Here is a 72,089-nt window from a genome sequence, read left to right on the forward strand (position 1 = left end):
TTGTTTTTGGGTATCTCTTTGCTTGCTCTATTTCCCTTGTCTATTAAGTTTCAATTAAATAAAACATGCATAGCGTGATTCATGACATATGAAACTGCAATTAAAAAGATTAAAATACTAACTTATAATCACCTTCAACAAAAAAGAAAAATACTGTAAATTTATATTATCTATATTATAATACCACAACTGTATAATATGACATGATAGTTAACAACAAGATACAGGTAACACAAACACATTGTAATGATTAAATACAGTACAATAGTTCACCAAATATTAAGAGTTTTGGTTTATTGAGCATCTGGCTTACCTGGAAAACAAATGTTCTGTGAGGAAGTTTAGTTGTCAAGAGTTGACAACTTTTCTCCTCAACTAGCTGCATTTGAAAGTAAACATTATAGAGTATTAAACAACATATTAGTGTACACAAGTCAAAACAGAAAAATGAGTATGAAATCCAAACATAATTAATTATTTTAGCTAGAGAAACAAACCTTGTTGGATTGCTTGTGAATTGGAAAAAAAAAAGAGGTGATTCGTAAAAGAAGAAAACAAATCACTCTTGATTTGTTTAAACTTCAGGGTTTATTATGATTAACACCAGTGACCAATCAAAACTAGCAAAGTATTTGAATTTGTCAAAAGTTTTCTGAAGAGGAAATATACCTACCTTTTCCAATTAATCAACCATACCATGCATCTGAAAATGATGTTATTACTTGGTCTACAATAAAACAAAATTATGTAGGACTAGTCCCCACATTGATTCAAATGCATGTGATGCAGATTTTCATAACATGAAACATCATAGACTCCGATGCAGATTTTCATAACATGAAACATCATAGACTCCAACACGTTATGTTATTATTTCTTTTCTGGCCTTTGATTATTTATTCCGTGTCCATGATTCACGGCACATGTAGAAATGTGTGATTCATGGAGAAACAATTCTTAATGTCTATATTCCAAATTCTAAACATGGTTACATGCAATGCAACAACTTGCTTGGCCAAATTCAAAATCAATATATTCAGCTAGCTTAATAGAATCACATTCATGAAAAATTAATACAAAATCCTAAGCAAAGAAAGACGAAAACGTTATGGCATTGCAACAATTATATAAGGAGAGGAACTAATTAATATAAATAACTTGTAACCATATATAAGAACGCAACACATATAAGTACCTGCCGAAGCTTGAATTGAATGGGGTCCTAGACAAATGTTCAAACCCTCAAAATTTAATCCAACTGAAATTGCAAGATTTGAAAACAAATTGGCACCCCCTAACGCACCCTCAGAGGTTGGGTTTGCAAAGTGCTTCAATAAAGCTATTATTAGCTAGTAAGTAACAAGCAATTTAATAACATAAAAACAAAAATAAAACGTTGTTTGTTTTTTCAGTCCTAAAAGAGCCTATAAGTTGTTACGTTTCCTGTCCTATAGGCCGTTGTACGTTTTCTATTCTATTCTATGCCATGCCATGCCATTGGAAGAAATTGTACTTAGGCTTAAAACATCAATGTTTGTACATTGTACTTTGTAGGACTGTACCAATTACCAGGGAAAGCCGGGAAAAAGAAACCACATAGACCTTGGTCGAAATTTTTTGATTAATTTTTTAGTTCGTCTAAAATTTTAGATATCTGATTTTAATTCCTATAAATTTTTTTACTATTTTTTATTTTTTTATTCATCAATATTAGTCTCTCATTAGGGTTAATTTTTGTCTATTTTTAGTCTCTTTCAAGAACTAACATTGATGAATAAAAAAAAGAGTTATGTTATGAGACTAAAAATGGTCAATTTTTTTTATAGGACTAAAAACATAATAGTTATTTTATAAGTTAAAAACTGATATAATGAATAAGTCTAAAAATTCCAAATAAGTTAAAAATCTCATAGTTTACAATAAGTTTTTATATTGGTGTAATCAGTAATGGAAACTCCAAATAAGCCCTCACCTCTTGTGAACTATGAGGTTTAAGTCAAAGAAATGAAGAACATTTCTCTGTTATACCATGTTATCGCTGTTGCTAAAAAGTTGGGCCACAACCTGAGTTGCGTTCACATGGTTGCTGTTATACCATGTCAACTATGAGGTTTAAGTTGAAAAAATGAAGAACACCATTAATAGTAGGAACATGAGTAGCGTTCACATTGTTGCTGCTCTCCAGTCCATTAGTAAAGGGATCTCACCAAAAATTAACTTCTCTACTGTCCTGTATTGTCCCTTCGAAACGACGTCGTTTTAAGAGTTGTGTTAATATTTTTACAATTAAATATTAACACAACTCGGATATTGTTTTGAAAGAACAACACCGTGACAATTTGAAAAGGGAAAAAGACAACAGAAAAGTCAAGTCTCTCTCTGCCTCTTCTTGGCCAACAATTGAATGCATATTTGGTGATGGTTGAAAATGTTGTGACACACATTCCAATACAAATCTAATAAATAAAAGCAAAATGAACACAAAAGCAAGAGTTCTCATCCGCTGATTAAATTACTTTTGCTTCAAACATAATTTCCCAACTGCAAACCAAATTTGCACTCAATTCTTCTACATTCCATCTTTGCATGTTGTAAATCTCATCACAATTGCAGGCTATAAAATGATTTTGACATGGGTTTGCCTTCAAGAGAGTCGTCTAATCCACTGCCATCCTTTCATTTTTGTTCCCAGTCCCTACTATATCAAAATATTTTTCCAGCCATGTGTGATACGAAGAAAATGAAAATGAAACTATGCAAAATATAAGTATTTACTTAGATTGGGAGTATGCAAAGAGGCCACTGTCATGTATTAAAACGTTTTCTAGCATATGTTTTGGAAGTGAGCGGATCAACATTTTGACATTGATGCACTTGTTTTAGCTTGTTTCACTATAACAACATTTTGACCGTCGTGAGTAGAGTCCTGAGATCGCAAGGGTGAGAGCGAGAGCTTTGGTGAAAGGTTTGGGAATCCAACAAACAGAGCACAGAAAGAGAACAAAGTGATGATTGAGATTTTAATTTGAGTTATCTTTTTTTTTTTATATATAAAAATTGATGTTAAAAGTTAATCAAATAACATTAAATTTTATAAAAATCGATCATCAATTTTTTGCATGTATATATTATGTTAACAGATTCATGATAATATCGGTTTTTTGAAAATCAATATTAATAAATTCATATTATTTATGTCATCAATTTTTTGTTAACATCCATTTTATAAAAAATTGATGTTAACAACCATTCTTTGCAACAGTAAACTTGTGTTCTCTATGCACAGTAGGAGTTTTACTTTAATAGCTATGGTTCTTTCTGTATCCAAGAAGCTTCTCATATGCTGCCATTGAGAAGTGAAAAGAGAAATATCACCGAGTTGTTTATAGTTTTTAGTTTTCAAAATAATTGTTTTGGAAAGTATTTTCAAAGCCTGATAGATTTTAAATGATAAATTGATTGATTGGTAAGTAAAGTAAATTATATTAATTGTTTTTTTAGTGTATATGCGCCATTATTTTCTTAGAGATCTCAGAGAGGATAACACTGTTGAACTGATCCACTGTGTGGCTAAACAACAACTAGATGATATTATTACAAAACCTTTAATGTTGAATACCTACTTGAAGATGTATATTGTAAACATCTCTTGGAGTCTATTGAGAAGCTAACGTATATAATATTCAGTTTAAGGAGAAATTATTAACATTAACTTTATTGTTATATTTAGTACTTATTACTTTGTTAGTGATATTTTACTTCTCTCGTTGGTTACTCTTTCATTTTAAGAATTACTTATAGTGGGCAGGCAGTTTTAGCTTTATAACAAAAGTGGCTAGCCAATACATTTACTTATGTTTAGCTTTATTACAGTGTTACGTAATAGCGTGAACATTTTCCATCTCAAATTACTCTCTTTTCCGGATTCCTTTTCTACCTTTATTTACCTCTAAGTGTAACATCACCGTACATCGAAATGTCCCGTTAACACTTGGCTAACTGAATTGACTCATGATCTTTTGTTTCTCTTTTACATTAATACCAACCAACCCCGTTATACAGAAAAAGTACGTTTGTGTAACCAAAAAATTATATACATGTGTAACCAAACTAAGTTTAAGTGTATGTTTGGATTATCAGTTTCATATTCAGTTTTTATCTCATCTCTGTTTCCTTGGTGAAAGTGTGTTAGATTTTGTGTCACCGCATTCAAACAATCAGAAAAGCAAATACTCTTAAATTTTATACATTTTTTAATAATTTTATTTTAAAAGATGTTTATTAGGAGATAAATTTTTTTGAAGCTCAACAAACATAATCCCTCATTGTAATATGTTTCTCATGAATTAAATGTTCATGTAAAATAATTAATTAAAACTTTCTCTTCACTCCGAAAAGTTAAATTCTTTTTTCCTAGTAGGAAAAATGAACTAAAATTAATTATGGAAAATCAATAATTTCTCATTTTAAGATTAATGAGAAAGTTAAATTTTGTCTTGTAACAAATGCGCCCCAAGTTTTATAATCTTTAATAATTTTAATTATAAGTAAGAGTACGTTAAAAGAATAAAAATAAAGTGTTCCTAAATCTCCTCTACACGCAGGAGTAGGGGTCGAACTAAGTCAGGCTGGTCTACAGGGTCTACGACCTATCTACATAAAGTCTGATATGAACTGACCTATTTAATTAAAATGTTAGGCTCAGACTTTTTTAAAAGTTTATTAAATTTTAGATTTATTAAAAAGTAAGCCTGATAGGCCAGCCTATATATATATATATATTATTTTTTGGATACCAATATATAATATTATTTTTTAGATATAATTAATTTTTTTTTGAAACTATGAGACTTTGATTATACATTACTACTCATAACTTCTATTCATATAATCACAATTTAGATATGTTTTTTTATATTTCTCATTATTTTGATTGACTTTTTTTTTTTTTTAACTTATCTACTCCTACCCCATAAAATATTAAATATTTATTATAAAAAAAACTTTTAAAAACATCATACCAAACCAAAATAAAAATTTTTGATAAATTATAAATCAAACTCAATTTCAAAGCTTGACCTGTCGTATTCTCATCCAGTATCTCCCGTGGGCAAAGTACAAAAAGTGTAGTAATAGCGAGGATGGGCTTGAAAGCATAACCGGCGAGTTGCGCGAAGGCGTGACCTACCCCCATCAATTTCAATACTACTATCCAACCACATCCCAAAACCCAACAACACTCCCTATTTTATCCTTTTTTGATTCACTTCCAACCCAGTAGTGTGTGTGTCCCCTGATTTACATTCCATTTCTTTCCCCCAAACCCCTTAAGCCAAAAATGACACCCCCACCAAGAAACTAACCCCAAACAGAAGACATGGAATTGGCGTTGGCATTGGAGTGGGACGATCAAGTGCGGGAAGGCGTTCTAAAGAAGCTAAAGCTCTGGCAACAACGCAACAACAAACCCCCAACGGCATGGGTCACAGAGCTAGTGGAGCATTTCAACACACTGGGCATTGCCCTACCCTGCCCCGAGTTAGGGGAACTTCTAGTGTCCCAAATATGCTTCGACAACAACCACCCTTTGATCTGGAAGTTCATCCACCACGCTCTCTCCTCGCGCCTCCTCTTCCCTCTCCAAATACTCTCTCTTCTCTCCTCCAACGTCCTTCGCCACCGCCACTCCCACCCTCACGCCTTCGCCCTCTTCCTCCCTCTCCTCGCGCAACACGCCTTCTCCTTCCTCCCTACCCTCTCCAACAACCTCAAGTAATAAATTAATTTAAACCCTAACCTCTCTCTCTCTCTCACTTCATCAATTTCATACAGTTCCTTGAGTACTGCCAAGGTTTTTAATATAATCACTTTTGTTGATATCGCCGCAAATAAAACACAAATGCGGTTGATAGGGTTTTCAATTGCGGTCGCGGACAGTTTTTTTTAAAAACCTTGAGTACTACTAAGTACTGTGTTTGCGCTGTTCTCCAATCGGAATTAGAGTTTTACTTTTGTAATCCGTGTGTAATAAATGTTTCTGCATTTTAAGAATTATGCAACTTAGCAAGGTATAAGACGTGCTTGTTTGCATGATTTGTTTAATTCTGTAATGCAAACCTTTATCGCGCAGATTACTGTGTGGCCTGGAGTGAAACTGTACTTTTGATTGGAGAACAGCACAAACACCAAGAAGCGCGTGAGGAACTGTGTCTGTCTATGTTCTTTTGTTTACTGAATTCTAGAAAATGGTGGTTCCTTTTGCAGGATGGTGAATTCTGTGGATGCTGTGATGCGATTTTCGGAGACTTATAAGATACGCGATCTGGAGCTGGGGCACGTGTTTGTGCTGTTCTTTTACGATATTGTTGTGGCGTTGATTGATTGCGTGTTGATTGATTGGGGGTTTCAGGTGACGTTTAGTGAGAAATCGCGTTTGGTTACTGGAGGAGGTGGTGGTGATGATGAGGAGGATTATATGGAAATTGATCGGAATATGACGACGATGACACAGAGTTTTGAGAAAAGTGAACAGATAAGGAAGCGGAATTCATTCACCGCCTTAGAGGTATTGGAAAGACTAACCGAAAGCAGAAAGGCTACTATTTTGCTCCAGTCTGTTCTCTTGAACATGTATTGTCTCCCACTTTTATATATATGTATTTTATCTTGAAAGTTATGAGTAATTGTTTCTCAATTAATCAATTGCTATATTATGATTGTCTGTGTAACATATTTTGCCATCAAACCAATCTACAGGCTGAAATAATCTTTAGCCTAATCCGTTGAGCTTGAAAAAATAGATAACATTTTTCGTTATTGCCTGATTAAACAATGTAGATACTAAAATTTGTTCTCTGTTCATAATTTTGTTACTGTCAGATATCTTGGGATCAGTGTGTATACTATGTGTCAGAATGTTGTTTGATTGTGCTATCTTCACTTTAATCAGAAAAAAAAACTATAGATGAGAATGATTCTTATATTGTACATGTGACAGTATGTGAGAGAAAGCATATATAGAAGTGGTGTCCTGGTCTAGTGAATTGTGAATGCTAAAAAGTCTTAGAATGTGGGTTTTGGGTTTTTCCCAATACACCCCCTCACACCCAGCACTTTTGAGTTTGGTGCGTGGATAATATGGTGATGACCCTTTAATGGATCTAAGATAGGCCCTTTAACCCATATGAGTGCAAAATATATCTAAGAAACGATGAGAAAGAGGCTCCAGCTTTTATGGTAGATTGTGCTAGAATGAAAAATCATTTCATATTCCTTCTTTTCATGTTCCTGTCTTGCACCAATTGGTATTAGAGCCAAATGCAATCCAATTGACCATGGCAAGACAGAGCTGACTTGGATGAGTAGGAGTATGCCTGAAAGTTTCTCATGTACAATCATGCTTTAAAGAAACATCACGTGGGAGCCTTCTGCTTCCATGGGGAATCAGGATGGCAACAGTAGTCCAGTGGTAGGCATTTTAAGTCTAGCTTAAAAAAACCATTGTTTATTATAATTCTCCTCCATTTTATAATATCCTCTATTGAATAGTTCAACAAAAAAGAAAAAAACTGTTTTCAGCTTATCAATGAAGAAATCATCTAACAAGTAGGAGATGCCGAGATAATAGAAGATCCAAAATTATTCATATCCTTCAGGATTTTTCCTTCTGAATATTTTTGATGGGTAAACATATTTTGGATTCATTAATTGACTTATCAAGTAAAATCAAAGAAAATTGTTTGCTCTCCATTCAAGTTCAAGTTCCAATATACCTTTATAAGGGCCTGCTTTCCTTGTTTACTGGTAAATGTTGCGTGAAACATAAATTGTTTCCATTATCAAATGGTATGGGAAATTTGATTTTATTCAATAGTACATATTCATATGTCGAAACTCCTAGTAATCCTTGCTCTTCTTGTCTGAGCAGTGAGCACTTGTGAGGATAACCAATTTTAGTTCCTAAAGTATATAAGTTAATTTTATTTATACAACATTTTGCATGAGTTTTATTGTATGCATATATGTACTTGCTCTCTAAGATTTGTGCTGGGAAATTGACTAGGTTTTTCCCATTTTGTTTTTCATTGTGTATGATAGGCCTGAAAAATTCAATTGCCTCCAGCAGAGGCTCCAATTTCTTGAATCCCTTGAGTTGGCCTCATCAGAGTTAAAATCAGTAAACCAAGTCCTAACAAAAGTGTCTGCAAGCATTCGTGGAGTTTCTCGTTTTGATTACTGCCTAAGGAAGCATCAGCTGGTTGGGATGCTTAAGGCATCATTGAGATGCAACTATAGATTTTGTCAGTCTCCTTGTTGGGTTCCTTTTGATATTTATATGGAGAATGCTATGGATTCTAGACAAATTCCTACCAAATCAGCTATTGATGTGCTTACAGGTATATCCTTCGAGAGAGTTTACATTGGATTTACTATTGTTTACTAAGAGGTTATTTTCAGAAAGTTATGAGGATTCAGTTCTTTCCTAATATTCATGAACTATTTGCAGAAGCAATCAAGACACTTCAAATACTAAACCAGGCTAGCTGGCAAGAAACTTTTCTAGCACTTTGGCTTTCAGCCCTTCGGCTTGTGCAGCGAGTTGAGACTGGTTCATAATAATCTTTTGTTTTCATTGTAGTATTAACCAAATATTTAACTTTTCCCCCCGCCCTCATGGTTTATTGCAGGAACGTGATCCTCCTGAAGGCCCTATTCCCCATCTTGTGGCCCGTCTATGTGTACTTTTATGCATTGTCCCCTTGGCAATTGCAAATGTTCTAAGGGATGACTCTGAACATAATTCGTCATCTGTTCAGGTGTCTATGGAATCAGAATACAGGCATGAAATGAAAAGTGGTAGTTCTATGAAACTTGGACTGATTTCATCTGTTCAGGTCCTTGGACACTTTTCTGGCCTCCTATGCCCTCCTACATTAGTTATTGATGCAGCCAACCAGGCAGCTAGAAAAGCAGCAAGCTTCATTTATAATACTATGAATGGAAAGGGTGAATCTGGCACTGGAATTCATGCTAATACCAATACAAAAGCAGGTTGATATTTTGGAACTAAATCTTTACGTCCGTGATTCCATCTGCATTGTTTACAATGAATAAGGATTATAATCATGTGCATACAACTTTCTTTATATTTGTTTTCTGCAAATCTCTATGATAATTCTGAATTAATTATCTTTCAGGCGGGAACTTGAGGCATCTCATAGTGGAAGCTTGCATAGCTAGGAATTTAATGGATACATCAGTGTACTTCTGGCCTGGTTATGTCTCTACATCTGTTTTGTCTTTGTCAGATTCGTCACCACTAGAAAAATCTCCATGGTCAATATTTATGGAAGGAACGCCATTAAACAATACCCTTATAAATTCTCTTACAGTGACCCCTGCCTCAAGGTTTATTTTTGTATCAAATTTGATTCAACTTTGGTGTTATCTATACTGCCGATGATTGATCTTCATGATTTTTCTTCTGTCCTAGCCTGGTGGAGATAGAGAAGTTATACTATATTGCATTAAATGGATCAGATGTGGAAAGGCCAGCAGCTGCAAAGATTCTATGTGGTGCATCCCTCAGCCATGGATGGTATATTCAGGTCACAAATTCTACTCCTACTAGAGATATTGGATATTGCAAGTCCTCCTGCAATACAGTTGGTTAGATGAGCTACAGGTTTTTCTTTGGATGCATATTTCTTAAATTATGAAGTCTCACTCCCACTTTCACCCTAAAGTTTACAAATCTTGTTACCAGAGGAGGTAAAATTGTGAACTTAGGTTTGCAGATTTGTTATAATATAATTATTAAAATTGAGAATGGACTGTGCATAGTTCCACTCTAAAAATTAGCTCAAGGTAGGAGGATTACCCAAGTTATTTTAAAGGGTCTTTTGACTATATACTCAACCAATGTGGGAGCTTAACCATAATAATCTTGTCTTAGTCTCATCTAGGAGCTTTTATGCATACAAGTATGATGGACTGGTTTGGAATCTACTGGATCTATTGGCATGGAATTGAAGCAATCAATTATTGCTGTAATGTAATTATTAGGCTGCTCATTGGTTTCCAACCCTATTTTGAATTATTGTACCCTCTTTTGTTTTTCACTTAAGTATTCTATATCTTATTGTTGACCTGCCCAAATAATAGAATTGAAGAACAGGGTATGCAATACAGGCATTAAGTTATTTGGACCATTAATTGAAAATTTCAATGTATTATTTATTTAGTTTAATTCAATCCTTTGGTTTGGCCTAAATACTTGAAGAAATCATGAACCTGGATTGTGATTTTACTGATTTTGAACCTACTTTTTCTCCTCTTCTATAAACTGGAAAAAAGTTGCCATGCTTTTTGTTCTTTGCAGTGACGACTAATGACAAAACTTGCATTAACTCTACTCCATTCAGATGATAGTTATGTCTTTTGGTTGTACTGGCTTATGGATTAATGTGTGAATACTCAGTTCTTGGTATTGCTTTCTTGAATTTTGTGTCCCTTGTCATTTATTGTTTATGATAATCTGATGTTAAACTTTGTCTCCTTGGCAGGAACATGTGGTCCACCATGTGGTCAAGCTTCTTGCTTCTCCGGTACCTCCTAGTCATTCTGGATCTCAGAGCCCTTTGGTTAATAATATGCCCATGCTGTGTGCTGTCCTCCGTGGCACTTCCTCTATCGATACTATTCATATACTTTCTTTATATGGTGTAGTAAGTGAATCACTTCTATAATTTGTTTGATGGCTGTATGAATATGATACCCCTTGTAGATTCTTTCTCACAAATTTATGAGGTTGGAAATTTTTTGGGTCTACTCAGCAGCAGTTGGCAACTGTTGAAAATGTTAGGCCTTGTTTGGTGCTTGGAATTGAGCTCCAAATCAACCTTGGAATCAGAATTGAACTATTAAATTCTAAATTTCATGTTTGATATGCCTTTTTTAGAATGGGAAAATTCAATTCTTTATAAAAATTCCAATTTCCATGGTTGGAAAACAGTTTTAATATATAACACTTTCCAAGTCTTTACCTAGATGCTCAAAAGTGCAATTCCCAGCTACAATTATGCGCCTATATCCACTTCACCTCCAACTCTGAGTAATACCAAGGAGGAACATTAATTTTATGTTCTTCCAGCAATTGGAATTTCAATTTCAATTTTGTTTTCTGAACTAAGCTTGAAGAGAAATCTTGTAGAGATTGAAATGAAGGTGGAAAAGAGAATTATAGAGAGATGAGGCAACATTGATAGGCTGTAGGATGAAACACCGTGTGTTCTCCCTGCCTACACCTCAATTTATATGAGGATGCCGTAGGAGGAGTATTACAAGCATGTTGTGGCAATTAATCAGTCATCAGCCTTGAAATTCAAAACATTTACTTGAAACCATTAACATTTCTAACAGTAGCTGCAAAGTTTATAGAAGTCCATTTTTATTTCTTTTGTGGAGACGCTAGGTTAAACAAGTTAAAGCAACCTTAGATAGTTTGTCTAGTTCATGCACCATTTCTAAGCTATTAGTGCACAAACTTCCTTTAATTTCTTTTCCAGTCACATGTTAATGTCAAATTTTTTATTAGAAGTTCTTTGTGTAGGTCCCCGCAGTTGCTGCTTCTTTATTACCACTTTGTGAGACATTTGGCTCAATTAAACCGACTTCAAATAGCACTGGCGATGAGTCCTCCTCAACATCGACATCAACATCAACATACATGACCTTTTCTTTAGCCTTTCTTTTCCTTATTCGTTTATGGAAATTCTGTAGACCCCCTCTTGACCTGTGCATCACAGAATTAGGAGTTGCAGTTGGAGGTTTGGAGTATATTTTGTCATTGCACAATAATCGTGCCATGTTTTCCCAAGATAAACTGAAAAGCAATCCAAGTCTCTCTGATTCTGCATCTGTTAAACCTGTATATATTGATTCATTTCCAAAATTACGGGCCTTGTATTGTCAATACAAATCTTGTGTTGCTTCTGCCCTTTCTGGCATTTCTACTGGAAATTCCATTCATCAAACTGCTAATATGATTTTAAGCATGATTTACCAGAAGATAACCAAAGGTGGAATTTCATCAAGTAATTCTTCATCACCGACTACTGCTAGCAGTAACGCGTGTAGTTCTCTCATGAATTCTGGTGAAGATAATTTTCAAAGACCCTTGCTTCCTGCATGGGAAGTACTGGAAGCTCTTCCTTTTGTCCTTGAATCAATTTTAACTGCTTGTGTTCACGGGAGGATTTCATCACGAGAATTGACCACAGGTTGGCTAGATGCTAGCGTTACTTCTCTATAAGCTTTTTGCATCCATGAATTTGGTCCCACCTTTCTTGTGTCTTTTTTAATAGATGATAATTAAATCATGAAAATTAAATAATCTTTCTGGTTCCAACTCTTTTTTGTCAATATTATTTTCTGGATGTTAAAATTTTGCTGGATTGCCAAAGCCATTGTACTAACTCCTGTTTAGTTTCATTAAGCCATCCCTGTTTTTAATTTTAAGATTGTAAAGTTCAAATGCAAAGAGGTCACATCGAATTAGGGTAAATGGGGGGTGCTGATACTTAATAAACTAATAAATACATAAATAAAAAATGTTGGTTGTTGTAGTTAGAAAAAAGTTATTGGACAGAAGCACATGTATTTCTGGTGCTACCTTCATTTAATCACTCTAACTCTTATGTGCCATTCACTTGCAGGTCTGAGAGACCTTGTTGATTTTCTTCCAGCATCGCTTGCTGCCATTATTGATTACTTTTCTTCAGAAGTTACTCGTGGTGTATGGAAACTAGTTCCAATGAATGGAACAGATTGGCCTAGTCCAGCAGCACTTATTCAATCAATTGAATCAGAAATAAAAGCTATATTAACTCATGTTGGCGTTGAGGTTCCAAACCGTTCTTCTGGTACTTACCTTGTTCATTATTTTAATATACCTGTTTGATTTTTATGGATTTCTATCGAGTCTCGCAAAAACATCACACATGATACATGCACACTTATAGATTGTATTTATGAGATTTAGGGTTTAGGGTCTCTTAAAATTGCACTTTATTATGAGATTCAGTTCTTTTTAATTTTGCAAGCCCTGCTCCTTCTTTCCTCTCTTGTGCATTTATATTTTATGTTTGTGATACGTTTGGAGAGTTATATTTGGTAAGAAAATATTTTTCTTGATATAACCTGTTTGTTTTGTGTTTTTTAAAATTATGTTCTGCAGGTTTTTTTAGTATAATTTGCATTTTTTGGCTTGCTGCTATTTTCCATTGACAATACTAGTAGATAGAGAGAAGCAAATCCTGAAAGCCTGAAAATAGCAGTGTTGTCAAATAGTCATGTTTCAAGCTATGCTCCTTCAGTCTCACATCAATGCTGAAATTTGTCATTTTTCATCAATTTAAATCTAGTAATGCCTAACAAAAATGTTTAAATTAAAAAAAAAGTACAAAACACTCATCATATTAGAGGCCATTCAATGTTTTCTAGTCCTTGTTTTAATTATTACACCATAATAGTTTGTTTTAGGGTCTCATTTATTAATAAATGCCACTATTTTCCTTTACTATGCAGTGATGATTTTTCAGTGGTGAACCTCTCAAGTCTCAATTTAATCAAACATGCTCTAAAAATATCGAAGGGTTAAAATTTTTTATATCATTGATTGGCTTTGCTGAGAATGGTGGATATCATAAGTAGCTGGTTCTTCTCTCAGCTAGTGAGATCTTTAAATGCTGTCGGTAACTTTAGTTTGTATCTGATATTTATATTTATTTGTTTTAGACTTTTAGTTTATTACATGAAGGATTTTGGGTTATTCACTTAACATGGTACAAACTGCTAGGTGAGAACACATTTCATCCATATATATGTAATATGTTTGTCAAAGACAGTGTTCTTGAGGTGATGAATTTATCACTATCATTACAGACATAAATCTGCAAACTTAATTGTTTTCTAATCCCTTCTTATAATTAATAGGTATACTTGAGATTAAGCAATCCAGTGATTGTGTATTTATATTGCTTACAAGTTACATTTTTGTTGTATGGTAGGTGGTTCACCGGTAATGCTTCCTCTACCAATGGCAGCTCTGGTCAGTTTATCCATTACTTTTAAACTTGACAAGAGCCAGGAGTACATGCATGCTATTACCGGAGCAGCTTTGGAAAATTGTGCATCAGGTTGCCCTTGGCCTAGTATGCCTGTAATTGGCTCTCTGTGGGCCCAAAAGGTTCGTCGCTGGCACAACTTCATTGTTGTATCAGGTTCCCGTTCTGTGTTTAGACACAGCAATGAGTGTGTAGCTCAGCTGTTGAGAAGTTGTTTCACCTCATTCCTTGGAACATTGTGTGTTTCAACCTCAAAACTGACTGCTGAGTGTAATGTGAATGGCCTGTTGGGTAGCACCATTACTGCCCCTGGTCCCTATCCTTTTGTCGCTCCTGGATTCCTTTTTCTTCGATCTTGTCGAAATATACACAATGTGCAGTATGTAAACGATATAATTGTGGGTCTTGTGACAGAGTACTCTAATGAATTAGCCGGTAGACGGACGGGTGCCAGCTCTCGCCACATAAAATCCAATGAAGTATCACTATCCCTTTCCGCTCAAAGTGCAAAAGAGGTGGCTACACTTGGTGCAAGTCTTCTATGTGCAGCAGGTGGGATACTACTGGTCCAGGAATTGTATAAGGAAACTATTCCTACCTGGCTGCTGTCGTCAAGGGATGTGAAGCAAAACAATGATAGTGTTGGGTCATATATACTTGAGGGTTATGCTATGGCATATCTGTTGATATTGTCTGGGTCAATCATATGGGGTGTCGGGACCAAGTTACCATCAGGGACATTCAATAGAAGGAAACGTACCATTGAGGTCCATTTGGACTTCTTGGCAGAAGTCATGGAGAAAAAAATCTCACTCAGTTGCAATCCAATTACATGGAAAACCTATGTCTGCTGTTTGGTGGGATTGATGGTTAGTCTTGCACCAGCATGGGTTCAAGAAGTGAAGGTGGATACTTTGAGGAAATTGGCGCGCGGATTAAGCAGATGGAATGAACATGAACTGGCACTCTCTCTGCTACATAGAGGGGGCACAGCAGCTATGGGAGCTCTTGCTGAACTTGTCAATGTGATTGAGTCTGAACATATGCTGCCGTGCTCATAATCGAATTTATGAAGACTAAATAATGTAATGACAAAAATTGCTTCAGAGAAAATAGCAAGTCTACTCGTCTATTCTACAAGTGAGGTGGGAATATTGCTATTTTGAGTATTTTCTCCCAATCCCGTTAGTATGGACTTGTGGAGTCGAAATGGTAGTATGCTCCTCCACAACTCTAGTCTTTGATGAAATTCTTTTAAGAAAAAAAAAATATTATTGCTCATGAAAAATTTATATTGCTGTTTTTTGTCTTATATTTATATGTAAATGAGTCTTTCATCAGTTCATTTATTAATCAAATAGCACCAATTGTCATTAAGTTGACATAACATGTCAATTGTAGAAAATTTAAAATTTAAATTATTGTTCAAAATTGAGATTGACTTTGATGTGTATAAATCATTTACGTTGATTTGTAGGATTGATTAATTTTTATTTTTTAAAAAAGTATTTTAAAAGAAACCTTGTATATATAAAAATTATGCTAAAATATAATTTTGGTTTTTTTTTTCCATTAGCAAATTTGGTCCCCTATTCTCAAATTGAGACATTTAGTTCCCCTTCTTTAAAAAATTAGTGATTTTGATCCCTCCATCCAAATCATTATCTAGACGGTCAAATAACACATAATGAATGTTGACCGTTATAAAATTTATTTTTTAATGAACTAAAATTTATTTTAATTGAAAATTAAAAATAAAAAATTGTGATCCTTTGCTCCTATGGCCATCGTGCAACTCCAATCCCTAACCCTCATCCGTTTTTTCACACTACCTTCTGTCACCTCCTCTCTGCAGATTCAAACCTGTAGTTATACTAGTTTTTCGAGTTTTATCGAAATGTACTTTAATTAAAAATTAAAAAAATGTTATTTTCTAAGTTTCTTTCATCAAATTAAATGTTCAACATTATAATGACTAATGTAATCAAAATTTCAGTTTGCATACTGACTTGGTGTTCCAAGCACTTGACTTCTTCTGCAAAAGCTGGATTATTTCTTTGTAATGTGAGGCCAATTGAGTGGCTGACATTTTAGCTAATATCGGGGTGTTTGTGCTATACCTTCGGATGCCTTTCAGTCCTTGATGTTTATGGACTCCCAAGGGTGATCCCTTTCTGTTTTGTTTTCAACTTCGCACTAATCAAAAGAATCATTCTAACATCTATATAAGAACATTGCACACAAAAAAACACAGAGCATAAACAAAGCCACAACCAAAAAAATCATAGAACTCACATAGAACGTACATAACAAATTAACCCTAAAATCAAAACCTAACCTTCAAGGATAGTATCCCGTACCCATCTGCTCCCTAACGTGTCCTCGTGATGGAAAGAAAATCCTAGTGGATTACCCATCTGCTTCGAACCTGAAGAGGTCTTCTATGTTGGTTCTTGGTCATTTGTTTCTCAAGTCTTAAAAGTAGGTTTGTGATCAGATTTCATCCAGCTCATATGCGAATAACAATCACCTCTTAGAACCTCATACGCCACCTAATATTAATCATCAGACACCTACCCAACCTAACTATTATCTTGCCATTTTTTCAAGTAGCAAGGTCCCTAAGAAATTCCATGTCAATCAACCTACCTTCTTCCATGACCTTCTCGAAGGTGTCCATATCTCTATGAAATTGAGATTGAAAGTAACCAATTCTCTCACAGCAACCTAAGGTGTAGTTAAATCAGCAATCAAAGCCCAAGACTTAGCCACAAAATTTGTTACATTTATAATATCATCCCAAAGTGCCTATCTTCCAGTAACTTGAGGGGCTCGATACACAATTGTCAACAACCAAGGAGATGTGTTCCGCCATTTAACTCTCATATGAATGAATTGGGGGAAGCTATTGAGAACAACAACCTTCCAATCACCAAAATTCCATTAGCATCATAATCATCTTGAAGAAAGTTATCAAACTCGAGAGTTTATACAGACTCGTGAGAGTTCCATAGACTCGACCCGTGAACTCAACTCGTAGAGTCGTAAAAGTTTATTTCATATAAAAATAATAATAAAATATCTATAAATAACAAACTAATTAAACATTTTGTTAGGAGTAGAGGGGATAGTGTGTCTTAGTTCGAGACAAGGCTCCTCCTAAAAGAGAAATGGAATTCTGGAAATAAGCTTTTGCATGGTTTATTCACTATGCATGCAATGGAATTCTGGAAATAAGCTTTTGCATGGTTTATTCACTATGCATGCAGCCTTTTATATACTGCAGTTTTCTTTACATGCGTAACCAACCTAACTAACAGGATTAACAGACTCTAACAACCTGCAACTGAATTAACTAACTCCACGTAATTATCTACAACTGATATGCACAAGGGTTATTATACTTGGCTGCAACGTTTTCTTCTTCCTAACACATTTCAAGTAAAGCAAAACAGTAAATCATAAAGTTCAGACTATTTAAATAATCAAGTTTAGTAATAATACATCACTACTAGACAATAACTTGTAGAGGTGATAGTAGTAGTAGATCATTCTCATCGAGGATTTGATGTTATTAGAGAACAAGAGTTTGATATTATTAAAGGTGAGAATTTTGTATTTGAGGATAACACGCTAAATGAAGGTATGTTGAATGCTAAATAGACATTGAGAATGACTTACATTTTGATCTAATCTTTTTAACTTGCTAACTCATTGACTCGGTGATAAACTCGAGAGTCTATCGAGTTTACTTAAAGTTTATAGAATTTATCAAAAGTCTAGTAAAAAAAGAGTTTACTCAAGAGTCAACTCGTAGAGTACAAGTGGACTTATAAACTCATAAGAATTAACGAGTTAACTTAAGAGTTTGATAACTATGATCTTGAGTGACCACAAACACTCTGAAGAAAAGAGCCTTTCAACCACAAGCATCCCACCACATGGAAAAAACCGAAAGAACACTGTCATCATAGTACTCCATATCAAGGTTAGGAAAACGAATCCAAAAAGTTGTATCAATATAACGTTATAGGAAATAAAATATGTTACATGTGGTTGAATTGCAAGATAATTATAAAAAATCATCCTTAGGAAAATCAATTTTTACCATGAAGAAATCATTCCCCACATCTACTACGTCAATACCTCCCAATGGTCTCCCTATAGTCTTTGACGGACCCTTTATAGTAAGAAATCCTATAAACTTTCCCAAGAGCTTCACAATAAAAACATTTTTCCACGAAAGCTATAACTACTATTGAATATTCTCATCAATATAACAATGAGGCTTTAGCCTATTCCATCTTTGAACTTAATCTTGAAAAGATTGCTTCCAATAAGGTCAACACGATATTTTTTATGCAAAGGAGACTTTTGTATGAGAGGACCCCTTCCCTTCCATTCGGTGGTTTTGCAATGGGAGATGCAACAAGGCTAAACTATTCTCTCCCTAAAGACACAACATTCTTTTTTCTCTTTCAATGAAATCTGAGTTGAATAAAACTCAACAATAAAAAAAGAAAAAAGAAATAGTAAAGAGGTAAATAAGATTAGATGATGGTATTTGTCCATATAATATTAGATTACTTTTGCATTTTATTTATTTGGAAAAAATATATTAAAATGTTTGTTTTTTATTATATAAAAACATATAATAAAAAAATTGTTAGATAAATATTATCATTAACATTGAACATTGAACATTGAACAAGATCAAGCTAGGGTAGAAAAAAATCTACTCTATATTTCATTTTATCTTTTAATTCTTAAGAAACTGATTTTGATAAATTATTTTTAATTGAGATTAACATATAAAAACTATTAATTAATTTTTTTATTATAACAGTTATATAATTTTTTATTTTTGTTTAGATCACATATATCTTAAAAAAAATTAGTTACCATAGTTGTATATTTGGGATTTGAATTTGAGATTTATAATTATGAGAAAATAGCTCTCACACCAATCGATTCCTCGTTGATTTCTTTATTTTGAATTTTTTTAATAGTTTTTTTTTAAGATATGGTGCTATAAATTGTTTTGTTTAATATCTCCTATATATGTACGTTACTTTGGACTTTTTGATATAAAAATTTAATAGTTTTACATTTAATTTAATTGAGAGAATTCAATGTATTAAAGACTTTCTGTTTCTGAATACATTGGTATATTTTTATTCATATGTATTAATTACAGCTACGATATACAATTTATTATTATTTATGCTACAAAGCTATGATATGAATCCTACAGTAAAGAAGATGTTCATGTAAAGCGGTGACTGTGAGAATGGAAGGAAGGAGGCGTGGAGGTTATAGTGGTCGACGCATAGTTGCAAGCAGAAGAGGGAGTGGCAAAAGCAATGCCAACAACAACAACAACAACAACAACAAAAACAACAACAACATCAATGTCATCAAGAAGCTTCAGAGCCGCGAAATTTGGTCGAAGCCTCATCGAGCTTTTGCTTCTGTCACTGCTTCTCACAGATTCCGCTCTATGTGCTTGACGCACCAATACGACACTCATGATCCCTCCAAGACTCCCTCTTCCCTTTGGCCCTTCTTGATGAAGAGAACTAAGGTTGTCGAAATTGTGGCTGCAAAAAACGTGGTCTTTGCTCTTTACCATTCTGGTTTGTGTGCAGCTTTTAGTAGAGGTGAGGTTGCTCTCAAGAACTATGATTCTTGATTATTTTTTTTTATGTGTGAATTGTCATTTCCCATTACCTGTTTATTAATCGTTGTCAAAAAAAAAAAATCGAAATTTTTGATTCTATCGTGTGGTAGTTGTTCTTTCCCTTTATCCATTTGTTAATCATGAGCACCTTTGTGTAAAAACCTAAACTGTTGATTGTTTCATCTATGAATTGCCATTGCCCATATTTGTTGATCGTTGTCATATTTGTGTAAAAACCTCATCTTTTGATTCTTTCAAGTATGAATTGGCATTGCCCATTTACCCATATGTTAATCATGGGCACATTTGTGTAAGAACCTCAACTTTTGATTCTTTCATGTATGAATTGCCATTTCCCATTACCCATTTGTTAATCATTGTCATATTTGTGTAAAAATCACAACTTTTGATTCTTTCATGTATGAATTTCCATTGCCCACTACCCATTTATTAATCTTTGTCTAAAAACTTAACTTTTGACTCTTTCATGTATGAATTGTTATTGCTCACTACCCATTTTTTAATCATTGCCACATTTGTATAAAAACAACTTTTGGTTCTTTCATGTATGAATTTCCATTGCTGATTACCCATTTATTAGTCATTTTCATGTCTGTGTAAAAACCTCAACTTTTGATGTTTTTCATATATGAACTGCCATTGTCCATTTGTTAACCATTGGCACATTTGTATAAAAACCCTAACTTCTTATTTTTTTTCACGTCTGACTTGCGTTGCCTATTACCCATTTGTTAACCATTGACATATTTGTATAATAACAATGACTTTTTATTTTTTGTTTTTAATGTACGGATTTCTTTTGTCGCTTACCCATTTATTAGTTAGTCATTTGTACACAAACCATGTTTTTTTTTTGTATGAATTGCCTTTTCTGCTTTCCGTTAGTTGGTCATTATCATATTTTTTAGAAACCATGAAATTGGGTTTTGTGTGTGAATTCCAAGCAGAAACTGATGAGAGGATTTGCTTTTTGAATGTTTGCCCTGATGAAATCATTCGGAGCCTCTTCTACAATAAGAACAACGACTCGCTCATTACAGTATCTGTTTATGCTTCTGAGAACTTCAGCTCTTTGAAATGCAGGTCCACAAAGATTGAGTGCGTGCATTCTGTGTCTGTCCATCCAAATCCTCCTCTTTGATGTTTAAAACTTATTTTGCTTACATGATCTTTCATTTATGTTCTTAGATACCTACGAAGGGGGAAGCCGGATGCTGGGTTTCCTCTTTTCCAATCTGAATCTTTGAAATGGCCTGGATTTGTTGAGTTTGATGATGTCAATGGAAAGGTCCTAACTTATTCTGCACAAGATTGGTACCTTCCTCATTTTCTTGTCTTTCTGTTCCACTTCTACTGTTATGTAAGTGTTTGCTCTGCTGGTTGGTTATTCTATCCAACTCACTTTCTTCCAATGGTGTCAGTATTTACAAGGTCTTTGATCTTAAGAACTACACCATGCTATACTCGATTTTAGATAGGAATGTTCAAGAAATCAAGATCAGGTACTTTCTATTTTGTCGGTTTGATTTTCTGCTTTGTAGTTCCTGTTTCTGCAAAAACTCTATTTACTAAATAAATTCTGTTATGTCATGGGCATGATCGTCTTGTGTGTAATTCGATCTTATTCATTTTTACTCTTTGCAATATAGTTACCATTATATTGTCACTTGTAAAATAATATTCGTGTCCTTCATTTTTGATTGACGGTTGGGGTGGTCATAATTTTAAAATAAGATTTTACAGATTCAATTCACTTGTTCAAATGCTTGGGTCATTTTGGATTCTGGTCTTTTTTTACTAAGCTCTTCCTTTAGATATATTTTGCATCACACCACCCAAACATGTTTATTACATGAAAGATGAAATCCTAGGCACTGGATAAATTGGTTATGGATGTGAGAGAAAGGTTTCTTTGTTCAATGATTTCAAGGTTTTGTTGAAAGGGAAAATCAGTTGGAGGCAAACGACTAAGGGGAAATGCACTAACTATTTAAGATCTTTGGTTGTCTTTGGTTGAATTTCTTGATTCCCTCACCAATCAGAGGAGATAAAATTATTTGAAGCACCTGAATTCACCAGCACAATCACCTTTTCGTTCATCTTTCCCATTCAACCTTCATGGATTCTTTGATGTCATCCCTGCAATACTTCTTCAATTGCATGGAAGCTCTGCTCACGAAATTCTTCACTTAACCTTTGCTCCCCTAATTTTTTCCTTTGTCCTTTCCAAAGATTAAGGCGTGTAATCCTTCGGTATAGTCTGGAAAGGGATTTGGTGACAATCTTGGGTTTCCTTTACTTTTTTCTCTTGTTGTATAGTCTGGAAAAGGATTTGGTGTGTTGATCCTTTTAGGTTGTTTTTGTGCAAATCTATTTTTCAATTGTATATAGTATCATAAAGATAAACCTATTTGTAAGTTCATAATTCCCTCCAAGGTTAGGTCAAAACAAGGCTATTTCTTGCCTAATCTGTATTATGCCTGGGGCTAGTTTAGAATCCTTTTATACCTAGTTCTTTGTTGAATTCTTTGTTTCTGGCTTTTTTGGAGAATGCTAGGTGATCCCCATGCCCTTGAACCAGTTTTTCATCAACTAGCTTTACTGATTATGGTAGCAGAGAAGCCAGATTTTTGTGTCAACACATAACCTATGTTAAATTCCTAACACTTTATAAAAGGAATTTCTTTCTCCTCTCTTGTTTTTTTTTCTTCCTTTTTTTAATGTAGGATCTCTTCCTAATCTTCTTTTTTATTTTGATGAATTCTTTTGTTATTTGATATCTTCCTATATACTTATTACTTGATATTTTGTTACAGCCCTGGCATCATGTTATTAATTTACAATAGAACCAGCGGTCATATTCCCCTAAAGATTATATCCATTGAAGATGGCACAGTTCTCAAAGTGTTCAACCATCTACTTCATCGGAATAAGAAGGTGGACTTCATAGAGCAATTTAATGAAAAGCTTCTAGTCAAGCAAGAAAATGAGAACCTTCAGATTCTTGATGTAAGCTTCATTTTGCCTTTTTCTTTTAGTATATGTGTCTAGATCCCTTCCCTATATGTGTGAGTGTGTGTATGATTTCTTGTGCTTTTCCCCTATAATGATTTTCATGTTGGTTTTGTATGATTCCTTTTGTTCCCAGGTTCACAATTCTGAGCTGATGGAGGTAAGCAGGACGGAGTTCATGACTCCATCAGCATTTATCTTTCTATACGATAATCAATTGTTCCTTACTTTCAGAAATCGAACAGTTTCTGTTTGGAACTTCCACGGGGAGCTTGTTACTTCATTTGAGGATCACCAGTTGTGGCACCCAGACTGCAACACGAACAACATATACATAACAAGTGATCAGGATCTCATTATGTCTTACTGCAAGGCAGATTCTGATGATCAATGGATTGAAGGCACTGGTAATCATGTTTAAGCATAGTTTTTCTTTGATTTCTGAATGGAGCAATCATAAACAGCTCTTAATTTGTAAAAGTGATCATATATGGTTATAATTTGCTTCTTGCTGCAGCTGGATCCATTAATGTCAGCAATATCTTGACCGGGAAATGTGTGGCGAAAATAATTGCAACAAGTAGCAGTGCCAAGGCAGACGAGTGCAGCAGTAGTGGTTGCAGCTGCAAGCAAAGTGATTCATGCCTAATGAGGAATTCAGTTGCGGAGGCTTTGGAGGACATCACTGCCCTCTTTTATGAGGAAGACAGAAATGAGATCTATACGGGGAACAGGCATGGTCTTGTTCATGTATGGTCAAACTAATGACAAGAGTTGGAACCTACCCATATTTGGGTTTTTTCCCTTTTGATGATGGGAAATTTCTGCAATGGATTTCTCTGAAATCCAAGCTACCTCAGCATTGTAACCTCAGTTGATGTGAAACTATTACATAGCAGCTCAAATCAGAGGGATATGTCATATATGTAAATAACTGAGAAATCCTATCTTTTGAAAGTGGATTTTCCTGTAACTAGCTAAATAATTTCTCTCAATCATATTAAACATTTTTTTTTTATCTTAACTATTTATCTCTTTCAATCTAGTCTCATTTCTTCATATTACTAAATTGAATTTCAATAGTTTGTTATCTTTATATATAGATATAATATTATTATGTATAAGATTTACATATAATATATAACAATTTTCAACGCATTATTTTATTTTGAAATGTAAATTTAAAATATATAATTAACTAATGTATTACAAATTAAATAGTTATTATTTAGATATTTTTTAAAGAAAAATATTTGAGTAATAACTATAATTTTAAAAATGTTATATAATTTTTATAATTTTAATTTAATGAAGTAAATAAAAAAATTCATATAAACAAAATAATGTTATCGGATTTGTTATTTGATATGTACTAAATAATAAATAAAATTAAAGTTTATTTTTCTTTTATCATATTATTAGATGTTTATCCTATTCTCATATCTTATTATATTATCTTATATCTTTATCAAGAAAGAACAAGAGATTTTATTTTATTTTTTTGAAATAGGAAATAATTTAATTCTTAAAAGATAATTCAGTGAAAGGAGAAAGTATTGCAATTGTATTACTACGTACTACTATAGATAAGTATGTTTTTGGTGAAGTGGTGAGAATGGAAAAGATAAGTATGCTTTTGGTGAAGTGGTGAGAATGGAAAGAAGGAAGCATGGAGGTTTAAAGAAGGAGTAGTGACAATGACGATAACAATGACAAGCTAAAGAAGGAGTAGTGACAATGACGATAACAATGACAAGCTAAAGAAGGAGTAGTGACAATAACGATAACAATGACAACAACATCAATTTCTTCAAGATGCTTCAAAGCGGCGAGGTTTGTTCAAAGCCTCATCGTGCCTTTGCCTCTGTTACTATCTCTCACAGATTTTGCAACATGCACTTGACGCACCAATATGACACTTATGATCCCTCCAAAAAGATGATGGTCTTGGTTGTCTACCAGTCTAGTTTGGCTGCCTCTTTTCAACACATGCATGATTCTTGTTTTGTAGGTGTGAATCTCCATATCTGAGAAGCATTGCAGAAATGGACGGATTGGGGAGAGGGGCAAGCATGGGTCTTGGTCTCCCTCCTTCAACATCCTTCCTATGTATGAGAAGAAAAATATAAATTAATATTGACAAAGAATATTAAGTTAATGTTACTTAATTTTCTTCTAGTAGTAGATTTTACCTATAGTTTTACACATAAATTTGATAATAAATATTTTGTGAAACTTTTTATTTATCAAATAATTATTTATTAGAAGTTAAATAATTAAAAAATTGTATAAAAAAAAATTCAACTGATATTCTTGGATTAGCCCTGGTGCAGCGGTCAAGTTGTGCCTTGGTGACTTGTTGGTCATGGGTTCGAATCCGGAAACAGCCTCTTTGCATATGCAAGGGAAAGGCTGCGTACAACATCCCTCCCCCATACCTTCGCATAGCGAAGAGCCTCTGGGCAATGGGGTACGCTAGTTTAGTTTAGTTTATTCTTGGATTCGACCCTGCTTGGATTCGTCACTGATGCAGAGGTACAATGTGATGTGCATGCATGTCCAATAAAAAGTTGACACTTCATTAAAATATATTTTATAATATTTTAATCAAATGCTAACTTTTTAAGATATGCATATAATACCAAACATGCCCGACAGAGATAATTTAAATAAAAATTATCTCTTTTGATAAAAAAAGATTCATTTACGGTGGTAGCAATACAGAATTTAATAAAAAGTTGACATTTAATTAGGATGTTATACAATAATATTAAATTAAACTATAAAATATATTTTAATGAAGTGTTAACTGTCAACTACCTCTTTGGGTCTACTCAAGTGTTTACAAACCACAAACTTATTATACTAGTATCATGTATGGATTGCCATTGCCCACATTACCATTTGTTAATCATTGACATATATATTTGTGTAAAAACCTCAACTTATAAAAAAATTTATGTATGAAGTGCCATTGCCTATTACCCATTTGCTAATCATTGACATATTTGTGTAAAAACCTCAACTTATAATTTTTTTTATGTATGAAGTACCTGTGCCTAATACCCATTTGTTAATCAGTGGCACATTTGTATACAAACCACAACTTTTTTTTTTATTATTTTTTCATGCATGAATTGCCATTGTCCATTGCCCATTGACACATTTGTATAAAAACCATGACTTTTTTGGTTTTGTTTTTAATGTGTGGATTGCCTTTGTCCATTACCCGTTTATTAGTTATTGTCATATTTTAACCACCACCATAATTTTCTTTGGCATGAATTGCTGTTACTCTTCCCATTAGTTAGTCATTGTTGTATTTTACAGAAACCATGAGATTGAGTGTTTAGTGTGTGAGTTCCTTGCAGAAACCAATGAGAGGATTTGCTTCTGAACAACAACTAACTTATTACAGTATTCGTTAATGCTTCTGAGAAATTCAACTCTTTCAAATGCAGATCCACAAACATTGAGTGAGTGCATTCTGTGTCTATCCATTCAAATCCTCCTCTTTGATCGATATTTAAAACTTATTTTGCTTACATGATCTTTCATTTATGGAGGGGCAAGCCAGATGCCGGGTTTCCTCTTTTCCAGTCTGAATGTTTAAATGGCCTGGATATGTAGAGTTTGATAATCTCAACGGAAAGGTCCTAACTTACTCAGCAGAAGATAGGTACCTTCCTCATTCTCTTATCTTTCTATTTCACTTCTGCTGTTAATCTGCTATTTAAGTGTTTGCTATGCTCATTGGTTGTTTTATCTAACACACTTTCATCCAATGCTCAGTATTTACAAGGTCTTTGATCTTAAAGACTATACCCTGCTATACTCGATTTCAGATAAACATGTTCAAGACATCAAGATCAGGTAGTTTCTCTTTTCTTGGGCAGTGTTTATCCTTCATAGTTTCAGTTTCTGCAAAAATCCTGGTTAGTAAATAAATTCTGTCAAGTTATGGGCATGATCATCTTGTGGGAACTTTGATCTTATTTGAACTTATTGTTCACTTGTCAAAAATATTCGGGTCCTTATTTTATGACTAATGGTTAGGGTGGTCATAATTTTGCAATAAGATTTACAAATTCACTTCATTTATTGAATGCTTCGGTCATTTTGGTTTCTGGTCTGTTTCCTTAACTCTTAGATACATTTTGCATCACACCACCCATACATGTTTATTACCCGAAAGAGGAAATCCTTAATGAAATTGAGGCACTGGATAAGTTGGTTATGGGTGAATTTGTCATTTGTGAATGTGAGAGAAAGGTTTCTTTGTTAAATGATTTCAAGGTTTTGTTAAACTGATTCCTATGTACGTTCTCCCACAGTCCTCACCTGATTCAAGCTCATCAATACTTCATCTGGGAAAAACCACCACTAAAACCAATTCAATGTTTTCCCCTCCAAATAAACTGCAGCAATAAGCACCTTCTCATCTTCTGGAGTGTGATAGATTTTTAGTATATCTACCCATGTGGGTCTAAGGTCTTCTCTAGTGATGTAAAGAACCTCTAGTTTCCTCACACAATCTGTGTCTCATTTCTTCTATATATTTTCTGTAAGTTTGCTGCCACTCTCTCAGAGATTCTTTCACTCTGTACTTTTTCAACTAAATGGAATGAAGCTCAGCTCTTTACAGATTGGGAAAATTTCTCTATAAAGTGTAAACCCGAAATGAGCAGCTCATTTTTCAAAATTTTCAGATGATCACCTCATTTTCCAGACCTTCCCCGATATGATTTCCTTCATCTTATATGACTTCCTCTTGCCATCTGTTTAGTCTTTAGTATTTCCCTCTCTTCCAACTGGTTTCTCCTCTCCTTTACTTTGTTCTCTCATCATATTTCCATCCTTATCCCTTTTGTCTTCTCTCACACCAATTGGCCTTACTGTTAGACACATCTTTGGTTTTTGTCTCCTTCTATGTACATGGGTTAATGGCACATCAATTTCCTAGTGGGAGTTGCTAATAATATGAAAGATTATAAGAGATTTATCTCACTTGATTATACTACCTTTAAGTCATTGCTTTCTTTCAAGGTAGGTGATGGTTCTCATGTTGATTTTGGGAGGACAATTTGATATATAGGATATTCCTCCTAGTTTGGATTTCCCACAACTTATCATCTATCATTCTTTGTTCTCTTGTTCTGTAGTTTGGAAAGGGATATTTGGTCTCTTGATCTTTTTAGGTTGTTATTGGGCAAATCTTTTTTCAATTCCAAACTCATTGAATATAGTATTGATAAACATATTTTTAAGTCCATAGGTCCCTCTAAGGTTAAGTTTTATATTTGGGCTATAATGCTCAAGAGAATTAATACAAATGACACGCTACATGGAGGTTTGAAGGCCAAACAAGGCTACTTTTCCTAATGTGTTATGCTTAATGCTAGATTTTACACGTATTTCTTTGTTTTGCATTTTTGGAGAATGCTAGGTGCCAATTCCACAGGTCCTTGAACCATTTTTTCATTATTTAGCTTTACTGATTTTAGTGGAAGTATAGAAACCAGGTTTTTGTGGTAACACATAATCTATGCTAACACTTTGGCGTATTTGGTTAGTGTGTAATTCTGTCATTTTTTATTTTTTTTTATGTAGTAATTCTGTCATCTTTAAGTAGATCAACTTGGTGTGTAATTATGTCATCTACTTGGTGTAAAGTACATGGTCTTTTTAAAAGTAATTTATTTCTCCTCTCGTGGTTGTTGTTTTTCTTTTTTTACGTAGGATCTCTTCCTATACTTCTTTTTTATTTTGATGATTTTCTTCTTTTATTACTTTATATCTTTCCTATATGCTTATTACATGATATTTTGTTACAGTCCCGGCATTATGTTATTAATTTTCAATAGAATCGGTGGTCATATTCTCCACAAGATTATATCCATTGAAGATGACACAGTTCTCAAAACATTCATGATTCAACCACCTGCTTCACCGGAATAAGAAAGTTGACTTCATAGAGCTATTCAATGAAAAACTTCTAGTCAAGCAAGAAAATGAGAACCTTCAGATTGTTGATGTAAGCTTCATTTGGCCCTTTTCTTAGTATGTGTCTAGATTCCTCCCCTATATGTGTGAGCGTGTGCAAGTTTTCTAGTTCCTTTTCCCTTGTAATTAATTTCATGTCTGTTTTGTGTGATTCCCTTTTTTTTTCTAGGTTCGAAATGCTGAGCTGATGGAGATAAGCAGAGCAAAGTTCATGACTCCATCAACTTTTAACTTTCTGTAGGAGAATCAGTTGTTTCTTACTTTCAGAAATGGAGCATTATCTGTTTGGAATTTCTGTAGGGAGCTTGTTACCCAATTTGAGGATCACCAGTTTGTGACAAGGTTAGGCTGCAATACAAACAACACATACATAACAAGAGATCAAGATTTCATTATCTCTTACTGCAAGGCAGATTCTGATGATCAATGGATGGAAGGCAATGGTAACCGTCTTTGAGACTAGTTGTTCTTTGATTTCTGAATGGAGTAATCATAAACATCTCTTAATTTGTTAAAGTGATCTTATTATCTTTATAATTTGCTTCTTGGCACAACTGGTTCCATTAATGTCAGTGATATCTTGACCTGGAAATGTGTGGCTAAAGTCGACGCAACAAGTAGCAGCATCAAGGCAGAGTGCAACAAGTAACAGTTTTTGCAGCTGCAACAAGCAAAGTCATTCATGCCTACTACTAAGGAGTTCAGTTGTAGAGGTTTTGGATGAAGTCACTGCCCTCTTTTATGATGAAGATAGAAATGAGATATATGCTGGTAACAAACATGGTCTTGTTGATGTATGGTCTAACTAATGACAAGTGTTTTCCTGCTTTTGCTAATGGGATTATTTCAGAATAGGATTTCTCTAAAATCCAAGTTGCCTCAGCATTGTAACATTAGCTTATGTGAAATTAGTTTTTATGTAAAGTGCAATCACTACTGAATTATTTTTAAGGCAGATGAGACATTACTCATCTTTAAACATTAGATTAGAAGAAAATGAAGCCTGAGGATAAATAGTAACTAAAGTTACTCTCGGAATAACTTATCATTTCGTTTGTCCTGGAATTCAAAAAGTGCAGATTATATGAGATTTTATACCTCATCTGTGTCATTGGTTTAAATCTCTATAAATCTGTTTTCATTTTAGGCATGATCTTGTGTGCTGGTGTTGGAATAATGTTCACTTGCTATACCGCCACTTCTTTTCTTTTTAAGATTTTTCCTCGGCCCTGAGAACCGTATTGTTATGCTGTTATTTTTCACATGGCATAATCAATATTTTACTTCAACCTTTCTAATTCTTTTTTCACCACTCAAAAATATCTAAGCTATTTTATTAGATTATTTAATGTGATAACTAATTAAAGTAACTAGTAAAAATATTGTAATTTTTTAATTCTTATAAAACTTATATAAATATTTTTAAGAATATTTATGAATTATGATCAGTCACATATATTTTATTCATACATAAGAATCATAATTTTCAAGATTCATCATTCTTGGACATAAAAATTTAATATTAAAATAAAGAAATATAATTAAAATGTTCAACGAAAATAAAATATAATTAAAATTAAATGTTCAACATATGAGATTTAGATAAGAATGTAGTTCAATTGAAAATAAAATAACTTCTAAAAGCACTTTCATTACATAAATAACTCCTAAAAAGGCTACCATTCAAAAGATAATTTCTAAAAATAGTCTTAAGGATTTAAACTTATAATGCAAGAGTAGATTATTTAAATTTATTTAAGTGATAAAATGTGTTATTTCTTAAACAGCAATAACTTAGCTAACTTTTTTAAAATTTTAATACCAACTATTATTGATGATTGTATTAAAAGATAACTGTTTAACTTTAATTGAACCTTATGAATGAAGACTATATTATATCAACACTAGCTAGAACCAATCCTTTTTTTTTTTTAATTCTAAGTATGACACATGAACAAAGCTGGTATATATGATAAGAATCTTGAGCCAGTTTTCAATCTTTACGAATATTAAAGAGCATAATTATCTAGTTGGATGGATTACTAAAAGTATTAGCAAACAACTTGTGTTGGTCTAAATAAAATGAATGGTATTAGATTCCTTTCATCATCGCCATGGGGTGTTCGACGAAAGAATAATTTTCTTTTCTATACAACGAAGAAAAAATATTCTTGGCTACATAATTTTTTTCTCAAAAAGTCAAATTAGAGCCTTTAAAATCTTATACAAACTGGCTGTATCACACTAGGTTTTGATTTTCAGTCAAATTTGGTGGTCGCTATACATGGTTTGAGACTTTGAGTATTTTATTGCTTCTGAAAAATCCGATTGTGCAAATCCAACCAACCTTGGCATTCCATTTGATGGAGCTAACCAAACCGGATTTTAATTTTTCTTTGGGAAAATGATTCTAAAATTCACCTCCTCCAAAGGTATTATAAATGATAATTGTTAATTGTAATATGTTGCAAATAAATTCATAATTAAATTAATTATTTTTTATTTATCAATGTTAATTGTTAGTGGAATAATTCAAATTCGACCTCTTTTCCTCTCTTCTCCCTTTCCTACTAAGTTAATTTTATAATCTCTAAATAAGAATCACAATTTTTAAATTATGTATTTTAATTTAAAAAGATATGCTCTTCCTAATTGTAAAGCTATCAAAAAGGATAAATCTTTTTTTTTTTTTGAGAAAAAAAGGATAAATCTGATATCACTTATTTAAATATTTTTTAAATAACATCGAAAAAGAAAAAGTTACAGGTTTTTAGTCCAAAAAGAAAAAGAAAATTCACGTGTCATGTTTCGATTCTTAAATTCTACTTGGTCTTCAGTCAAAAGTACCACTGTCGAGTATTCTGAACAAGAAAATTCTAGAAACAAACAATCCAATTCAAACACGATTCCTAGATCTTATTCAAAGGTGGTAAAATGCATATAATCATATAATCCAGTATTGGATTTTAAATTTGACACATTGACTTGCACGTAAAAATGTATCTAGATAAACCGATCCAATTAATTTATAAGAGCAACCATTTCCATGGTCATAACATGCAATCCCAATGGCACATAAACTAAACACTCGATCAAAATGCAATTTTTGTAAAGCCTGATTGAGATAGGAGACAGACCAACATGATAACACACGAATCAGCCAGTAAAGGCATTTCACAAAGCATGATTTAGAGATGACCTTGCACATGAACAATCACAAAATATACAAACATAACTCAGCACAATGAAAGAAAGTTATAGGAGAAAGTGTCAAAATGCCATTAATTGGTTATACTGTTCTGTCAACTCCAGACTGAAATTTGGTAACTCATAAGAACAAAACCACCACACATGTGGAAGGATGAAAACTTTCAATTATTTTGTGGGCTGCAATGCTTACCCTGAGTTTTTGCAAATTAAAAAAAAAAAAATCATCTATTGGTTCCTAGTTATCAACTACTTCTATCAGAGTTGTCTCGTAGTCGCTGGGAGCCTCAAATCCATGAAGATTCATCACAGTTGCAGCAACGTTGGCAAGTCCACCAGTTGGAACATTGTTGCGGAATCTGACACCAGGGGCCAATCCAGGACCTCCAATAGCAATTGGCACCTTAACCAGGAAGGAAAAGTATGATTTAGAACAAAATTAAGGTTGATGTCTAATAATGACTATGCAAAATAAAGAGATGCCCACATCTTAATGCTTTATCTGAAGAACAAAACTTAGATCCAGTTATGTACTTTTGGTGTTATTCTCTAATCAGAATTGAAGTTTCATCTTGGTAGACATCACAAACCTTTATTACGTGGATTACCGGAATAAAACTTCAATTTTAATTGATTGGATAAGGGCCATTTTGATTAGCCTTTGAAAATGGAGATCCCACTAGCCATCCATAACTCATTGAAATATTACAGCAGAGAATACTGTGATTCATGTAAACTTCTAATCAATGACTGACATAGTTGTAAAACTTACAGGCTCAAGAGTATGGGAAGTAAGAATCTGGATTTTTCCATCCTTGCCTAGAAGTGGTTTTCCAGATTTATCCCTCTTGACCATATCCTCAGCATTCCCGTGGTCAGCTGTGACAACATAAATTCCACCCACTTGCTCTATTGCATCAAGAATCATCTGCAATTACACATGTAAATATACATTAATCAACACAATGAGTAGCTATTTAGCCTTCATCTCTCTTGTTTGTTTCTTTATAGCAGTAATTGCTTAATTGGCAAGATACAAGATTAATGACGAGCCACCCGAAGACATTTGTTTTTTCCCCTCCTTAAGAAGAAACGAATTTGGGGTATAAAGCTATTTGGAGTTAACTAAGTCCACAGAAAAAGCTAAAAAAAATTGTATATATAAAACAAAATTAAAAAAAGACAAATAATTGCAAAAATGTTATAGAATTGCCATTGTGATTTGTGAATTCTTCCAACAAGGGAAAAAGAACTTGATCTTTAATATCTAAGGGACAATTAGTGCTGAGATAGGAGATTAGGACAGGTGATATAAATCCCTTCAGTTGACCAGACAATATGCCAAAAAACAGAGTGAAGGAACTAGGATCCTCTAATATTAGTTCTCAACATAACCTAGTTATTTTTAAAAATGATAGACACAATACTTTGGAGTCACATGACTTGATGCATTAAGCTTAACTGTTCATACAAGGCGAACAAGATTCACTCCTCTTTTCCCATACTTAGCTTTCTCTCCAAATCACATTCTATAAATATCATACTTGTTAACACTGATTAATCACCTGCGTACTACTTTTACTCTACTTGTGAAATAAAAATCTAAAGTGAAATAAGGAATTCCCAAAAATTTCAGCTAGAGTTTATAAAGAATATAACAAACTTTATTTGAAGAACTGCTCAAACAAATTTTAAAATTAAGCTTCATACCTTCACAGCAGCATCAGCTGCCTTGCATGCCACAACTGTTGCTTCAATGTCACCTGTATGCCCCACCATGTCACCATTTGGAAGGTTGACGCGTACCTATACAACATACAAAATAAGAGTAAATAAAAGTTTAATTAGACCATGATTCCCAAAATCACGGAGAACCATTTAGTCACCTGATCAAATTTCCCGCTAAGAATAGCATCCCTAGCCTTTTCAGCAATCTGCAATGCTTTCATTAATGGTTGTTCATTGAATGTAATCCCAGAATCACTAGGAATTTCCACATATTCCTCCAATTCTGCATTAAAATACCCAGAGCGGTTTCCATTCCAGAAGAATGTGACGTGGCCAAATTTAACAGTCTCACTGTTGACAAAAAAATTCGTACAAGTGAGTACGATGGCCATCATTTCACAGATAAGTACTAGATAATGAAGAGCACTTAAGGTAAACATTATGTTGCAAAGGAAGTCTCTTAAAGGAGACATGAATTTAAACCTCCTATTTCTCCCCACACAAAGTTGTTATCTTTTATTAATTATTAACCCCAGTGGCCCAGTTTGAAGGACTCAAATGAGAAACATTTGTTCACCAGGTTGGGCCAACAATATAAACATCGTGACTTCTCATTTATTACACAGTTCCCATCATTCACCATCAAGAACAGAATAAGCAGGTAGAAGTATTATGGTCTTCCATAAATTACAATATAATAAAAATCCTACTAATGATTAAAATAGAGATTATAGACAATTCACCTGCAAGCAAAAGTCCGAATACCATTATACACTAAATATTCACCAGAAGTCCTGTCAATCTCTGGTGGAGAAACAAGGTAATGACTTGGAAGTTTCAATTCACCATCATATTCAAGCATTCCAGCATAGCGGATTTTTGGGTAACGAACTCTATCAAATTTGTCAAAATTTTCATACTCAAGAGCTTTAGCAATCATTGTCATACGATCAGCTCGGAAGTTGAATGTAACAACAGCATCACCATCAACTATCGGACCAACAGGTTTCCCACTCTCGTCAACAATAACAAAAGGAGGCAAATATTGGTCATTGGCCTTTGGTTCTGCCCTCAGCTTCTTGACAGCTTCAAGAGCATTTGTAAACTTATAAGGGGCTTCACCAAGAACTTGAGCATCCCACCCTCGTTTCACAACACTCCAATCATTCTGCAGTTTGTTTAGAAATCGGTGAATCATAAATAGAAATACACACAAAAATGAAAACATTTCAAACTTATAAAGCATTTTTTTCTTTGTCAAACTTCAGAGGTAATATAGCAATACAATAGGCACATAGCTGCACAAAAATCAGTGACAGACTAGTTAAAAAGTTAAATGGTGTAGGTTAAGTACCTGCATAAGATGATAAAATATAAAGCTAAATTTGAAGTAAGAATGGAATAGGCAGAGTCTATCTAATGAATACTATAATTGACCAAAATATTTTCAAATTTAGAGAGAAGCTAAAGGCAGAACACAGCTCACATATGTAATCAGGCACCATAAAGTGAACTACCATTAAATTAGTAAATATTATAATATAATTGCTGTTAACACACACCTATCCCACCTTTTAATGAATTAAAATTGTCTTGTATACGAATAAACAGAGTGGCAAGAGAATAAATTGTGAAAATATAAAAGATTTTTTAACATTTGTTTTAAAGCAGGGGGGAGGTATTACACCTAAAATCCATATGGGAGTGCAGTAATGAAAGATGCCCGGGTTATGCAAATTGAAGGTCATTTCCAGGTCACTATACCTCATAACGATCCATTGTGACATTCATACGACCTCCACCTGATGCTATCCTAGCATCGACACCTTTTGCGCGCAAGTTTGCAAGATCATTTTCAAGGGTTTCCACAAACCCCACACTTGAGCCATCCAAAACATCACGGCCATCTGTAAGAATATGGACACGGACTCTTTTAACACCTCGCTCACTAACTCCTTTAAGCAACAACTGTACAAAAGTAGTTAGTTAGAAAGAATAAACTGAATACACATGAAGGAAAAACAGCTCCAACCCCAAATAATCACCTGCAACTGATCAAGTCTGGAGTGAACTCCACCATCACTCAGTAGCCCAATGAGATGCAATGTGCCATTTTCAAAACATTCCTTTATGTACTTGAAACCTTCTCCTTCAAAAATTTTTCCAGAGGCTAGAGCAAGGTCGACAAGCTTAGCACTAAAATGAACAATCACAAACCAAGATATCCCAATCATCACACATGCTATGAATAATTTTAAAACTAAGAAATATAGACTATATAGCATAGCTAATGGGGAAGAACATAACTAAACATTTCAAGATGGTAAACATGCAATTATAAATCCCAAATGTAATACAAATTCCTTGTGAAAAGTGACATTCAAAAAGACAAAACAACAACAGTGTTTACATGTTTATTGTTGTGTTGCATCCTGAAACAAAACTACACAAGTATCTGGGGCACATTTATCTATTGATCACATTTACGATAATTTAAGAAACAACGTGGAACAAGCCATTGTATGGTTCAATCCATGACAAAGTATGGCAGGCACAACACAACAAATACAAAAGTTCACAAGAAACAAGATAAGTTCATCTTCGTAGGAATCATAGGTATCTAGAAACACCAGTAACATAATTCAAGAAACATACAAGACCAAGCTCTCGTGAAAAACCAGTAAATCTAAAAACAAACATTTCATTTTAGTTTTCCAGACATCAATCAATTTAAAAAACAAAATTGACAAGCAGTATATGATCACAATTCCTATTAACTGCTAGTGGTAGTAACCAAGTTCACAAAGAACAGTTCACAACCAATGCGGCCAGATCTTCCTACAATATCACTAAATTGACGGCCCTGCGACCCCAATTTAATACCTAGGTAGTAACATACACAGGGGGCCAAATAGATGAAAAAGAGAGGCTAGTTTTAGTTTACCCCTGAGCAAATATGCGACCAGCCCCAAGGGCATTGTGACCAACTTCACTATTGCCCATGTCATCTTCTGTTGGAAGTCCTACAGCAGTACCATGAGCCCTGACCAATCTCCACCGTTCAGGAGCACCCTGTAGTACAAAAAAAAATCCTGATTAATTTCATCTAACTCAAACTAGCAATAGATTTTTGTTGTTGTTTCCTCACAGGTATCCTCCTTCGGTTTGGAGGCAACCCTGTTTGAAACACTGTCAGATACTAAACATGAACAACTCTTCCGGATTCGAAGGACTAGCCTTTTTTTCCCACTAGACCCAACCCCCCGTTTGTAAAATAGCAATAGATCTTTGAAATCTGTAAATAGAAATAGGATCCAAAAAAGTGCAAAAAATTGAACCTTTTTAAGTGAATCCATGCAGGGTGTTTCAGCCTTGTGGATGCAGTTGTACTCATTGGGTGTGGCCTCTCCCCAACCATCCAATACCACAACAGCCACAGTCTTACCCTTTGGAAGCTTTGGATGATCCGCCAATTTCCATGAGAAACCTGAGCTACCCATCTGCTCCTTTTTGTTTTTTTCCTATCAGATTCAGATTCAATGGCAAATCCAAATATACATCAATACATCATCACTCAGATACAACAATAATAATCACTCATTACCCATCTGGGTTTTGTTTTTCTTTTCTATCAAATTCAGATTCAATGACAAATCTATATAGATATACACTAATAATCATTCATACTATGATATTAGACAATAATAACTCAGATACAACTATTCACATCAATACATCATCACTCAGATACAACAATAATAACCGTCACATGTGATGTGATATTAGACATCTATGGACAGTTGGAAAATACCTGCTTTCCTTCTCGGTGTCAGCCGCAAATATATGAACTAGCAGCACAAATGTCACAGAGGTAACCTAACAAGACTAAACCTTGTGTCTGTGTTGTGTGGTTTGGTGTATATAAATACAATTTTATTGTACAACTGTTTGTAGAGTCTAGTAGCGTCGCTATTTTCTTTCTGTTTTCTTTTTTTTAACCTTTATTATTGTTGAAAAAAAGAAAAAGGTGGGCACGTGAATCCGGAGAGAAGTTTACGAGTAGCCACGAATTGAAGAGAAGAAGAAGGAAATAAAATAGAATTTTCAATCATAAATTATCGTATAGTAGTAAAATTATATAAAAATATTTATGAATAATCACGAAAAGAAATTAAAAAATGTTATAGGACTTTAACAAGAAAACTTGTTTTTGTGAAGATAAGTAATAATCATGAGATAAAAAATAGATTATTGAGATTAAAATATTTAAAATTTAATGTAACAAATCAAATTTCATCTCAATTATAAAGTCTTAATCTTCAAATAATTATCATATGTTAAAATATCATAATTATCATTCTATTTCATTTTTATTAGATAATGGTTAATCCATCCTAATGTTCATAATAATGTTTACAACAATAATTATGATAATGGTGAGAATGACAAGTAATCATAATGCAAAGCATCATGAATTAACAACAATCAATCATGATAACTTTTTTATGAATCTTTATCATATTTGATCTAGAAACTTTAATTCAAATTTTTAATTATTTTAATATTAATGATTTATTATTTTTAATGACAGTTACTATATTTAATTTTGAATTAGACTTAACTAACTTTCAAAATTTAGTTTAGAAGAAGATTGGCCGATTGTCAACCTTTTATAAAGAAAGATAAATCAATTTAGTAAAATTTCTTAATATAATGTTCCGAAAACAGTTTAATTTATTTTTAAAGAATAAAATATGTTTTATTTTAATTTTCAATTACTTTTATATACAAATCTATAAATTAATTTAAATTAATGATATTTATGTATTTAAACAAATTTATTTTAATTGAGTTTAAAAATATCTATACTGTAACAAACCGAATATTCGTCATATGTTTGGTATATTCGTCATATATAGGCTGAAGCATGAAAATAGGGGCGTTATTTTCTATAGCAGACTAGCGTGCTCTACTACTTTATGCTGGCGTGGGTAGGCAAACAGCGTCATTCTCCATGCCTCCTCTTTTCATTTTTTCAAAGGAAATTAAATGTTTTTCTTTTTTGTTTTACAACCAGGTGTTGCCTTGAATTTTAGATAAATATTTTTTAGATGAGTATATAAAAATATAAATAATAAGTAAAATATAAAACTAATTGTAATAAAGCAATAATTATTTAATATTTAACTAATGAGATAGTTTTTTAAAAAATGTCAAAAACAATAGAATCATGTTGTGACATACGCTCATTTTAAAAATATGTAGAATTAAGAATTAAGAATTTGGGATATACAATGAGTTTGGATGTGTTCAATTTTTTTATCCATAAATAATCAATTTAGTTCTCGAAAGAAAGCAAGGGATTTAGATTAAAATTCAAAAAACCATATTTTTTAAGAACTAAAGTAATAATAACTAATTAAATTTAGAGACTAAAATAATAGCATAAATGCATAGGAACTTATTTTAAATTTTTTACTTGTAAAGACTAATTTGTTTTTTTAGACAAATAATATTATATTAGATATAAAGAACCTAGTACAATAGGCAACAAGTTCATAGCCAATGCCCATGCCAATAAGCAGTGACTGACTCCCACAGAATTGTCCACAGCCCACCAAAATGTAATACACTAAACGGAAGGCTATAAAACCACTCATAACAAAAAAAATATACACCTAATTGTTACAGTATATTTAGTGGTTACGAAAATCCCCACACCACCCAACTTTCCGTGAGCACCAATGGTTTGTTGAATACCAAAGTTGCACTGAATACGTAACAAAATAATTGCCCCACCAATCCTCTCATTAAGGTTGATCCTTTCCATGCTCTTATCTTGGTAATCTCCATCAAATTTCCATAAATCTTCACTGTTTCTGCCACCAATGATTCGAATTTGCACCCCCCCAAGTCTCTATGCATGGTTTTAAATATAGCATCTCACAACCGTAATTTCGTAATTTCATTCACCAGCTTCATAGATCCACTGTCTGTTGATTAAAAACCAGATTATTGCGCGAGTTCCCCACACAATAATACATCACAGCAGACCAAATAACTCCACAAACATAAGTCTTTGGTGGGGAGTCTATTCAGCAGTAATCTCCACACGAAAAAGCTTTTAAAGACTAATGTACCAATGTTTTACACTTAGACACATATATTTACATTTATCTTACTTTAAGGAAATGGGTGAAAATTCGAATAAACTTTATATCTTGTCAGATACAAGATCCTATATCACTTGATCAGCCCTTGGAGTTAAACCACTGTGTATATCATGATTTATGCACGTAACATACACAATTTTAGTTTATTTATTGTACTAGTTTTTGCACTTAGTCGATCTACTTATATTATCTTGTCAGATGGCACAATTAATTAATGTTATTCAATGTTTGCTTATTTATTATTATGGCAGTAACCATTTCATGGTACATATTATTTGAATACTATTACAATACAATTTCATTTTATTACTATATCAAAATACAAGAACAACTTCCTTATTACAATGATTAAACCGAAAACATGTCTACAGGTTTTCTATTTCGAAGGGTCCATGCATGAACCCTTTCTTAGTTTCTTTTCTAACGGGCCTTGCAAATTTAAGAAATTTAATTGTTTTTTTTTCTTTGGTCTAATATATGAATTTAATCCTTCATCTAAGGTAGCTTTCATATTTGCAAAAGCTCTTCTTCCTTGCACTACATAAGGTTTTATTTTCTCTTAATGTGAAAATAAGTTACATTCCTTTTTGCTCAATTGCTTGCTTGTTTCCTACCTCTTGTTTCCATTTGGGTTGAATTTAAGACGTGTTTTTTTTAGTGGTTTGGACTTTTAGACGTGGTTTTTAGTGTGTCGTGCTCTTAGCCCCTTTGTGTTTAAAAAACAAGTTGTTATATGGGAATTGCTATTCGCATTCTCTCAATTTCTACTTTCACCCTCATATGTTGCAACAAAAATTATTCCAAAAACATCCTTTTGATGGAAATATTATTTTACTGTTCAAATTGTACAATGAAATCATATTATCATTACTTCATTTTTTTCATATCCTTTAATCACTACAGAAATATTTTTCTTGGTAAGAACTTTCTCAAATATCAACTTTCTCTCTCAATTATTTATCATCATGTAATTTAGAAATAAGGAAATCAAAATTAAATATAAAGGAAAAAATAATCGTTTGTAGTTATATTGATAATCACAAATAAATATCGATACTAATTAATACTTTTTTGGTGAATAATTAATAATACTTTAAATATGCGAATATTTAAAATATGTAAATTAAGACTTAAGAGTCTTTGAATGTTTTACATGAAATAATAAAAGAAAAGAACACATATGAATGGTGTGTTTAGTAGGAAGGAAAAAAAAGGTTAAAAATAAGGCGAATTGGAGTTAGAGAAAAGAGAAATAGAGTGAAATGAAGAAAAATAGAATTGTTTGGTTTAAGAAAAATAAAGATAGAGAAATAAAAAATAATGTTTAATTAAAATAATCTATTTTCAAAATATGAGAATCAGTTATCAAGGTTTGTTAATCAGTTATATATCAAAATGTGATAAAGGATTATCAAAATCAATTATGTTTTTATAAAAGCATCATAGGATTACACGATGAGATACAAGTTACTCTACTTGATAAGATTAAACTTCACAGAGTTTAAACTAGAGAAGAGTACCATTGAAAATAATAAAAAGATGCAATGGAAGTGTGTAGGTGCTTTATTTATATAAACTACTACTAAAAAATTGTGAATGAGCCACCAATGATCGCTAAGTGAGAAAAATTGGTCATCCCTAAACTTTTAGCGACCATTTTTTCTTTTGCTTTGGGCTGACTCAGCGACCGAAATATAAAAAATATCTGAGACAAATTCGGTCGCTAAATTTATGTTAAATTAATTTGTATATGTAACTTATTTCTAACAAACTACTTTCTCCGTTGCCTTTGGGACGCATTGTCCACAAAGGGTACAACATAGCTAAGATCTTCTGAATATTCCTAATTTGCGTGAGTATTTTGTCTCAGCAACGAGTCCTAGCCTTGTTGTGCCTCACTGGTGATGCTGAAGAAAGGGTACAATTCATACCCTAATATTACCCGAAATGGCTGCTTCATCTGCAGTGTGATTCATGGTGTTGTACAACAAACTCATGAAGCTTTCTTGCAATTGATTGTAGGAGATGTCTAGCGTGCTCCAATGTGAACCAACTTTGGAATACCGAACCGTGTCTCTTCGTACCAAATCACACCCTTCATGCAGGCTGCTAAAAAAATCAGTTAAAAAAAATCATAACAATAACTAGTTATAAAACTATGACCAGTTTTATAAAAAAATGATTATTTCAAATAAAAAAAATGCTAAAATTACCTTCTCCAACATACTCTTTTGAATATATTATTTTTTATTTGATTAAAATTTATTGAAAATCACACAATTGATTAGGCTCTACATACTCCCTTCATCCCTATTATAAGAATTCTTCAAATAATTCATATTCCATTTGAACAAATTAAATAGTTAATCTATTACATTATCAATTACTTGTGTCATTTTAAAATTATCTTTTTCTTAACTCTCTATTCACTTAATTATTTATTATTAATGTTTGGAGAGAGAATAATTAAGTAAGGATATAAAAAAAATTAATCCATCTAAGAATTAAAAAAGATCTTATAAAAAATAACAAACAGATTTTTGAAATATGTTTTATAATTAGAGATGAAATGAGTAGTATTTATTAATTCTCTTAACTAATAGAAAGAATGTTTTCAAAAGTATATTATTAACACTCCTCTTTTAAATATTTTTTTTTATTTAAAAAGTAATTATAGTTATAAAATTATAGCCTATTTCTTAGAAATAGTTATTTTAAATAACTTGTTTTATCCATCCAGGTTATATAACTAGTTTTGGATATAATTGGTTATATCCATAAAGGGTTTTTTAAAAGCTTAATTAGTTATGCTATATTATAATTAGTTATACAAAATTAATTAAGACTATAGTTATTATATTCACTTATAATTTAATTATTTATTAGTTAAGATCATGGTCACGAACACCCCAACCTGAATGGACAAGGAACAATCTGGATGTGAGGATATATTGTGTTTGTTGCGTTTGCCAAGCATTGTGTGCAGAGCTGAGAGGGTACATCGCCCCTACACATGAACATTCCATGCACTGTGTGGGAAGATAACCAAGAGAGGAGGGTCCTGAAGCCTGTTTCATAGGCCCTATTGGCCGTGGATTGGTTTCCAAATCCAAAGCGGAGTTGGTCTAGAAAACCAGGGTGGATGTTCTGTGCTTTAGTAGTTGCGAAATTGAAGAAGGTAAGAAGGATATAAAGGAAGAGAGCTTCGTCAAGGAATTATTTGAAGGCATAGTTCTGTTAAATATAGGGGAAGTTGAAACTTCTAATTAATTTCGAAAAATTCTTTGTCTTTGTCTGTTTATATGGAGCAATTCAGTAGGAAAATTCATTTTTTTAAATGAATTTAAAATTATTTATGATAAAATAATTTGTTTGGATAGAATATTTGAAAAGAAATTTAATTTTTGATATTTTTATGAATTATTTTGATTCATTAAAATAATGAGATTTCAAATTCTCTAAAAAAAATAAGAATTTGAAATTCTTTTTTCATAGATGCTCACACTAATTCACGTCTTTTGCTCGCGATTCTTTCTCGCTCAACACTCGCAATTATGAGTGATCAAAGTTTTTACGGCCGACATCGACATAAGTTATTTTTCACTAATGTTGGTCGAAGTTTTTTCGGTCATAAGTTTTTTGTATGATGTCAATCAAAGCTATTTTTTGTTGATATCGGCTAAGATTTTTTTAGATGATGTTGATCAAGGTTATTTTCTCACTAACGTCAGTCATGGGAATTTTTTGCTGACGTCAGCCAATGATTTTTTTTGCCGTTGTCATCCAGTTTTTTTCAGTTGATGTTGACCAATGATTTTTTTGGCCGACGCTAGCTAGATTTTTTCTACTAATATCGATCATGACTAACTTTTGAGTAGACACCTGCTAAGATTTTTCAACCGACATCAACTAAGTTTTTTCAGCCAACATCAGCTAAAGTTATTTTTTAGCCAATATCGGCTAGGGTTATTTTTCAGTCAATGTTAGCTAGAGTGTTTTGGCTGATGTCAACTAGATTTTCTTAGCCGACATCGGTTAGGATTTTTTTGCTGACGTCGACTAGGGTTTTTTGGCTGACATCAGCCAAAACTATTTCTTAACCACATTAGCTAGGTTTTTTTGTTGATGTCGGCTAAGGTTTTTTCCGCTAACACCAACTAGGTATTTTTTTTACCGACATTGAGTATGATTATTTTTAGTCGACATCGACTAAGTTTTTACAGTCGACATCCACTAAAGTTTTTTCGGTCGACATCAGTCAGAGCTATTTTTTAGTCAACATCAGCCAAGACTATTTTATAGCCGATGTTGGACAAGATTTTTTGTTCGACATTGATTAGGGCTATTTTTTAGTCAACTTCGACTAGGGATTTTTCAGTCAACGTTGACCAATGATTTTTTTCGACCGACATCGGATAGGTTCCATTGGTCGGCATCGATCAAACTATTTTTTAGTCTATATTGGGTAGATTTTTTTGTCAATGCCTGTTAGGATTTTTTAGGCCGACATTGGCTAAAAATAATCTTGGTCAATGTTGTTCAAAAATACCCTAGCCAGTGACGGCCAAACAAACCTTAGCCAACGTTGGTAAAAACAAAACCTAGCCAACATCAACTGAAAAATATACTCAACCAATGTTAGCCAAAAAATGGTCCCGAATGAAGTCAATTGACAAATATTCACGACATACTTTGACAAAAAAAAATCATATTTAATGTCGACCGAAAAAATAACCTTGATTGATGTTGGTTTAAAAAAAATCAGTGGTTATGGTCAAACAAAACAACCCTAGTTAAAATTATCAATATTTTATATTTTTAAATAATTAAAAATTGAAAAATATTTTTTAATTAATATTTTAAAATTAGATTGTGTTTGTTTTTTTTATATAGTTTAGTATTAAAATTTCATCAATGTAAAATTGAAATTTTATATATGAAAAAAATTGAATTTTCTTAACAAAGAATTAGAATTAAAAAAAATTGAATTAATTTATCAAAATAAAACATTTGAAAAAGAAAGAAAATTAAAATCAGAGCAATTCAAATTTTAAATATTTTAAATTTCTTAAAAATTTAAAATTCCAAACCAAGTAATTCTACGAAGAAGGCGCGAGTTAAACACTCGTGATCATCATCTAGAAGGATTCCCCTGAAAAATCTTATAAAAAAAGTCAAGAGATTATTAATTATATTACGTGTGGAAGTAGTCTCAAAGAAAGTTAGAAAATGTCAAAAAAACTGGCTGTGGACTGTGTGGTTTGGTCGCAATTTCAATGTTACGGGAAATTGCCCACATTTTATTTGTAGTTGCAATGCGGACTGCAAAACCCTTGACATTATACATCAACATATTGTGGTTACAAACCGTTATGCAAAAACTTGATTTTATGAAACCCTTATGTCAAAATCCTTGTCAAAACATGATCAGCTCAAAAGACCCCCACCTTGTATTTATTATAAGCTCCAGCTAACAAATTCACCATATGATTAACTGTGTTTGCTCATTGAAGCATGAGAATAGGATTGATGTTTTATTTATTTAGTTCTTAAATTTTTTTATTGATTTTTTAGATTTTGTCAAAAAAAAATTTAACTAATTTTAGTCCCTGAACTTTTATCTCATTAATATTTTTAGTTTTCATCGTCAATTGTTAACTGATGTTGTGGCATTAATTTTTAAATATTTTATTATATTTTGTAGTGATTAATTATATGATGGTTAAAACCCATTAATAATATTACTTTACAATAATGTTTAATAAGTAAAAAAATCATTTTTTTGCAATTTTTAACCGCAAAAAATTACAAAGTCAAACTCTAAACTTGTTGGATTTGTTTTAAAAATAAGCTTAACCTACTACAATTAATAAGGGTATAAGAGTATTTTTCAATGTTTATTATTTTATTTTCACTTTATTTTGACATTTATTTCTTTTTATCCCAACAACTCAACTTTCAACTTTATTTTTACTCTATTTTTCTTTTTTTAATTTATAATATTTATTTTCATCTAATTTATTTATTTCTTTCTTCACAACCAAACCAAATAAAACATAAGAGATTCATACGATACCATAATAAGAGTTAGATTTGTCAATAATACTAATTAAAAATTAATACAATGTTAATTTTAGTTTTAATTTTTTATACCATCATCATTTTTTGAATTTGGTCATCCTATTTTTATTTATTTTTTAAATTTCATTGTCTCACTATTTTAATTGTACAAATTTAGTCATCAATCTATTAATTTATCATTTAATATTTAACAAAAATGCTAATATCACATCCTATTGCACATCTATGTTAGCATATTAGTTACACTATCACGTCAAAATCTCCATTAATTATTAGATGTCTAGTTAACATATGGACCAAAGTTGCACAACTAAAATAGTTAAAGGACCAAAAAATCACAATAAAAAAATGAAATTAAAATAACAAATAAAAAGTAATTATAGTAAAAGGACCAAAATTACAATTAAGCATTGAATATATTCATAGTAGGTACTACATCACAATAATGTATTCTTATTTTGAAATCCAAATTTCTTTGCTTAGCAAGTGATTCAAGAGTCATTCACAAATATCTAATGTAAAACATATTGAAATTTGAAATAAAGCATACTTCATTTTTTTATAGGTATTTTATATTTGTACTTTCTTTTTTGATAAACAACATGAATTTTATTACTTAAATAAGAGAACTTAACCTTAGCATAATACATGCCATAGGTCAACATAAAAAGATCTGAAACTTAAAGCCACACAAGTAGTAAGGGAACATAGTAGAAAAAGATTTACACAATTTGAGAAAACTCAAAACACATTTATATACTTCATAATTTGACCTCTACATCATAATTAAGTGTCCAATAATATTTTATAATATATTAAAACATGATTAAATAATGATATTAAAAAATAAACTATCGAGGATAAAATTTACTTATAGACATTTCATTTATAGATGATGGTATGGAATTATTGGTAGATTGCCTCGAACTTGATTCATGTGCAACAGTTGGATCCATTCTATGGTATAAGAAAAATGTTGGCTCTTGTGGAGATGGCAACTCTATTGAGTGACTACTGAGATATGAGACAATTGTCAACATTGTAGGTCTAGCATCCGGATTTTCTTGAACACATAATAAACCAATTCGAATGCATTTGATGACTTCAATGTTAGAATAATTATCTCTTAATTTGGGGTCCAATGTGTTCAATGGTGTTTCATCCTTCCAATGTCTCCAAACCTGTAACAATTTGTAAATTTGGCCAAATCATTATATTTTCCTACTTTTATATTGATTTTATTGTACATTAAGCATAAGTAATAAAAAATTCCAAGATTATTGCACTCACAAAATTTAGAAGACCATCAGCAACACGATGTGGTTCGTAGGAGCCTATATTCTTTTTTCCACTAATAATCTCGAGAATCATAACTCCAAAGCTATAAACATCTGATTTGTCTGAAAATTGTCCAAACATAGCATACTCTGGAGACATATAGCCACTGCAAAATTATGGGAAAACCGAAAAAGTGACAAATAAGCTTAAATATATCTTACAAGGGATGAAAATCATAGGAATGAGTATTGAAAACTTACTATGTTCCAATAATTCTATTTGTACTTCCTTCCTGTTGATCTATTTCAACAATTCTAGCAAGACCAAAATCTGAAATTTTTGGATTCATATTTTCGTCCAACAATACATTGCTAGGTTTAAGATCACGATGTATAACTTTAAGTCTAGAATGTTCATGTAAATATAAAATTCCTCGAGCAATTCCTCCTATGATTTTGTGACGATCAGACCAACTCAAAACCTTTTCTAGTTTAGTATCTGTAACAAATATTCATTATGTGAGAAAATTAAGCGATGCATGTTTTGTAATCAATCACTTGAATTGGTTTAAGATATAATATCATTAAAACATAATGCATGAATACTAGACTTTAAAATACTACTTAAAGAGAAGTCAACGGAATCAAACCAAATAAGAAGTAATCAAGACTTTTGTTTGGAACATATTCATAAATAAGTATCTTCTCTTGCTCATCAAGACAAAATCCTATGAAGGCTACTAGATTTCTATGTTGAAGCTTGGCTATCAATAGAACTTCATTTTTGAACTCCTCAACACCTTGCTTAGAATTTCTTGAGAGTCTCTTTACAGCTATAGGTCTTCCATCAATAAGAATTCCCTAAAAATTTAGACAATAATTTGTGTTAAAAATAGGAGCATATAAGAAAGAAGATTTAACATGTTTTCTTCTACCTTATAAACTTCTCCAAATCCACCTCTACCAATCTTGTTCTCGTGTGAAAAGTTGTTTGTTGCAGCTTCGATTGTTGCAAAATTGAATTGTAATGACTCAATAGTTGAACTTTCCTGTCCAACTAAATAAAATATTTCAATCATTACAATAAGTTTGTAAACTTTTTTAAGATTTATAATTTAAAAGTTAGTATTAAAATTTCGTTCTTTTTCTAATATACTTACAATTTTCTCTGAGAATAATCTTATTATTCTTTCTCGCCTTTCTTGTTATCAGATAGAAACAAAGGGTAGAAAGTATTCCCAATACAATGAAGGTGGGGATAAGGATAATGATAATAGTTCGTGAGTTATTTCCTGCATTAAAAAAAACACATGTCATTAGGTCATGGTGAACTCATAACAAGAAAAGAAGCATTTTTTATTAAAACAAAAATATTATCGGTGAAAAAATGACTTTGATTTGAAGCACAATGTGTGCCCAAAATTAAACCTTGAAATTTTGATACAAATCAATAATTCTATAGCACAAATGCTACATGACCTAAGTACACTAAAACTTAAAAGCCAACAATAAAATGTTATCACATATGATAACAATATACCCTTATAAAAACGTTATCACATATAGAGTAGTCCTCAAAGAAGGCCAAACATCAATATTTTAGGGATTTGTTTTTTGCACCACCTATTTTTTAAATACACCATTTCTTTTTATTTTCTTAAATATATTTTTGGTCTCCATTTTTTTAATTTTTCATTTGGTCTCTAGTATTTTTTTTCTTGACTTTTTTTCTCAAAAAAACAAAATAATGGTCAAAATGTTTACCATTTGAAGGTGACATGTTAGGTTAACAAAGCCAATATAATGACATGGATAAAATGCAAAATATTTTTTTTCAAGGACAAAAAAGTCAACAAAAAATTTATCATTGACAAAAAAAATCCAAAAAAAGTTTAGGAATAAAAATATATTTAAATCTTATATTTTTAATTCCAAAAATACCTATTAGAAAAGTCCATTTAGCATACTATCCATCCCTCTCAGGAGACTATCTCATTCCTATAAGCAAAGTTGTATCCCCTCCATTAACCACACACACTACTACCACCATTAAATCTATTAAAATCCAATTAAATTAATTAATTTTCATTTATGCAATTTTAGTTTATGAAAAATCAAATATCTCTTAGACAGTTCCCTTAGGACGTTGGGTGTGAATACTATTAATACAATCTACATATTAGAGTCCAAAGAAAATAATAATACTTTCGTATCAAAATAAAATAAAAAAAGTTATTTGAATTGAAAAGCCACAAGTTTATCACTGGTTTAACTATTGACCAGTTTTCTACACGTCTAATTTTTGTAGACAACTTGAAACAAACTTGCTATGCATATTAAATGTACTATTTTTCATATATAAAAAATATCCATGAATATCTAATTATCTTAAGTACAATACATGGATCCTTGCAAGACTAAATAAAAAGTATGTTTCATTTCAGTTAATTTATAATTCTTTTGATTAATTTATAATTTTATTTTAACAGAAATAAAAGTATCTGATAGAAAAATTATTTCACCATGTTAGACAAAACTAACTAAATTTATAATTCTTTTGATTAATTTATAATTTTATTTTAAAAAAAATAAAAGCATCTAATAAAAAATTCTTTGATTTTGTTACAAAACCAACTGAAAAGATAATTAAAAGCTAAAAGATTAAGTGATAGCTAAAAGCTAAAACTTGATAGTTAAAAAATTAACTTATCGAATCATAAGACTATATTTGATAATATATATATATATATATATATATATATATATATATATATATATATATATATATATATATATATATATATATATATATGTAAGCTAAAAAATCAGTAAAAAGACACAAATGGGCATATTTGGTGAAGTATAATATTCAAATAATAAATATTATCAATAATACAATGCTTAAAATAAATAGTGTAATATAAAAAAAGTGTATGAGGAATGAGTGAAAAAAATAAAAATAAAAAAAAAACAAAATTGTATTTTATTTAAAAAAAGGTAATTAACAAATTTAATAAATATATGAAGAATAAAAATGAAATAAAATATAAGAAGATAGAACCTGGAAACTAACCTTTTTCAACAATGCTACTTCAAGACTATGTTTGATCTCTAAAATTAATTGAAAAGAAAGTTGAAAAACTAGTTGGTATTTAACATAGGAAGCAAGTACCTAGAAACAATAAAGCTAGTTTATTAGATTATAATTATTCGATAAAATTATCTTTTAAATTAATTGAATAATGTAAATGACAAAAAATAATACACATATTTATATGATAATTTTATATAAATTTTAATTTTATTTTATATACAAAAATATATTTTGATGTATTATAATTTAATTATTTTAATTAATTTTAAAATATTGGAATTTTTATTTATAGATAAATTATTTTTCTTATACTTTTAGTTTCAATCATAACATTTTTTATATTATTATATATTTTACCATTAATCTTATGTTTTATATTAAAATACATTTAATCAAGTTGAAAATAATATAAAGTAAAAAAACACTACAAGATAACTTTATTATCTTAATTAGCTTAATAGTTAAAATAATTCATATAATATAAATTTAATTTTTATCATCATCAATTAATGAAGTATAATGTTAATATAATAAATTAAATATTATAAAAAATACAATGGTTAAAATAAAATAGTGCAATCTAAAAAATGTATAAGAGAAATGAGTGAAAATAATAAACTAAATTTTATATAAAATATTAAAAATTTAAATTAAAATAAATCTAATATTTATCATCATTAATTTCATAAAGTATAATGTTAAAATAATAAACTAAATATTATAAAAAGTACAATGATTAAAATAAAATAGTGCAATATAAAAAAATGGTATAAGAGGAATGAGTGAAAATAATAAACTAAATAATAAATTCATGTTTTATTTAAAAATATAATAAAATTTTAATAAATATTTTAAGGATAGAAAAATAAATAAAATATAAAAAATTAAAATTTAGAAATTAGTGTTTAAAAAATGTTAAAAACTATTAAAAATATTTGCTTATAAGTTTTTCAACTAATAAAAAAATTAAAAACTAATTGAAATGAGTTAATAACTAAAGTAGTGTTTTAAAAATTACTAACAACTACTGGAAATATTTGTTTATTGAATAGTGTTTTAAAAATTACTAACAACTACTCAAAATAACATACCGAATATAGTCCAACTCAGCCTACCATGTTTACTTGATCATATGTAACATGGGAGAAATCTTTATATGGTGTAGGACAATCATGTCACTTATAGTCATGTTTTCCAATAATCACCTAACATGTGAACAATTATCATTGATATGATATCATAAAAGTTAATAAATTTATTATTTATAATAAGTTGTGATTGAGTGTGTAATATTATAGTAAATATGTAACCTATTTTCTCTTTAAACATATGCATATTTAAGTTGGCATGCAAAATATATATACAGATTTTAAATGGATGCATATACTTAAAAATATGAAAACCTGAAGGTGAAGTATTAGTTGGTGTCGTAGGCGAGAGGTTGTAAAACTGGAACAATTCAAAGCGGAGAATACAGCTAGGATACAACATTCGTCCACCTACGCTTCCCAAACGAGCCCATGGAATTACTCCAATCATATCATTTAGGCACGCGCTGCAATCTTCGTTAGATATATCCAAGGTGCATTGAGCAAGAATATACAGCCATTGACGATCATTCAATTTCAATGGTACGGTTTGATATTTGTTACTAGTGTCCCCTGTTTCGCTAGCAACAACAGATAATCTAGTGGATATGAATGTCAAGGCTTCAGAGAATGGCACCGAATTGGTGTTGCTGGCATTCCATTTCTGATAGCTAGGACTTGTTTCCATGGTGAAGGACCGATTCGAATAGCGAAGCCAGCAGTGATTGTACCAAATTGTAACGTCCGTAGCCCAACCACACTCGGAGAGGATTTTCTCCGTCGCGTTTTGGACGCATTGTCCACAAAGGTAACGAGAAAGGTCGCCGCGACACCGGAAAAGGCCTCGCAGTGTTCCGGCTTTTACCGAGTATCTGTCGCCACTGGTGGCGTTGGAAGACAAGTCAGAGAAGAGGGTCTTGCGGTCTGATTGGAAAGCAGTATCATTCACGTTTTGGTTTGTTGAGCAGTTGTGGTAAATATAGCCAGGATCTTCTGAATATTCTGAGTCTCTTTCTGGATATTTCGTTTCAGGAACCAGTGCTTCTGATGCCTCATACGTGAGGTTGCGGTAGAAAGGGTACAGTTGATACCTAATGTTACAACTCGGAAAGAAAACTCTTCCTCCTTGCTTTCCATCGCAGCATATTTGGATTTTGGACTCTGCTGAATCAAGACAGTCTCTGCAGTGTTGGGGTGAAAGATCTTGTGTGCACTGAGCCAGACAGTAAAGGGTCTGAAATTCTGATAAGTTTGCTTGCTTTGTGGAGTACCTGTTACCAGAATTTGCTGCTTCTTCTGCAGTTTTCCTAAAGGTGCTGGCCAACAAATTATTGAAGTTTTCTGGGTTGGAGGAGATATTTGCCAGGTTCCACATATAGTAAGAGGGTCTTGTGTCCACGGTGGAGAAGAAAGTGACGTTGGAATACCGAACCATGCACTCGTCGTACCAAATCACACCCTTTATGGACAGGGAACACTCTGGGTCTGAAGATAATCTCTCGGTTGCGTTTACCACGCAGCGTGCGCAGAGCTGAGAGGGTACATCACCCCTGCACATGAACAGACCGTACACGGTGTCGGAGGAGTTTGTGCTGCCGAGGACTGTGTTGTTGTAGAATAAGGTTGCGTTGGCGTTGGAAGATAAGGAAGACAGGAGGGTGTTGAGGTTCTTTTCATAAGCGCTGTTGGCAGTGGTTCTGTTTGCGCTGCAAATTTGGCCAATAATAAGAGGGTCGGCGTCCTGTGCTTTAGTAGTAGTTGCAAAATTGAAGAAGAAGCAAACAAAGATACAAAGAAAGATAAGCTTGAAGGATTTCCAAGGCATGGTTATTCTGTTAATGCTCCACATTAACATTATCATATCATGATGGTTATGCATGTCCGGAATTTCCTTTTGTGTTATAATGGAAAACAAAATATAGGGTGGAGTTTATTTAACATGGCAGTGAGGAATAGGGCAAAGCAAGTCAAGGCAGGGTACTCGTGTCTCGCTCATTAATATGGTCTTGCCCCATATTCATTCTACTGAAAATTCTTATAATTTTCATTAGATTATTAATTATATTACGTACGTGTGGAAGTAATCTCAAAGGAAAGTTAGAAGAATCTACCCAACAAAAAAAAAAAGTTAGAAAATGTCAAAACAAGTGGCTCCAATTTGGTCGCAATTTGAATGTTACGGGAAATTGCCGACATTTGCAGTTGTAATTCGGACCCAAAACCCTTTGGCATTTTTTTTTATGGGTAATTTATATTTGTACTTTCTTTTTTCTGAGCAAAATGAAATTTATTGCTTAAACAAGATAACATAACCTTAGGATAAGAGAGGTCGTAGATCAACGTATATATAAAGTTCTAATATATGAATTGAAGCCATATTACTAAAGGCACAATGTTATCCCCTGAATGCCTGAATTGACCATACTTCACAATTTGACCACTATGATGACATAATTAAGTGCTAAATAAGATTTTATAACACATTATAAACATTATAATGACTAGATAATGATATACAGAGTTAAATTTATCGAGGATAGAATTTACTTATAGATATTTCATTGATAGAGGATGGTAGGGAATTATTGGCCAATTGCCTGGAACTTGCATGTGCAGCAATTGGATCTATTCTATGGTACAAGAAAAATTTTGGTTCTCGAGGGGAAGGCAATTCAACTGAGTGACTACTAAGATATGAAGCAATTGTCATCATTGTAGGTCTATCCTCCGAGTAATCCTGAATACATAATAAACCAATTTGAATGCATCTGATGACTTCAATGTTAGAATAATTTTCTTTTAATTTGGGGTCCAATATGTTCAATGGTGTTTCATCCATCCAATGTCTCCAAACCTGTAACAATTTGTCAGCTTGGCCAAATCATTATACTTTCTTACTTTGGATTGATTTCATTGGACGTTAAGCATGAGTAATAATAAAATGAAAATACCGCAAGATTATTGCACTCACAAAATTTCGAAGACCATCATTTACTTGGTGTGATTCATATGAATCTATGTTTTTTCTCCCACTAATAATCTCAAGAACCATAACTCCAAAACTGTAAACATCTGATTTCTCAGAAAAATGTCCAAACATACAATACTCTGGAGACATATAGCCACTGCAAAATCAGGGGAAATAATAAATAAGCTTAAACATATGATGTTAAGGAAGAGAAGTGTAGGAATAAGTACTTAAAACTTACTATGTTCCAATTATTCTTTTTGTACTACCTTTCTCTTTATCTATTTCAACAATTCTAGCAAGGCCAAAATCTGAAATTTTTGGATTCATATTTTCATCTAACAATACATTACTGGGTTTAAGATCACGATGTATAACTTTAAGTCGAGAATGTTCGTGTAAATATTGAATTCCTTGAGCAATTCCTCTTATGATTTTGTAACGCTTAGACCAGCTCAAAACATTTTCCAGTTTAGTATCTACAAAAAATATTCATTACATGAGAAAATAAATCAATGCATATGTTTTGTAATCAATCACTTAATTGGTTTAAGATATAATATATTAAATATCTTAAATGCATAATGCATGAATGTTAAACTTCAAAAAACTAATAAAGAGAGGTAAGTAAACATCAAACCAAATAAGAAGAAGTCTAGACTCTTGTTTGGCACGTATTCATAGATTAGTATTTTCTCTTGTTGGTCAAGAGAAAATCCTATGAATGTCACTAGATTTCTATGTTGCAGCTTGGCTATTAATAGAACTTCATTTTTGAACTCTTCTACACCTTGCTTAGAATTTCTTGAGAGCCTCTTTATAGCTATAGGTCTTCCGTCAATAAGAATGCCCTAAAAATGTTGATGATTATTATTATGACACAAAATAGGAACATATAAGAAATTAAGCTTAACATCTTTTCTTATACCTTATAAACTTCTCCAAATCCACCTTTACCAATCTTGTTCTCGTGTGAAAAGTTGTTTGTTGCTGTTTCAATTATTGCTAAGTTGAATTGCAATGACTCTATGGTGGAAGTTTCATGCCCAACTAAACAAAAATACTTCAATTGTTAAATTAAGTTTGTAAACTTTTTTATGTTTTCTAATACAAAAGTTAGTATTAAATTTGCCTCTTTGTTTTTACCATACTTACAATTTTTCCTAAGAATAGTTTTGTTATTCTTTTTTGCTTTTCTGCGTATGAAATAATAGTAAAAGGTGAAAAGTATCCCTGGTAGAGTAATGCTGGAGGTAAGGATCAAAATAATATTCCGTGGTTGACCTTTCCCTACATTAAAAAATTAAAAAAAAAAGTGTCATTAGGTCATGAATTGATAACTAGAAGAGAAATGACTCATTTTTCTTTAATTTCAAAATATTATTGGTGAAAAATGATCACGATTTAAAGCATAAGGCGTGCAAAAAAATAATGACAGAAAATTTTATACAAATGAATGATCTTGTAGCACAAAAGCTACACAATCCAAATACACCAAAATCTAGAAGTAGCAAAAGCCACCATTAAAAATGTTGACACATTTGATTCCAAAGTACCTAATAAAATATGGTAACACTTAGAATAGCATAGTAGTTGTGTACGAAGGCCAAATTAAAGTAGCCTAAATTCAGTTACATTTTAAAATTTTAACATACTTATCAAATTATTAAATATAGGAATAAAATATCTTAATTAATTATTTGTATACTTTTATATTTGTTCTTCAATTTAAAATGTTCCATATGTTTTATTTATTTTTATATAATAAAATAAATATCCTCTATCTAAAATTTGAATAACTATATTAAATGAGAGTATTTTAAAGTTTTTTTTTTTAAAAAATAGAGTATTAGTCAATGAAAGTGTTTTTATGAGTTTCTCTCAACAATATCAGTTTTAGATTTTTTCGTAACATCTTGTCTCTTTCAATCTATTATTTTTATGTTTATTTCTAAATTTAAGTTTAAATAATTTTTAAAAGAAAGTATCAATGGTTAAAAATAACCATGTATATCACAATATAAATATTTGATCATAAATCTAAATTTTTATGTTCAAAAGTATTTATCTATTGCAAATTAAATTAAATGAATTATAATATAATTTTATATTTAATTTTTTTTAATAAACTTGATTATATAAAGTAAATATTTATTTGTACCTAGTTGGAAGAGATAGGCTCTCGCATCTGACAGGTAGGAGGTTCAAACCCCTACCTGTTTTCTTGTCATAAGGTAAATATGTGTGGAAGCTGGCTTGGACTGGAACATCATCCATCTTCTCTTCTAATTTTTTTTTCCAACAAAAAATAAAAATACTAAAATGCTAGTTTCTTTTTAATAATGGAAATATTTTCTATTGTATTTTATTTTTCCATAAAACATATAATCTATGTCATGTTCAATAATAATAATAATAATAGTAATATATTTCCTATTCATTTTTATTTCTAATTTTAATCTGTACTCAATCTTTTTCCAGTTGTGCAAAATAAAAAATTAAATAAAGCACTCGAATCATCCTCGTAAATTTTTGGAAAAATCTTAATGGTTGTATATAGGAAAATGTTGAACATACACCCCATTTTTTAGGGTGTATATATAGGTAAAAAAATGTAATAAATGATATGATAAAAAAAATAAAGAAAAATAAAATAAATACTATTTGATCATAACAGGAAAAACCTGATGATGATGATGATGGAGGAGGAGGAAGAGGAGTACTGGTTGGACTTGGAGTCTGATCCGTGATGAGGCCGTAGAAAGGGTACAGTTCATACCAAACGTTGCAACTGGGAAACCCTACTCTTCCTCCTTGTTTTGCATAACAACATATTGGAAGCTCACGTATTGCTTGCGCAAGACAGGTTGTGCAGTTTTGGGGTGGCAAGTCTTCTGTGCACTGAGCCAGACAGTAAAGGGTCTGAGACTGAGACAAGTTTGCTTCCTTTGTTGAGAACCTTTTAGCAGAATTGGCTGCGGCTTCTGCAGTTTGGTTAATGGTGTTGGACAAGAAGTTCATGAAACTGTTTGTTGAGTTGTCGGTGATGTCGTTCGGGTTATACAAAGAATATTCGGGAGATGTGGACACGGTGGAGAAGAAGCCGACGTTGGAATACCGAACTATGCATTCAGCGTACCACATCACAGCCTGTTTCGAAAGAGAACAGCTTTGATCTGAAGATAGTTTCTGGGTTGCGTTCGCCACGCATTCTTTGCAGAGGCGAAGGGGTATATCACCCCTGCACATGAATAGACCGTACACTGTGTCAGAGGTAGTGTTTGTGCTGCCGAGGACTGTGTTGTTGTAGAATAAGGTTGTAGTGGCGTTGGAAGATAAGGAAGAGAGAAGGGTCTTAAGGTTCTTTTCGTAGGCGCTGTTGGCAGTGGTTTTGTTTGCACTGCAACTTTGGGAAACAAAATAAACCTGGTCCACGTTCTGTGCTTTAGTAGTGGTTGCAAAGTTGAACAAGGTAACAAGGACGCAAAGGAAGACGAGCATGAAGGAATTGGAAGCCATGGTTGTATGAATGTTCTACAACACTACCATACTATTGGAGGATTATATAGATGGATTTTTGCTATTCAAACTTTGCGTATTGTAATGGAAAATATAGGTACCGTGAAATTGAAACTTATAATAATTTTTTCCCCATCAACAACATAATTTAACATGGTAGTGAGGGATATAGGGGCAACGTGCAAACATTAGCGAGTCAAACACTCATGTCTCGCTTTCGTTACCTTCATACATTGATTCCACCCAAAATACTTGTAATTTTTTTAGATTATTATATTGTGTGTTGAACATGTTTTGAAGAAAGTGGCAAAAATAGAAATGAGGGAGAAGATCGAGATGGTAGCTTGAAATCCTCTGTTGATAAAAAAAATTAACAAATTAATTAATAACCAACATTTTCAATCAAATAAAAAAGTGTCTTGAAGAAAGTTAGAAAACGTCAAAACTAGGGCAGCTCATAGTTTGGATCAGGAGAGAATTAAACCGAAATATTTAAAGGTTCAGCGAGTCTTGTATTAAAAACCCAACCGAACTATTATAGGTTTAGTGAACCAGTTCTATATTAAAAAAATTGAACCAGAATTATGCCAGTGAGACATAAAAATACTCAGGCACAGCAGAAGCAAACAAAGAAAAAGATGAACTTCTGTACTCTATTTCATTCCCAGACGGTGCAGAGGGTGGCTTTTTAGTGGAATATATATTACAAACATAAAAATAGTATTAAAAGACTACTTAATGAATAAGGAAAACCATAAGCGGTTGTAAACAAGAGGAGTTATAAATTCAATACCACTCATCGTAGTATTATACGCACCAAGGGGAGACACCTACCTTGACAACTTTCTCTCATCTTAGCAAAAAGGTTAAGGTTCAGTGATTCACTGAATTAAGTAGATTTTTACATTGCTGTATAGAGGTAGTGAACTGCTTTTAAAAAAACAGTTTAGTGTAGTTTTGTTAGTTGGATTATTAATAGTTTGGTGCAGTTCAGTTAAGGTTTATTCACGTTTCTTCAATAAAGTGTAGAATATTTTTCTGCTGAAAATGTTCATTTGATGTTAAATAACTATACTCGGTCACTTATTGAAGAAAAAGATGGAAATTAAATAGTCTACACTTTATATACTACTAAACTAACTAACATATAACTAATTAACTAACAAACTAATAGATTTCTAGCTAACTCACTCAACTTATATGTCCTATTTTTTGGGCAATCTAATGTTAGGAATGTTCTCACTTGGAAAGGGTTACTAAGAAGCTTTGAATTGGTGGCAGGACTTAAGGTGAATTTCCACAAAAGCAAACTGGCGGGTCTGGAGTTATGGAGGACGAGCTATAGAGTTATGCCTCTATTTTGAATTATCAGGTGATGAATATTCCCTTTGTGTACCTAGGAATGCCTATGGGGGGCTAACTTTAAAAGGGTAACAACATGGAAGCCAGTTGTGGACAAGATCTCAAAGAAACTAGCTAGCCTCATGGGAACATAAATTTCTATCTTATGGCGGGAGGATATATATTTATTAAAATCTGTGTTATCATCTTTCCCGTTGTTCTTCTTCTCTCTTCACAGAGCGCCCAAAGGGGTTACGAAAGAGATCATCAATTTACAAAGGAGGTTCTTATTGGGGGAAAAGAAAATGTGTTGGGAAAGCTGGCAAAAGATTTGCTTGCCAAAGGAGTGTGGGTGGATCTTGAAATATTTAATGAAGCCCTAGTGGTCAAATGGATGCATGTGGTGCTTTGTTCATGAGTAGGAATCACTATGGGTAAAGGTATTATCCGGTTTCCTCATCCTGGTGGAAGGAAGTACATGAGGCAGGCACACATGTGCTGGCAGCGATGTGGTCAATATGGACTTAGGCTTCGTGAGTGCATGTGTGTAAGCTAAGTATGTTTAAATCCAAACCAATCCATAATAAAAACCAAAAATCACTAAAAAAAAATAAAAATCAAACTAGATCAATTTTTTTTATAGATTTGTGGATGATTTTTTCTTAAATAAATCTGTTTGATTTGATTTATGATATGTATTTTTAAAATTAAATCAAACCACAATACTTATATTATTTTAATATTATATGTTTTATATTTATATACATCACTTGATTTCATAATATTTTATAATATTATATATATATATATATATATAATTTATATAATATATATTACTTTTTTTCAAATCACTTTTTAAGATACATTTAATTTAAATATGAAAATTTAAATTAATATTTTTTATTATAGAAGATTTAAGATATTAATAAATTTGATAAATTGTTATTAATATTTTTTTAATATAATTTAATTTAAAAGATAAAAAAAATATATATATATAAACTTTAATAAAATAATATTTTAAAAAAATCGCAAAAATCAAATCATAAAATATTAATTTGATTTAGTTTAAATTTTATTCACATGGTGACTTTTGATGAAACTTAAAACCAATACCAATACCCCTACGGTCTCCCGTATTCTATCAGTGAGTAAACCTTAACCCGCACCTTGGAATCAATTTTTATGTTATCATTCTAACTCTTCTCCGTTATTCCCGATTACTATTCACCAACTCGTTAATGTTTATTCGCAGTAACGCGCGTTTGGAATCCTCGCTTCATTCACAAATCAAGGACAAAGATTTCAGTTCGGGGTGCTGCATTCGCCGGTTCAGAATTACACTACAAAGTTTAAAAAAAAAAATGAATTTGTTGTTTGTAGTATATTGGGTTCTGTTTACGCCAGAAAATTCAACAAATTGAAATTTTCATTTCAGGTTTAAAATGGGTGATTAAAGATCGAGCCTTCACTTCTGGGATCGAGCAAATTAAAGAGGCTTCTTGTACCTGCTTCTGATTCCAATTTAAATGGTGGCTTGAACGTTCATCCAAACTCAGAAAATTAGAGATTGAATTAGAAAGATTAAAGATAAAGTGATCCTTAGGTTTGAATTATATATAAAAAAACAAATTTAATTGACTAATCTGACTATATAATTCACATCATGTTTCATGATGATTCAACTACACATAATATATAATGATGTAATTTATTTTAAAATCATAAAAAAATAATGATTAGCCGAAAAATTATTTTGTTAAATTATTAATGTTCAATAAAATTAGTTGTTAAAATAGTTAAAAAATATAAAATAACAGAAAAATAATAAAATTATGATTTATGTTAAAATAAGTAATTAGGAGATTGAATAAATATACTGAGCATAAAAATAAAATAAAATATAAAAAGTGAGAAGTTGACCTTTTAAAAATACTTAATAAAAACTACTAAAAAGTTATTAAAATAACTTTATTAATCAGTTGTTTAATTTGCATTTCTCATTGTATAACACATGGTACAAACCTTCTCTTCGTTCTACTTTTATTTACTTTCCATTTTTTCTCATATATATATACCCTTTGTTAGGATAATATGAGAAAAAACATACAAAATAAATGACTTTGATGTTAGGTAAGTAGGTGAATAAGTTTAGAATGAAATAAAAAAAATAAAACAAAAAATTTGATATTTATAAAGTAGGATAAGAATTTCAGATTCTTATTTGTAAGAGCTATATATTATAATATAACAATCATTAAAGATAATTCCTTATAATAACTAATAGATAAATAATGATTTTTAGATAATTATGTACTTGCCACTTGGTAAGGGAGTTGTCATATTATCATTAATATTCAAATATTAAAGTATACGAAGATAATCTATTGGTCCACTAATTTGGCTATTAAAGATGTGGTGTTCATGATCATGTGTCAAAATTGACAAAAAACTAATGAGCATATTGAAACACCACTTGTCACGTTTATTTCATAAATCCCGAATCATTTTATATATATATATATATATATATATATATATATATATATATATATATATATATTTTATTTTGTCCCTCTTACCACTCAAATCCACCCAAAAAAGGGTTGGATGTGATGTATTATCAAAATTGAATATGTGAAAGCTATTTTTCTCCTCTTTTACACAAGATGTGTGTGTCGGTATTTTTTAAGCTAAAAATATACATCACTTTGTTAAACATACGCATGTCAAATCAATAAAATAAGATGGCTTATTGAAAGAAAGAAAAAATCAATTTTTAAAAACACTGTTTTCTAATCGAAGAAGTCAACCAAATTAATGTTTAAATTACATTCTTTATTTGTATTATAAAATACAATCATATACTCAATACGGTGATTAAAAGACTTTTAACAAACTAAATAAAGAAGGGAGCATAAACACATGGTTTTATTTTTATACAGTATATATTAACTAGGTTAAATTAAAATATAAGTAACATAATAACATACAAATCAAAAGTTTTTGGTACAACTAATTTAGCATTTACATTTCTTAATAAAAGACTAAAGTTTGATTCTCAACTTAAAAATAGAGTCGTGACGGTATGTATTATTTTATCATCAAATGAGACAATTCAGTAGAGAAAAATAAGTTAAATGTGAAATAAAAATCTTAAATAACTTTTCATTATATAACAACAATAATAAGGGAAGTGCACTTTTTTTTTATATTAAAAATCATTATAAAAGCGCCTAATTTCCATTTGATCCACATGATCACTCGAGCTCCTTGCATATTCTACCAAAAAGAATCATTTAAAGATATATCTAACTATAACTTAGATTACAGCACATTTGTACTTTTCATAAGCTTAGCCATATATCTATTGGATTCAAATAATTTCTTAACTTTCTATCTATTTTTTTATTATTATCCTGCTTTTAATAACTATATCTTAAAAGTTTAATTTTAAGCTTTTATGATTTTTAAATTATTAGGAATTAATTAGTCCCTCTTATTATATGTAAAATTTTAGTCTTGATCCCCACATAAAGAAATAATTCTTAGTATGAAATTGTAGAGATTTAATATATTTGAACTTCTAAAATATAACAATTAAAATCAAAACTGTGTTTGATAAAAAAAAAAATGATCAAAACTGTGAAACTAACCATTTCTTCTTCAGATTTTGCAATGCAATGAATCAGTGACGCATTTTTTTATCCTAGTTCAAATCATTTAGGTTGAATTACAGGATTTGAACTCCAATAATCTAAATGCACGATTCAGCATTATGTTGGGAACATTGAAGACCAGTCAACTACTATATTGTCATCATTGAAAGAAACAAATATAAGCGTTATATATAGTGGTGAAGGTACAATAAACAAAATAACCTAATAAATTGATCTTCCTTCTCCTGGTTAAAAAAATATTTAAATAAGAGTATAATACTGCATGGAAATTGGTTTCAAACTTACGATAACTATTTCTACAATAAATGCAAAATGTCGGTGTAATAATTATAATCATATGTTGAATATTAATATATGGAAGCCCACGTTTGTTTTTTTTATAAGTGAAGGGTATTTATTTATTTTATGTAAGGAAGGGTAAAGTCCTTATATTAAAATAGAGGGGTCAAGATACCCCAACAACATCCCACCACAGATTAAAAGGATTTACAAGCAGGAAGGGATCACTGGAACAAATGTAAACCTATGGGTAAAAAAATGGGAAAGACTAGCTATACTATCTGCAGTAAGTGAAGGATGTGGCTTGTGTTGGTTACTTAATTGATATTTTTCTCTAATTGGTGCTCAATACTGTACCACCCTGCAAGGCTCTCAATCTCTCATAGTCTGCGTTGAGTCTCTCTCGACTTCTATAAGATAAGATATTAGTATATAACCAGCAACAATTACTTACTTAAAGAAATGCTGCAATTTATTCAAATTATAAAAGTAAAATGGCTCAGACCAAGCTAGACTTTAATGGATAAGTTCCATGTTCTTTTAGTAACGAGTATGGCGCCCGTGGTCGTGTATGAGCACGGGTTGCTATATATACTTTCTTTTATGTTATTTAAATATTATTTTTATATGAATATTTCTCTATTGATTTAGCCTTTTTTTTATGAAGTGAAATTAGTTATTATGTGAAATATTTATATTATTTTTTCAAATGCTCAATTAATTAGACAATTCAGTCTAAAACACAATATAATATTTTATTTTATTTTATTTTGTAAGTAAGATAATGCTTTATTCATTGTAAGTTGTAACGGTTTTTAATTATAATTATTTCATTTAATGATTATCATTTTACAATTAACAAATTAGAGATTAATCTAATAAGTTATAAATGACATGTATGCTGGAGCAAAAAAAAAAAAACTCACAGTAACTTGCAACTAAATAAATATGTTAACGTCCCTCGTGTCATGGTTTCAGCACAACTTGTGCTAAAACTCCGGCTGCTTTATTGATATATTTCTTTTGGCCTTTAAAAAAAAAAACTCACAAATTGGTCCTAATCAGATTTGTAATGAAATATATTAAGTATAAATTAAATTTGTGTTATTATACAATTTGTATAATTGTAACTAAGTAAACTGTAAGGTAAGCGTTAGGGTTTTATTTCAAAAAATTATTATATAATTTTTCCCCCATCAACAACATATTTTACATGGCAGTGGGGAATAACGGATAGGTGCAGCGTGCAAGCATTAGCGAGTCAAACACTCATGTCTTCCGAGATTGATTCCCCATAATAATCTTTTATATATATATATATATATATATATAGATATAGATATAGATAGATAGATTATAATATTACGTGTTGAAAATGTCTAGAAGAATTCTAGAAAATGTCACAATTAGGGATGCTGATTGTTTGGTTCAGGAGACAATTGAATGGAACTGAACCATTTTTTTATAGTCAACAAATGTCTTTCACTAAATTCAATTTTGCTTGAATAGGATATATAGGACACCTGTAAGCAACAGAAGTCTCTCTTATAGTGTTTACTGTAACTGTATTTCAGGATTCAAACTTAAGAATTCTCGTTAAGCTCAAAAAACCACAAGTTGAAACAACTTTCTAGATGTGGTTTGTGATTTTTATAAATGGTTTCTGAGTTTGTTTTCTTTCGCATGTTCTTTCTTACTTAGAAAAAACCTTCTTAGATGATGAGATAGTTGTTGAGTAATCTGTTTAGAAAGCAATCTAATTATGTTCTTTAGAAAGAATCTTCTTCGATGTAAGCTAGCTGGTTCTTGCATTATGAGAAGTAATAGGACTATGGATGACAATGGGGCAAGGAAAACACGATTAATAACCCTCATCACGTAGCAGTTGCCTTGTTGGATGAAATTCCTTCCCATGTTTACCACATACTTGTACGTACACTTATTGTTAAGTGAGTATCCATGAATTTTATGAATATCCATATATATATGTATCCCCAGGAATGGGTACCTTGCTTTACTTTCCCTTGCCCAGTTAACAAAGCCAGTGGAGAAAAAAAAAATGCATTTACTTTATTTGCATGTATATAGAGGCCCGATCCTAAACTATGTTACGAAGTGCACTTAGTACTGGACCCGTAAATTTGAGGGGCAAAAATTTTTATTTTGCTGTAATATTAAAAAAATCATTTTAATATGACTTACCCATTCTTACACTAATCAATCAGTAAAAAAAAGTTTACGCACCACTCTCATCACTTTCCACTTCTCGATATAGCGCACCTAACAACAGTTCTCAAATTACAAACTCAAATTTAAAGGTTATAAGCAATTGAACATTGAATTCCCACCAAATTATTCAATAGTCTATACCAATTTCTAACTTTGTGAAAACGGTAATATTTTTTTCTAATGAAAGGTATGGAAAGCAAAGAATTATAGAAGGGAGAATCACGAAAAAAAAGGAAGAGTAATACACTGATTATTGATATCATACTAAGTCTGAGTAGTGAGTATCATTGTCAATGACATTTGAATTATGCTCTGGATTGTGATTTCCTTTTTGAACTTAAGTCAACAAGTCAAGAAGGGAAGGACCAAATCACGGAGAGGATCAAGAACGATGTTGATGCCAGTGCCGCATGTCAAGATTATAGATTATTGAGTGGATTATTGAGTGGATTATTGAACTCTCAAGGCTTCAAATTCGAAGGTTATTTTCTAGTCATTCACTTTATAATATTATTCCAATGTGTGTGTATGTATATATATATAATTTGACTTGGATAATTGGTGTTGGATTGATCAAATGATGCATCGGTGTTGTTGTACTTGCTGCTTGTCGTAATTTGATACTATTGTTGCGGTTTAATATTTAAAGTGAAATAAAGCTTGTTTCACCTTAATTAAGAATTTAAGATATCCAAATATTTCAATCACAAAAAAGATGGACTAATTTAGCAATTTTATCTATTGTGAAAGATATGTTAGGACACTACAAGAAAAATGGCATACACCTACGGAGGTTTTTGCCTACACATATGAATTATTGTAGGTAAAAGTAAAAAAATACTTATACCTACACTTGTTTCTCATAGGTAAAATTTAAAAATTTGTACCTACTATTATTTGGTGTAGGTAAAACTCAAAATAATTTCTAGTTACAAATATAAAGTGTAGGTAAAATCTCATAAAATTTAAAAAAAATTAAAACTTACAAATACAAAGTGTAGGTAAAATCTCATAAAATAAATACATATTAAAATAAATATTTTTGTTTAAATATAAATGTTTTCTAACATGCACCAAATATTTGATTAAACGATTGAAATAGTGCAGCGATATTTTTTTTTTTAAGAAACAACAAGAAATATAAATTACAATTTGGCATGAAATCGCACGGTAATAGTAGTAGTATCCACGTCACCATAGGGTATAAGAAGGGTATAAGGAGAAGCGAAGAGTAGTGACTAGTGAGTGCTATAGAATTAGGGTGAGAAGAACATAACAAAATCTCCAAGAACCCTAATTGATTGATTGATTCATTTTCATTCCAATGGCGTCCCGAAGAGGTGGAGTCTCACTCCCAGACAGACCTAGCAACAACTCAAGCTCCGTCCTCGCGAAGATCTCGCGCTCCTCCATCGTCACCCGCGGCAAGGAAGTCGCCGATGACGCTGCATTCGTCGCCAAGAAGCTCCTCCGTAGCACTGGCAAGGCCGCGTGTATTCCTTTTGCCTCTTTGTTTCCTTGTTATTTAGGATGAGATTTTCCTACCATATGAGAATGTGCTCAACTATGACAGTTTTGCTGTTGGAATACCTGAAGCGGAAATTTCGAACTTGATAAAGACCCTTCGGGTATTTATTTTCCCCCTTTTCTTCTATAGTTTGTTTTGGGTTATTGCATAATTTATCATACAATTTAATTCAAGATACTTTACATAAAGTTGTCATCCTAGGCAACATTGGTTGAGTGGTTGCTAATCCACTTTTTCTTGCAGGGATTCAATGACACAAAAATTGAATTCAAGCTGGCAAATGTTCAGAAAATATGGCAAAGATTCTTGTATCGTGATTCTGTTTTGCTTGAAGCTGAAAGGCAGAAAACTGCTATTGGACATGTTGATGATTGGGCAGTTGAATTCTTAAAGCTGACAGAGGATGATGCCTTTGCCACTTTAATACAGGTACTTTTATTCTTTTTGGCAAACTATTTTTGAATGGATTTTAAACTTTGGCGAGTTAGCAACTAGGTGTTATGATACTTGAACCCTGACAACTTATATATATATATATATATATATATATATATATATATATATATACACACACACACTGTGACACACATACTAGATGCAAAGAAAAAAAATTCGCATTGATTGCAAAGAATGTTGATTAAGTATTCCACTCCACAGGCGCCCCCTGCCCCTCCTCAAATTTATTATTATATTGAAACAACTAATCTGAAGTCAGTTAACAGAACCTTTTTAATTATGCTACTTGAAGCTTCGAATATGTGAGGAAGGAAACTTTTCACTCACTTACTTGGTTTTATTTCATTCAAATAACATATATATATATATATATATATATATATATACAAACAGGAGAGAGACAGCTTGACAAGCTTTGACAAGACAGTACACACTGTTGTCTTCTACAACAAGAAAATAGGGAAATCTACTCTAAAGATACATCTAATAATACCCATAATTATAACACTCCCCCTCAAGCTGGAGCATATAAATTATATGCACCAAGCTTGGAACATATAAACTGAATTTTAGGCCCCCTTAAGGATTTAGTCAAAATATCTGCTGGCTGATCATTGGAATTAATGAATTCAGTGACAATCTCTTTAGACAGTAGCTTCTCCCGAATAAAGTGACAGTCAATCTCTATGTGCTTGGTTCTCTCATGGAAGACTGGATTTGAAGCAATATGAAGAGCAGCCTGATTATCACAATACAACTTCATTTGCATCACTTTGCAGAATTTCAACTCTTCAAGAATTTGTTTGACCCACATAAGTTCACATGTAGCTACATCCATAGATCTATATTCAACCTCTGCACTAGATCTAGCAACAACAGTTTGCTTCTTACTTTTCCAAGAAATAACATTCCCTCCAATAGAGACACAATATCCGGATGTGGATCTCTTATCCATAGGACAACCACCCAATCTGCATCACAGTATCCAGATACTTGTGTATTACCTTTGTCTTCATAAAGTAATCCTTGACCTGAAGCTCTTTTAATGTATCTAAGAATACGCATAACAGCATTCCAATGATCAACACGAGGATTTTGCATAAATTGGCTCACCACTCCAACAGCAACGGAAATATCAGGTCTTGTAATGGTGAGATAGATGAGTTTTCCCACAACTCTTCTATATCTCTCGGGATCAGAATACATTTCACTCTGATCTGCAAGAAGCTTCAAATTCGGATCCATAGGACTATCAACAGGTCTAAAATTCTACATGCCTGTTTCCTCCAAAATGTCAAGGGCGTACTTCCTTTGAGAGATCACAATACCATCTCCTGACTGAGCCACCTCAATACCAAGGAAGTACTTCAAATATCCTAGGTCTTTGGTCTGGAAATGACTAAATAAGTGCTCCTTTAGCTGAATAATCTTAAAAGCATCATTCCCTGTAATCACTATATCATCAACATATACTATCAAGTAAACACATTTTCCAGGGGATGAATGACAATAAAAAGCAGAATGATCAGCCTCACTACATTTCAATCCAAAAAGTTAAACAATATGACTGAATTTACCAAACCAAGCCCGAGGGGATTGCTTCAACCCATAGAGAGATCGACGCAACTTACAAACAAGACCATACTCCCCCTGAGCAACAAACCCAGGAGGTTGCTCCATATAAATTTCTTCCTCAAGATCACCATGAAGGAATTCATTTTTAATATCAAGCTGATGGAGAGGCCAATGACGCATGGCAGCCATAGCAAGAAAGAGACGGACAGTAGTGATCTTAGCTACCGGAGAGAAGGTGTCACAATAATCAAGGCCATATATCTGAGTATAGCCTTTAGCTACTAATCGAGCCTTAAGTCGATCAATTTCACCATTAGGCCCAACTTTAACTGCATAGACCCATCTACAACCCACAGCCTTCTTACCAGGAGGAAGAGAAACAAGTTCCCAAGTACCACTACGTTCAAGAGCCTGCATTTCATCAGTCATAGCTTGTCTCCATCCAGGATGACTAAGTGCCTCATGAATATTAGAAGGGATAGAATGTGAAGATAGAGATAAAACAAACGAAGAATATAAAGGAGACAAACGATGATAACTCAAAAAGTTATAGATAGGATGAGGATTACGAGAGGATCTAGTACCTTTTCGGATGGCAATGTGCCAATCTGAATCAGAGGGATGAGAAGTAGCAAGATCCACGGCTTGAGGATTGATTGAAGAAGGAGGAGAATCATGAGGAGAAGCTTCAGGTACTGAAGGACCAACTGGCTATATCCTGCATTGGTTTGTGAGAAGAGGTGGAGAAGCAACTTCAGTTGGATGAGGTGGAGAAGAAGGAACCTCACTGACATCTGGATTTGAGGTATCTAGAGGACATGGAGAGGGAATTGGAAGAACATTCTGGATGGAAGAAGAATGGTCAGTAGAGGATGAGTAGAATGGTGTGTCTTCAAAGAAGGTTACATCTGCAGACATGTAGTATCGCCTGGTGGATGGTGAGAAGCATTTGTAACCCTTTTGAAGACGAGAATAACCTAAAAAGACACACTTGATTGCACGTGCAGAAAGTTTGTCTAAACCAGGGGAGAGATCATGAACAAAAAAAGTACAGCCAAACACTTTAGGTGGAACATGGAATAGGTGATCATGAGGAAAAATGATTGAGTGAGGAATTTGATTCTCAAGAGAGGAGGAAGGCATTCTGTTAATTAGGAAACAAGCAGTAAGCACCGCATCCCCCCAATGGTGTGTGGGAACATGAGAGGCTAACATTAGTGATCGTGCGGTGTCAAGGAGATGACGATTTTTCCTTCCGGCGATACCATTTTGTTGTGGTGTATAGGGACATGTAGATTGATGTAGAATGCCTTTTGAAGATAACAAAGAGGAGAAATCATGAGAGAAATACTTTTTGGCATTATCACTTCTAAAAACTTGAATTGTTGTTTTAAATTGGTTTTCAATCTCATTGAGAAAGGACATGAAAATAGGCAAAAGTTCAGATCTGTCTTTCATTAAATAGATCCAAGTACATCTAGAAAATTCATCAATAAAAGTTACAAAATATCGAAAACCAAAAGAGGAAACACGACTTGGTCCCCAAATATCAGAATGAATGATAGAAAAGGCTAAATTACATCTTTGAACAGTTTGTGGAAATGATGACCTAACATGATTTCCTAGTTGACAAGGTTTACATTCTAAGACTCGAAGATTCTTCAGACTAGGGACCATCATTTTCAGTTTTGGTAGACTTGGGTGACCTAGACGATCATGCAAAAGTTTGGGATTTGAAGTTGCTGAACAAGAAACAGAAAAGTTGGGCTTCAAGTAGTAAAGTCCTCGTGATTCACGTCCTTCTCCAATCAGTCGACCCGTGCCATGTTCCTGGATAACAAAAGAATTAGCGGTAAAGGTTACTGAACAATTTAATGAACGGGTTAACTGACTCAATGAAATTAAATTGTAGGGACATTGAGGAATAAACAAAACAGAATCCAACTTCAATGAGGAAGATAAAGACACTTGACCACTCCCTTGAGCTGCAACTTTGGAACCATTAGCCACAGTAACAAGATGAGGAATTTTTGGAAAAGAAATGGATGTAAAAAAAGACTTGTTACCAGAAATATGATCAGAGGCACCTGAATCAAGTATCCAAGGACTGAGACCATCAATAGATTGAGAAATACATGTTGTTGAATAACATGGTACAGGGGAAGATGAAGTCTGGCTGCTGGATTTCTCAGATTTCAGCTTCAAATATTCTTGATGTTCTTTATCAAAGAACTTAGACTCTGATTTTTCGGTCTGAGTTACCTGAGCTACTTTTGTCAGGGAAGCCATGCAAGGAGTAGCAAGTCTCTTGAGTGTGGTCCATCCTCTTGCAATATGTGCATTGAGGACGTCCACCTCTCCCACTGCGGCCTCGTCTACTGTTACGTCCTCCCTTTCTCCCACGAGGTGCAACCATGGCTGACGCCTCCACTACATCAGCCGGATTTTCTTCTTTCAATGCATGGGGAACACGAAGCAGCCTAGTGATGAGAGAATCCATCGATGGAACCTGATCTCCAGCTAAGACTTGATCACGAACGTGATCAAAGTCTGAATGTAAACTCCTCAAGATGAGAACCATATAGAACTTATCTAGCTTTCTATTCATTTCCTCCAACAATTCAGCCACAAGGAACCTCTTCAATTCTTCCACTGCTGCCTGAGCTTTACCTATGTGTGCAATCATATCGTGGATGGTTTGTTTGAGGGCTGTGACCTTCATGGTTGCATCAAACAAACTCTGAATATCATTGGCAAAGATTTCTCGGGCCTTTTTCCAAAAAGAGCAGCATGTTTTTAACGATCTGAGAATCTCCAAAACATCTGCCTCAACTGACTGCCATAAGACAGCACAGAGCTGATAATCTAACTTTTCCCACTCAAGTCTTTTATCATCCGGAACTGCCTCAGCATCTTTTTCAAGATGGTCATGATGCCCTTGCCCAAGGAACCACAGTTCTACTGAAGCAGACTAGGATAAGTAATTTTTCCAATTGAGCTTTGCTGTTGTGATTATGGGGTTTC

The 72,089-nt window shown here is 32.3% G+C and overlaps 6 protein-coding genes and 1 pseudogene across 10 annotated transcripts in view; 3 read left to right on the forward strand and 4 right to left on the reverse strand.

Annotated features, from left to right (window-relative positions):
• The window catches only part of LOC100802530 (uncharacterized), a 2,936-nt gene extending 1,621 nt beyond the window's left edge, over nt 1-1,315 (reverse strand). Inside the window, exons 1-2 of the mRNA XM_003551579.3 lie at nt 1,196-1,315; nt 314-379 (exon numbers count right to left, since the gene is read on the reverse strand). The gene's annotated coding sequence lies outside the window, so the exon portion shown is untranslated. The remainder of the gene's footprint in view (nt 1-313; nt 380-1,195) is intronic.
• A 3,809-nt stretch (nt 1,316-5,124) lies between these two features.
• On the forward strand, nt 5,125-15,414 carry LOC100803055 (mediator of RNA polymerase II transcription subunit 33A). The gene is made up of 11 exons (XM_006602673.4): nt 5,125-5,772; nt 6,265-6,630; nt 8,098-8,396; nt 8,507-8,598; nt 8,688-9,051; nt 9,198-9,408; nt 9,494-9,608; nt 10,566-10,727; nt 11,612-12,281; nt 12,717-12,923; nt 14,070-15,414. Exons 1-11 carry the CDS (start codon nt 5,378-5,380, stop codon nt 15,185-15,187), a joined length of 3,999 nt encoding a protein of 1,332 aa, XP_006602736.1. The 5' UTR covers nt 5,125-5,377; the 3' UTR covers nt 15,188-15,414.
• A 3,939-nt stretch (nt 15,415-19,353) lies between these two features.
• Nucleotides 19,354-23,863, forward strand: LOC100803589 (uncharacterized). Of its 4 annotated transcripts, none has more exons than XM_041011740.1 (7): nt 19,354-19,786; nt 20,775-20,925; nt 21,016-21,141; nt 21,249-21,329; nt 22,644-22,836; nt 22,976-22,999; nt 23,074-23,190. In XM_041011740.1, the coding sequence occupies exons 1-7, from the start codon at nt 19,417-19,419 to the stop codon at nt 23,125-23,127; spliced, it is 999 nt and encodes a 332-aa protein (XP_040867674.1). In that variant the 5' UTR covers nt 19,354-19,416; the 3' UTR covers nt 23,128-23,190. The 4 variants fall into 4 exon arrangements, with proteins under 4 accessions (XP_040867674.1, XP_040867675.1, XP_006602737.1 ...); XM_006602674.3 differs by adding an exon at nt 23,357-23,863 and having other exon boundaries at nt 19,357-19,786; nt 20,775-20,910; nt 22,976-23,246; XM_003551581.5 differs by adding an exon at nt 23,357-23,863 and having other exon boundaries at nt 19,358-19,786; nt 22,976-23,246.
• A 2,522-nt stretch (nt 23,864-26,385) lies between these two features.
• LOC100804118 (uncharacterized) lies at nt 26,386-30,062 on the forward strand (annotated as a pseudogene).
• Nucleotides 30,063-32,100: 2,038 nt separating this feature from the next.
• LOC100820155 (2,3-bisphosphoglycerate-independent phosphoglycerate mutase) lies at nt 32,101-37,874 on the reverse strand. Its single transcript, XM_003552288.4, has 10 exons — nt 37,589-37,874; nt 37,116-37,298; nt 36,722-36,849; nt 35,823-35,973; nt 35,542-35,745; nt 34,521-34,945; nt 33,936-34,128; nt 33,760-33,855; nt 32,822-32,977; nt 32,101-32,452 (listed from the first exon to the last, which is right to left on the reverse strand). Exons 2-10 carry the CDS (start codon nt 37,275-37,277, stop codon nt 32,288-32,290), a joined length of 1,680 nt encoding a protein of 559 aa, XP_003552336.1. The 5' UTR covers nt 37,278-37,298; nt 37,589-37,874; the 3' UTR covers nt 32,101-32,287.
• An 8,865-nt stretch (nt 37,875-46,739) lies between these two features.
• Nucleotides 46,740-53,459, reverse strand: CRK57 (cysteine-rich receptor-like protein kinase). 2 transcript variants are annotated; one of them, XM_006602676.3, is made up of 7 exons: nt 51,806-53,459; nt 48,469-48,600; nt 48,244-48,365; nt 47,959-48,169; nt 47,570-47,807; nt 47,322-47,475; nt 46,740-47,212 (listed from the first exon to the last, which is right to left on the reverse strand). In XM_006602676.3, the coding sequence occupies exons 1-7, from the start codon at nt 53,367-53,369 to the stop codon at nt 46,883-46,885; spliced, it is 2,751 nt and encodes a 916-aa protein (XP_006602739.1). In that variant the 5' UTR covers nt 53,370-53,459; the 3' UTR covers nt 46,740-46,882. The 2 variants fall into 2 exon arrangements, with proteins under 2 accessions (XP_006602739.1, XP_040867676.1); XM_041011742.1 differs by having other exon boundaries at nt 48,109-48,169; nt 51,806-53,443.
• A 345-nt stretch (nt 53,460-53,804) lies between these two features.
• CRK58 (cysteine-rich receptor-like protein kinase) lies at nt 53,805-58,168 on the reverse strand. The gene is made up of 7 exons (XM_041011744.1): nt 57,143-58,168; nt 55,614-55,748; nt 55,387-55,508; nt 55,099-55,309; nt 54,700-54,937; nt 54,462-54,615; nt 53,805-54,344 (listed from the first exon to the last, which is right to left on the reverse strand). The coding sequence occupies exons 1-7, from the start codon at nt 57,975-57,977 to the stop codon at nt 54,018-54,020; spliced, it is 2,022 nt and encodes a 673-aa protein (XP_040867678.1). The 5' UTR covers nt 57,978-58,168; the 3' UTR covers nt 53,805-54,017.
• Nucleotides 58,169-72,089: the final 13,921 nt, after the last annotated feature.

The sequence above is a fragment of the Glycine max genome, chromosome 18 (genome assembly GCF_000004515.6).
Source record: "Glycine max cultivar Williams 82 chromosome 18, Glycine_max_v4.0, whole genome shotgun sequence".
NCBI classification, from domain to species: domain Eukaryota; kingdom Viridiplantae; phylum Streptophyta; class Magnoliopsida; order Fabales; family Fabaceae; genus Glycine; species Glycine max.

Bases quoted from the DNA above. Each gene is read 5' to 3' on its own strand.
- CRK57 (XM_006602676.3), bottom strand. From the start codon at position 53,369: ATGCATAACCATCATGATATGATAATGTTAATGTGGAGCATTAACAGA. The intron at 48,601-51,805 runs GTTTTCATATTT...TTTTTAATGCAG, and splicing joins AACTAATACTTCACCTTCAG to GAAATAACTCACGAACTATT. The intron at 48,366-48,468 runs GTAAGTATATTA...TATTTTATTTAG, and splicing joins GATTATTCTCAGAGAAAATT to TTGGACAGGAAAGTTCAACT.
- CRK58 (XM_041011744.1), bottom strand. From the start codon at position 57,977: ATGGCTTCCAATTCCTTCATGCTCGTCTTCCTTTGCGTCCTTGTTACC. The intron at 55,310-55,386 runs GTATAAGAAAAG...CAACATTTTTAG, and splicing joins GATTTGGAGAAGTTTATAAG to GGCATTCTTATTGACGGAAG. The intron at 54,938-55,098 runs GTTTGATGTTTA...TATTTTTTGTAG, and splicing joins TCTAGACTTCTTCTTATTTG to ATACTAAACTGGAAAATGTT.
- LOC100820155 (XM_003552288.4), bottom strand. From the start codon at position 37,277: ATGGGTAGCTCAGGTTTCTCATGGAAATTGGCGGATCATCCAAAGCTT. The intron at 36,850-37,115 runs GTTCAATTTTTT...TTTGTACTACAG, and splicing joins GCATGGATTCACTTAAAAAG to GGTGCTCCTGAACGGTGGAG. The intron at 35,746-35,822 runs GTGATTATTTGG...ACTTTTGTACAG, and splicing joins CCAGACTTGATCAGTTGCAG to TTGTTGCTTAAAGGAGTTAG.
- LOC100803589 (XM_003551581.5), top strand. From the start codon at position 19,417: ATGGAAGGAAGGAGGCGTGGAGGTTATAGTGGTCGACGCATAGTTGCA. The intron at 22,837-22,975 runs GTAAGCTTCATT...TTTTGTTCCCAG, and splicing joins AGAACCTTCAGATTCTTGAT to GTTCACAATTCTGAGCTGAT. The intron at 23,247-23,356 runs GTAATCATGTTT...TTCTTGCTGCAG, and splicing joins TCAATGGATTGAAGGCACTG to CTGGATCCATTAATGTCAGC.
- LOC100803055 (XM_006602673.4), top strand. From the start codon at position 5,378: ATGGAATTGGCGTTGGCATTGGAGTGGGACGATCAAGTGCGGGAAGGC. The intron at 5,773-6,264 runs GTAATAAATTAA...TTCCTTTTGCAG, and splicing joins ACCCTCTCCAACAACCTCAA to GATGGTGAATTCTGTGGATG. The intron at 9,609-10,565 runs GTCACAAATTCT...TCTCCTTGGCAG, and splicing joins GCCATGGATGGTATATTCAG to GAACATGTGGTCCACCATGT.